The 72089-nt window shown below is 44.1% G+C and overlaps 1 protein-coding gene across 1 annotated transcript; it reads right to left on the bottom strand.

The window, feature by feature from the left end:
- Positions 1–21062: 21062 nt before the first annotated feature.
- Positions 21063–48166, bottom strand: LOC143808798 (fucolectin-like). Its single transcript, XM_077291841.1, has 3 exons — positions 48003–48166; positions 29115–29415; positions 21063–21305 (listed from the first exon to the last, which is right to left on the bottom strand). The coding sequence occupies exons 1-3, from the start codon at positions 48058–48060 to the stop codon at positions 21158–21160; spliced, it is 507 nt and encodes a 168-aa protein (XP_077147956.1). The 5' UTR covers positions 48061–48166; the 3' UTR covers positions 21063–21157.
- Positions 48167–72089: the final 23923 nt, after the last annotated feature.

The following is a 72089-nucleotide window of genomic DNA, read 5'->3' as shown; positions in this document are numbered from 1 at the left end:
AAAGGTAGGCAGTGTTTACAAAAGGTATATAAAGATTTCTCAATATAACACAAAGAATGTACAAAGCAATTACAAAGAAAACAGGGATTAAAACAGAAAATGGACACTCACATGTTGCTTAGTTCATCTTAGCTAACCATGCTGGTGGGAGGAGCCAGATGTCCCAATTCATCAGCTTCTCAGGCAAGAATGAAGGCTGGGCTGACTGGCAGTAACTTATACTTGTAGACTTGTGATATCACTAAAGGACTGGTTTACCTGCACCCTCCCCTAGCTGCCCGGGTGCACATTTTGGTACAAAAACTTATAATACTCATAAATGTGTTTGAGAACCTAGCAGAATAATGGCACACACATCACTCATCTTATATTGAAATTAGCTTTCTAATGAGTCTAGCTATTCCACTCTGTTTAGGAGAAATCTGCACTTTGCACTCATTGTGCCTAGCTGCTCGCGCTTTCAGTGGGTGATAGGTCTACCGATGGACATCCGTAATATGTACTCCTTATATTTCTAGCTCAAATCGGTGGCCCAATATATCACTATAATAGAACAAAGAAATCCCTGCCGTGTGGAAGGGCCTTTTACCAGTTTTAGCTCGTACTATATGGGAGGATTGTCTGCTGAAGCTACAAGGACCATAAAAATTATTTTAGGAGGGGTTTAGGAATCACACACACATAGCAGCAGGCAGAAGAGCTAGAGAGGGGGGTCGGACTAGCCCGCAGCGTGTGTCTTGTAAAGGTAGGCAGACTCAAAATTGGCATATTCACATTATCGTGACAGTGGGGAAGGCGGGGCCAGCTCTTAAGGCTCCCCTGATCCCTTTGGCAGTGATAGAGGAGCCTTTCCAGAGGATCGCGGTGGACATTGTGGGCCCCTGGCAATACATCCTTACTGTGGTAGACTATGCTTTCTTGTACCCAGAGGCAGTGGCTCTGTCCTCAGCTAGGGCAGATAAGGTGGCGGATGCTCTGTTGGCTATCTTTTCATGGGTAAGATTTCCCAGAAAGATGCTTACCGATCAAGGGACCCAATTGATGTCTCGCCTAATGGAGGCTCTCTGTAAGAGAATACCGGTGAAGCGTCTGGCATCAAGTGCGTATAACCCACAGACCAATGGCTTGTGTGAACGCTTTAATGGTACCCTCAAACAGATGCTATGCATGATGGTTGAGACCCAAGGACGTGACTGGGAGCGGTATCTCCCACACCTGCTATTTGCTTACCGAGAGGTTCTGCAGGCCTCAACGGGGTTCTCCCCCTTCGAGCTCCTGTACTGCAGGTGAGTCCGGGGACCCCTTGGTTTGGTAAGGGAATCCTGGGAAGAAGGGCCGAACCCTTCTGAAGTGTCCATAGTGGAGTATGTCATGCGCTTCCGTGACAAGATGCAGACCTTGACGCAGTTGGTGCATGACAACATGATGCAGGCTCAGGCTGATCAGAAGCACTGGTATGACCAGAACGCCCGGGAGCGGACCTACCATGTGGGTCAAAAGGTGTGGGTGCTGGTCCTCGTACCAAAGGATAAGCTTCAGGCAGCCTAGGAAGGCCTGTACGTCGTCCACCAACAGCTCAACCCGGTCACCTACGTGGTCACGCTTGACCATGCTCAGGGTAGGCAAAAGGCCTTTCACGTCAACATGATGAAGGCTCATCACGAATGTGAACCTTTCGTCCTATCAGTCTGCAGCCTGCCCGAAGATGGGGAGGAAGACCCCCTCTTGGACATGCTGGCCTAAGCCAAAGCCAGTGGGTCCATTGAGGACATGGAGGTAAGTGCCTTGCTAACCGAACCCCAGCGGTTGCAGTTGCGGACCAAGCTGGAACCCATCTGGGCCATGTTCTCCAATCAACTTGGAAGGACTGAGTTAGCGGTCCACGAATTGGACACCGGGAATCATGCCCCACTACGGCGAACACCCTATCGGATCTCCGATGAGGTGCAGCAGGTTATGTGCCAGGAGATCGATGAGATGTTACAGCTGTGGGTGATTCAAAGGTCAAAGAGCACGTGGGCTCAACACCATCACAGCCTCTGATGCTCACCCAATGCCGCACATCGAGGAGCTGCTTGAGTAGTTAGCTGGCGCAAAATACCTGACCATAATGGATCTGAGTCGAGGATACTGGCAGATTCCCCTAAGCCCCGAGGAACAGAAGTCCACCTTTATCACACCCTTCGGACTGTACAAGTCCACGGTCATGCCCTTCAGCATGAAGAATGCCCCTGCCACTTTCCAGCGGATGGTCAACCACCTGCTTCAGGGACTGGAGATGTACGTGGTGGCATACCTGGATGACATTGCCATCCTCTGTTCCTCCTGGGGTGAACAACTGCAGCATCTTGAGGAGGTGCTCCAGTGAATTCATTGAGCTGGACTGACTATCAAGCCAAGAAAGTGCCAGATGGGCATGAGTGAGGTCCACTACCTGGAGCACCGGGTAGGCGGGGGCACCATAAAGCCAGTGCCTGGGAGAGTGGAAGCGATCATGTCCTGGCCCACCCCCAGGACCAAGAAACAGGTGATGTCCTTCCTGGGCACTGCAGGGTACTATAGGTGCTTTGTACTGAACTATAGTAGCTTAGCAAAACCCTTGACAGACCTCACCATGAAGAATCTACCCCACATTGGCTGTGAAGGGGCCTTCCAGGCATTGAAAACAGCACTGTGCGAGTTTGGCCTCGGTGCTGTGCTCAGCCAGATTGACTCGGAGGACCAAGAGCACCCTGTGTTGTGCCTGAGCCAGAAACTTCTGCTGAGGGAAGTGGCCTACTCCTCCATCAAGAAGGAGTGCCTGGCCATAGTCTGGGCCCTGCAATGCTTGCAGCCCTACTTGTACAGTTGCACCTTCACTGTGTTGACCGACTACAACCCTCTGCCCTAGCTACACGGCATGAATGGAACCAACGGAAGGTTGCTATGTTGGAGCCTTGCCCTCTAGCAGCATGACTTTACCATCGAGCACAAAATGGGCAGGGAGCATGGCAATGCAGATGGGTCATCCTGCCGGGGTGAACCTGCTTAGGTGTACATGGAGTAGTACCGAGAGGTTCTGCCTCCGTAGCGCAGTCCAAAAGGGGGAGGTGTCACAATAATGTGAACATGCCATGTTTGAGTATCTGCATAGCTGTACAAGATACACACTGCAGGCTCTGACCCACCTTCTTCCCCTTTCCACTGCCTTTGCTGGCCTAGGTGCAAACCCTGTGTAACTTGAAACTCCAGCGTGGGGCCTTGAAACTCCTCACTGCTCCTTCCCCCCTCCCATGGGATTTTTTTTGTCTTCAAACACATGAGGTTTGCTGTGTGTGGAGGAGATATTAAAGAACCCATAATGCGACTCCAGTGTATGATAGAAATATGCCAGATACATATTCGGAACGTACTTTGATAGAGCTTCACTACAGGGCCTTTTGCTGAAGTCTCGTACCAAGAAAACCAGAGAAATGGATTTCTCCTAAACAGAGTGGAATAACTAGCTCAAGCTTAGACTCATTAGAAAGCTAATTTCAATATAAGATGAGTGATGGGTAGCGTTCAGCATTCCGATACTGAAATATCAGGTATCGACCGATATTCGCGGTATCGGAGTTCCGATACTAAGTTCCGATACTTTTAGTGTATCGAATATCGGAATCGGAAGTTCACATAATGTAATGAGCCAGTTTGATTTTATTCAGCCAATGAGGATCCTAAGAAGTGTGGGCACATCCTGTTAGGCATGTTAGTGTGGTTCCATCCGTATCCATCTAGATTGCTTGCAAACACTGTATAGGAGTAGATAGAGGAGCATTTCTGCAGCCTTGTGCCCTGCAGCCCCAGCCAGATTAGTATTAGCCTATTTTTTGGAGCCTCATCTATTGCATTGTAGGTTATTTCCTGCATTGTAATAGCTACAAAAAGTTTGTGATACTATTGGTTTTACATTTTTGGGCACATCCAGTGTCTTTTTGTGAAAAAAAAAGTAAATAAAGTTCACCAAACACTCCACTTTACAGTTGTGTAGGCCGCATTAGCTCGTATTAAAGTCTTATAAATTGTCCTTTTTTGCATTAGTGCTGCTCATTTCTCCTGATTTCTCCTGTTAGTGTGGTTCCATCCGTATCCAGCTAGATTGCTTGCAAAAAACTATATAGCAGTAGATAGAGGAGCCTTTCTGCAGCCTTGCAGCGCTAGTGCACAGTTCTCTGCACTGTTCACGGCTGTCTGCGAGGTCTCTGTGTGTGAGTGCAGTTCACGCTGTAGTGTGTTCTGCAGCCACCTCCGGTTGTAGTCTGCTCAGCATGCGTCACTGCCTCATACATTGTCCTTTTTTGCATTAGTGCTGCTCATTTTTCCTGATTTCTCCTATTAGTGTGGTTCCATCCGTATCCAGCTAGATTGCTTGCAAAAAGCTATATAGGAGTAGATAGAGGAGCATTTCTGCAGCCTTGTGCCCTGCAGCCCCAGCCAGATTAGTATTAGCCTATTTTTTGGAGCCTCGTCTATTGCATTGTAGGTTACCTTCCAGCATTGTAATAGCTACAAAAAGCTTGTGATACTATCGGTTTTACATCTTTGGGCAAATCCAGTGTCTTTTTGTGAAGAAAAAAAAAAAAGTAAATAAAGTTCACCAAACACTCCACTTTACAGTTGTGTAGGCCACATTAGCTCATATTAAAGTCTTGTCCACACTTTATAAAATTAGTGTTTCTTATACCTGTTAGCAGCTGTTAAGGAATAAGCACACTAAGCCCTTAGTACTTTTCTGCCTATCTTTATCAGTCTACCAAGATGAAGAAGGCAGGGAGTAAAGCACGTGGTCGTGGGCGTGGAGTTTCTGCAGGGAGAGGACGTGGGGATTCGGTGCCTGCTGCGGGCACCAATGACTCAGCATCCCCCAGTTTTACCAGGGAACAGTCCTTTATGCGCAGCTTTGTAGGAGCTAGCCGTACCCCACTGCTGCGGGAGGAACAAATTGAAGCCGTTGTCGGATGGATGGCATCTAACGCATCGACTTCAATTAGTTCCAGATCCTCTCAGGTCCAGAGCACTGAAGAGCACCCATCTGTCTCTTCACCACCTGTCAAATTGCCCAGGCAGTCAGAGAGCCCTGGACAGGAGCCATCTCTACTTCTGTTCTCTGAATCTCTTGGCTTGGAAAGAGGGGGCCAGCCAAGCAGCATTCTAGAATTTGAAGAAGAGGTAGTATGCAGTGATGCGCAACAGCTTTGTCTCTCTGAATCTGAAGAGGCGGGTGGGTGTTATGGCTGGACCTGGTGGTTAGGAGCACCGGGAATTACCTGATAGTCAAAACTGCAAAATAGAGCGAGCTCTGGGAAGTGGGAGCTCTGCTGACCGCAGCCCTAATCTATTATCACACACACTAGAAATAGCCGTGGATCGTACCTGACTCTGCCTAGACGACTCTTCACAGCCTGAGAGGTAACTACACCTAAAGAGAAATATAGCCTCACCTTGCCTCAGAGAAATTCCCCAAAGGAAAAGAGCAGCCCCCCACATATATTGACTGTGAGTTAAGAGGAAGGCACAAACACAGGAATGAGACAGGTTTCAGCAAAGGAGGCCCGACTTACTAAATAGGCAGAAGATAGATAAAGGGATCTTTGCGGTCAGCACAAAAAACTACAAAAAGCCACGCAGAGTGAGCAAGAAACCCCCCGCGCCGACTCACGGCGCGGTAGGTGCCACTCTGCAACCCAGAGCTTCCAGCTAGTGAGACAATATCATGATAGCCAGCTGGACAAAACTTAGCAGGTACTCAGAAATATATTCAGCACACAAATGAACAACAAATGAGCTTAACAGGGACTTAGCTTCTGCTGAAGTAGACAGGTCATCAGGAGATCCAAGTGAGATCTGAACCAGTACAGATACATTGACAACTGGCATCAGGTAACGATCTGAGCAGAGTTAAATAGAGGAACCAGCCCAGTCTTAAACGATGCAGCTGAGGAAGCCACCGCCAGACCAGCAGCTCCACTTTCAGCCACCAGAGGGAACCCACGGACAGAACTCACAGAAATACCATTCCTGACCACAGGAGGGAGCTCGAGAACAGAGTTCACAACAGTACCCCCCCTTGAGGAGGGGTCACCGAACCCTCACCAGAACCCCCCGGCCGATTAGGATGAGCCAAATGAAAGGCACGAACCAAATCGTCAGCATGGACATCGGAGGCTAGAACCCAGGAATTATCTTCCTGACCATAGCCCTTCCATTTGACCAGATACTGAAGTTTCCGTCTCAAGATACGAGAATCTAAAATCTTCTCCACCACATACTCCAATTCTCCCTCGACCAACACCGGAGCAGGAGGGTCAACGGAAGGAACCATAGGCGCCACATATCTCTGCAACAACGACCTATGGAACACATTATGGATGGCAAAAGAAGCTGTAAGGTCCAAACGAAATGACACAGGATTGAGGATTTCAGAAATCTTATAAGGCCCAATAAAACGAGGCTTAAACTTAGGAGAAGAAACCTTCATAGGAACATAACGAGATGACAGCCAAACCAGATCCCCAACACGAAGTCGAGGACCAACACAGCGACGGCGGTTAGCGAAACGTTGAGCCTTCTCCTGTGACAATGTCAAATTGTCCACTACATGAGTCCAAATTTGCTGCAACCTGTCCACCACAGAATCCACACCAGGACAGTCCGAAGGCTCAACCTGCCCTGAAGAGAAACGAGGATGGAAACCAGAATTACAATAAAAAGGTGAAACCAAAGTAGCCGAACTGGCCCGATTATTAAGGGCGAACTCAGCCAATGGCAAGAAGGTCACCCAATCATCCTGATCAGCAGAAACAAAGCATCTCAGATAGGTCTCCAAAGTCTGATTGGTTCGCTCAGTTTGGCCATTTGTCTGAAGATGGAAAGCAGAAGAAAAAGACAAATCAATGCCCATCTTAGCACAAAAGGACCGCCAAAACCTCGAAACAAACTGGGAACCTCTGTCCGACACAATGTTCTCCGGAATGCCATGCAAACGAACCACATGCTGGAAAAACAACGGAACCAAATCAGAGGATGAAGGCAACTTAGGCAAGGGTACCAAATGGACCATCTTAGAGAAGCGATCACAAACCACCCAGATGACCGACATCCTTTGAGAGACAGGGAGATCTGAAATAAAATCCATGGAAACATGCGTCCAGGGCCTCTTCGGGACCGGCAAGGGTAAAAGTAACCCACTGGCACGAGAACAGCAGGGCTTTGCCCGAGCACAAGTCCCACAGGACTGCACAAAAGCACGCACATCCCGGGACAAGGAAGGCCACCAAAAGGACCTAGCCACCAAATCTCTGGTACCAAAAATTCCAGGATGACCAGCCAACACCGAACAATGAACCTCTGAGATAACCCTACTAGTCCATCTATCAGGGACAAACAGTCTCTCTGCAGGACAGCGGTCAGGTCTATCCACCTGAAACTCCTGCAGAACCCGCCGCAAATCAGGGGAGATGGCAGACAAAATCACCCCCTCTTTGAGAATACCAGCCGGCTCAGAAACTCCCGGAGAATCAGGCACAAAACTCCTTGAAAGGGCATCAGCCTTCACATTCTTAGAACCCGGAAGGTATGAAACCACAAAATCGAAACGGGAGAAAAACAGTGACCATCGAGCCTGTCTAGGGTTCAACCGCTTGGCAGACTCGAGATAAGTCAAATTCTTGTGATCAGTCAAGACCACCACGCGATGCTTGGCGCCCTCAAGCCAATGTCGCCACTCCTCGAATGCCCACTTCATGGCCAACAACTCCCGATTGCCAACATCATAATTACGCTCAGCAGGTGAAAACTTTCTAGAAAAGAAAGCACATGGCTTCATCACAGAGCCATCAGAACTTCTCTGAGACAAAACAGCCCCTGCTCCAATCTCAGAAGCATCAACCTCGACCTGAAAGGGGAGCGAAACATCTGGCTGACACAACACAGGAGCCGAAGAAAAACTACGTTTCAGCTCTTGAAACGCCTCAACGGCCGCAGAGGACCAATTCACCACATCCGCACCTTTCTTGGTCAAATCAGTCAGTGGTTTGACAACACTAGAAAAATTAGCGATAAAGCGACGGTAAAAATTCGCAAAGCCCAGGAATTTCTGAAGGCTCTTTACAGATGTAGGCTGAGTCCAATCATAAATGGCCTGGACTTTAACTGGATCCATCTCGATAGTAGAAGGGGAAAAAATGAAGCCCAAAAAGGAAACCTTCTGAACTCCGAAGAGACACTTAGACCCCTTCACAAACAAGGAATTAGCACGAAGGACTTGGAACACCATTCTGACCTGCTTCACATGAGACTCCCAATCATCCGAAAAGACCAAAATATCATCCAAATATACTATCATGAATCTATCCAGATACTTTCGGAAGATGTCATGCATAAAGGACTGGAATACAGATGGCGCATTAGAAAGCCCGAATGGCATCACCAGATACTCAAAATGGCCCTCGGGCGTATTAAATGCGGTTTTCCATTCATCGCCCCGCTTAATACGCACAAGATTATACGCTCCTCGAAGATCTATCTTGGTAAACCAACTAGCCCCCTTAATCCGAGCAAACAAATCAGACAATAGAGGCAAAGGGTACTGAAATTTGACCGTGATTTTATTAAGAAGGCGGTAATCTATACAAGGTCTCAGAGAACCATCCTTCTTGGCCACAAAAAAGAACCCTGCTCCCAACGGTGACGACGACGGGCGAATATGCCCTTTCTCCAAGGACTCCTTTATATAGCTCCGCATTGCGGCGTGTTCTGGCACAGATAAATTGAAAAGTCGGCCTTTAGGAAACTTACTACCAGGAATCAAATTAATAGCACAATCACAATCCCTATGAGGAGGCAGGGCACTGGGCTTGGGCTCATCAAATACATCCTGGTAATCCGACAAAAACTCAGGTGCTTCAGAAGGAGTGGCAGAAGAAATTGACAACGCTGGAACATCACCATGGGCCCCTTGACAACCCCAACTGGACACAGACATAGATTTCCAGTCCAATACTGGATTATGGACCTGTAGCCATGGCAAACCCAACACGACCACATCATGCAAATTATGCAACACCAAAAAGCGAATATCTTCCCGATGTGCAGGAGCCATGCACATGGTCAACTGGGTCCAGTACTGAGGCTTATTCTTGGCCAAAGGCGTAGCATCAATTCCCCTTAATGGAATAGGATGCTGCAAGGGCTCCAAGAAAAAACCACAGCGCCTGGCATACTCTAAGTCCATCAAATTCAGGGCTGAATCCACAAACGCCATAACAGAGTAGGATGACAAAGAGCAAATCAAAGTAACGGACAAAAGAAATTTAGGCTGTATAGTACCAATGGTGACAGACCTAGCGGACCGCTTAGTGCGCTTAGGACAATCAGAGATAGCATGAGTGGAGTCACCACAGGAAAAACACAGCCCATTCAGACGTCTGTGCTCTTGCCGTTCAGTTCTGGTCAAAGTCCTATCACATTGCATAGGCTCAGGCCTCTGCTCAGAGGACACCGCCACATGGTGCACAACTTTCCGCTCCCGCAAACGCCGATCGATCTGAATAGCCAAGGACATTGATTCATTCAGACCAGCAGGCGTGGACATGAACAATTCCTCTTTAAAGACCTTTCCTTTTTAATATGGACGTCCCTAGGGCCACGGACCGGGTCAGCCACTGTGACTTCCCCCTGTGAACCGAAGGACCCGATACCGAGTACCCCACTGCCCTTGGGGGCGCTCCATAATCCTTGGGCTCCAACACCGCCAGCTGCTGCTTAGAAGTGCTGTCTGCACAGTCAATACATGCTCCTGTGTTATTGGGGTTCAGCAACATCAGCTGATCCCCTGCTGTATATCCGGGAATTTCTCCTGCTCTGTCCACATTCACACTACTACTGATTTTGAGCTTGCTCCAATTAGGCCTCTGGCTACACTCTGTTTCTAGTATTTACCCTGGGCTCCAACACCGCCAGTTGCTGCTCAGAAGTGCCGTCTGCACAGTCAACACATGCTCCAGTGTTATTGGGGTTCAGTAACATCAGCTGATCCCCTGCTGTGTGTCCGGCAATTTCTCCTGCTCTGTCCACATTCACACTACTACTGATTTTAAACTTGCTCCAATTAGGCCTCTGGCTACACTCTGTTTCTAGTATTTACCCTGGGCTCCAACACCGCCAGTTGCTGCTCCGAAGTGTTTTTTCAACGGGTACTCCCTCCTGCCCAGCCTGGTTCCAGCACGCCAGCTGTTTCTGGGTAGTGTCAACGTCACTTTGCCTCCAATACGTTGTCCTGTCGGGTTGCAGTCGGGTTAGCCGACTCTATGGTGCCTGCAATTTAGGTGCTTCCTATGTGGGCTGTGGGATCTGGCAATGAAGGCTGGTTCCGTAGTGCCAATAGGACAAGCACCCCCTGTAGGACTGTGAGTTTTGGTAACTCCGGCCGGCTCGCGGCCTTGCAACTTTTTTTTCATGTGTACCTTCTGCTGCCTATCTGAGTTCCAGTACCATTAGCTGGTTCTTTGGAAGTCAATCTTGAATATGTCCCTCTGGGTTCCAGTAACATCAGCTGGTTCCAGGCAGAGCCTTTGGCTTAGGTACCTCCTTCTTGGTATCCGAGTTCCACCAATGTCTGCTGGTCCTTGGTAGTGCTTTCTGGCACAGGTACCTCCTGCTTAGTAACCGGGTTCCAGTACCATCAGCTGGTCCTCGGTAGTTCCATTGGCTCTTGTATCTTCTGCTACCCATCTGGGTTTCAGTTCCATCAGCTGGTTCTCGGCAGTTCCTCAGCCTTCTTGTACCTTCCTGTGCATTTCCAAGTTCAAGCTTTTTGAAATGGTTTTTGGTAATCACTCTGGATCTCCCTGACGATGACCCTGATGATGACGACCCTGAAGACCACCCCGAAGAAGACGACGACCCCGAAGACGACGACCCTGAAGACCACCCAGAAGAAGACGACGACCCTGAAGACGACGACCCTGAAGACCACCCCGAAGAAGATGACGACCCCGAAGAGACGACCCTGAAGACGATGAACCTGAAGACCACCCCAAAGAAGACCAAGAAGATGACCCTGAAGAAGATGACCAAGAGGACAAAGAACAAGAAGACAACCACCAATATACAGAAGTACAAGAGACAGAAGACCAAGAAGCAGAAGAACAAGAAGCTGCAGAACAAAAAGCAGAAGAACATTAAGCATAAGACTAAAAATCAGAGCAAAAGATATTATGTAAATTATAAGCAGAAGAAAACTAAGCAGTGTATGGAGGTGAGTCCGTTCCTCCTCGTGGTGCCCCTGGAAAATACCTGCGGCTGCTGGCCAAACTGAACGCGGACAAATCCTGTTGTAAATCTTTTGTGACAGGCAGAACGGAAGGTGTAATCTTCAAACTTTTATAGATAACAACTACAGGAATGCCTGTCACAAATAAGAATATGATGAAAAAGAAGAATTTGAAGAAGATGAAGAAGTAGAATATGAAGTAGAATAATAGCTGAATAAGAAGAATATGAAGAATGTAAAAAAAAACAATAATAGGAAGAAGGTGAAGAAGAAGTTGATAAAAAAAAGATGCTTCTGCTGAGGATGATGAAGGAGAAAGTGTGGGAGAAGTAAAAAAGGTGAAGAGCATGGAAGTAGTGAAACATAAATATCTGACAATATATCTTTATATCTAATATATCTTTGTAACTCCGAACGTCTTAAAAAAAAATTAATTCCTGCTATTCCATTTGATTGGGCTAAACCTCTATGCCTTTAATGTCTCCTCCACCTCCCCCAATACATTCTACATTATTCTTAGTTGTTTTCCTTCATGTAGAATTAACCTACAAGGAAAGAAAGGGTTTATTTTCATTCCAATATTTGTGTCCCATTGACTTGCATTGGTTTCCGGTATCGGTATCGGCGATCCAATCCGATATTTCCCGATATAAGAAGGTATCGCTCAACACTAGTGATGGGTGTGCTGTTATTCTGCTAGGTCCTCAAGCACATTTAGGAGTATTATAAGTTTTTGTACCAAAATGTGCACACGGGCAGCTAGGGGAGGGTGCAGGTAAACCAGCCCCTTTAGTGATGTCACAAGCCCAGAAGTATAAGTCACTGCACTGAGCCCAGCCTTCAGTTCTTGCCTGAGAAGCTGTTGCACAAAGACCCCCTAATGAATTGGGATATCTGGCTCCTCCCACCAGCATGGTAAGCTAGGACGATCTGAGCAACATGTGAGTGTTTATCTTCTTTAATCCCTGTTTTTTTTATAATTGCCTGTACATATTATAATTGTCTCATATTGTAAAATCTTTATATACCTTTTGTAAACACTGCCTACCTTTCAGGAGTAAAATATAAAATGTATTAGTTTCGTCTGCTCCATGTTCTATGTGAATTTTCACGTGCCTGAAGTTAATTATGCTACTAATTTGGGTTGGCTTGAACCCCTCTGTTGAGAAATCTGAGCTGGTGGCAGCAAAGTGTTCTGGGCTGGGTGGGCACAGCTGGCAGTGACGGAACGGGGTTTTCTAAGCTATTGTCCATCTGCGGCCTGAGCATTTATAATTCCTTCGTTGCAGCGTGCCTGCTAGCCAGTCCACAGTGAAGCGGCCCATCCGGCAACTAATTCTCCTAGGTGTAGTTCCCTGACTGACCTGAGGGTAAGGGGGGTGCCAGAGAGCTGCAAGTTCCGAAGTGGAACTGGAAAGTGGGATATGCATAAATCCCTGCAGTTCGTGACATATTGTAGCAACAGTGGGATAACTAAAATAAGCCCCTGCGGTAAATTGATAGGTCCATAGCCTTGTTTGTGTTTTCGTCACATTGTAGCAGTGGTGGGATAACTAAGATAAGCCCCCTGTACATGTGATAGCCGTGTGTCGGCCAAAGGTCACCCCCTTTTCGAGACAGGTGGTCACTGACAGTCCTTGGGTCCACTGGTCAAAGTGGGTCCCGAGTCCATGTGTTTCATCGCTGTAACTGTCGTGTGGGCCATGTTAGAGGTTCCGGAACTTTCTTCAGTAAACCTCAGGGGTCAGCTGGTACTTGTTATCAGGGCCTGCGTGATGGCCTCATAATCTTCGTCCTGGTCTGGCGGGAGAGGAGCAAACGCCTTCAGAGCTTTGCCTTTTAGCCTTGGGGTCCGGTATAGGGCCAATTGGTTCCCAGGCAGCCGGGACTGTCTGCAGGCTTTCTCAAATGCCCGCAGAAAAGTGTCCAAGTCCCCATCCTTTTCCATCACAGGAAAGTGCTCTGGCCAGGGTTTATGGGTCTGAGCCCTGTTGGGCTCGCCTGGACTGGGACGACCTCAGCCCCCCTAATCGCAAGTACACACGGTATCGTCTCAGGACTAGTAAACACTGAGCTTGTTCTCCAAACTTATTTGCGCAGAGTTCTCGCAAGAACTGTGCAAGTTTTTAGTGAGAGGAATGATTGCTCAAACCAGATCACTAATGCTCTATTATCCCACCACTCTGCCACCAATATGTCATGGTTCCCATCGTGCTGCCAACACTATGTCATGGGTCTCAGCAACATGTCAGGGATCCCGGGGAGGATACCTTTATCGTCCCCACTCCTCACACCAACTTGTCTCGAACCGGGGTGGTTTGGTTGCCCCCTGGTTCCTTCTGAAGGGGATTTATCTATATCCCACTTCCCAGTTCCAGTTTGGAACCTGAAGCTCTCTGGCGCCCCCTTACCCTCAGGTCAGATTAGGTACTGCCCCTAGAGTAATCAGTTGCCAAAAAGGCTGCCTGCTATGTACTGGCTATTGGGCTTACTGCAGCGAGGGTGATTTAACTACTCCCACTCAGGCAGGAACAATAATTAACAACACCACCATCGCTACACAGATTCCCAAATGCACAGAACAAAGTATGCTGCCACCAGCTCCGATTTTCACCAAAGGTTAACGGGTCCGGATCCAACCCAAATCAGTAGCGTAATTCACCTCAGAGGACACACAGTTCGTTATAGAGCAGGAAGAGACAAGCTAGTAATTTTATATTTTACTCCATAAAGAGGTAGGCAGTGTTTACAAAGTATTAAAAAGATATTATAAAGGAGACAAGTATCATATGTACAGACAATTACAAATAAAATAAGGATTAAAATGGAAAGAGAACACTTACAGGTCGTTATGTCATGGTATCATCTTGGCTGGCCTGTGACTTAGGAGGATTAATACATCCAGGTGCATAGAACAGCTTTGCTGAGCTGATGTTAGCTCTCTTCCTGGGCCAAAACTAACTCCCAATTCATCAGGGGTAAAAGATATGCCCTCTGGTCGTGCCATCACTAAGTAGGCTGAGTAATGATATGCACTCTTATCTCAGAATTTACGTTCTTGGAAGTCCCCAGACAAAGGCATTCCAAGCCCAAGGGGAAGAGGGAACGAGTGGCTTTACAGGATTGGTCGTCTGCAGTTTAACAGCCTCAGATTAGTATCAAGTTGCACAGTGTCTCTGACATAGGGCTTTGTGTCTATACCAGCGAATGCAGTGGGGGTGGAAGGGGGGGGTCGAATCTGCAGCGTGTGTGTGACATGGTACTTTCTAGAACTAATCTCACATTATGACATTGTTACAGTATTGTGACACCCCCATTATCACACACAACTATGCCTGGTTGGAGGTTCAGTGGCAAAAAACACAGATCTGTCTGGTCTGTTATTCCATTAAGTAACTCTGCCACAGTGTGCAGTTTGTCTCCTAAACAAATTAGCTTCAGCAGAGCTTGTTGCTGCTTCGCCGAGGCAGTGCTGCAGAGCTTCCAGCTTCTGGCCGATGTTAACTACATACTCAGAGATAACACTTCTGAGATGGAGGATGAGGAGGAGCAGGAGGGGGTGCCAGAGCTGGGAAGGAGAGGAAACCCTGATAGAAGTAGGAGCAGCAATTCTTGGCATCAGTAGAATATGTGCCATGCCAGGGCGGGACTCGACCTCCACAGTGTTCACACAGTGTGCCGTCAGAGTGCCAGTGCTGGCAGGCCCGGACTGACAATTTATCGAGGTACGCAGATGCCCAGTGGGTCGGCGGCTTTGAACTACAGAGTGGGCAGCCGGCCCTTTAACACTTCTGATTAAAGACTCTGTGTGTGCGCGCTCTCTTGCTTGCAATCACTGACAAGGGCCGCTGCGGCCCACGGCTGTGCATGCTCATGACTACAGTCCTTGTTAGTGCAAGCTTGTGGCTGCGGCCCTAATTAGTGCGGGCGTATGGCTGAGACCCTCATTAGTGCTGTCGTATGGCTGCAACCCTCATTAGTGCGGGCACACGGCTGCGGCTCTTGTCATTGCATGCCAGCAGGAGAGCGAGCACACACAGCCTTTAGTCAGAAGTTTTTAAAAGGTCGCCACCGTGCACACAGGGTGCCTCTCTCTGACACTGTACCAGCAACAGAGAACATTCTCTACTCACTAATCCCAGGGATCTGCTCCTCAGCACATCTGACGCTGGACAGTGGACCCGCTTCAGCTCTTCATCCTTCCCCCAGGGATCTGGGTGAGTCCCAAGTTGGAAACTTTTTTTTTATGTATATACAGCAGTTGATACTTCACCAATGTACATAGACTGCTGTATATACAATATAGTTGTGCTCAAAAGTTTACATACACCGCTAGAATTTTTGCTTTTTTGACCTTTATTTAGAGAATATAAATGATAACACCAAAACTTTTTCTCCACTCATGGTTAGTGGTGGGGTGAAGCCATTTATTGTCAAACTACTGTGTTTTCTATTTTTAAATCATAATAACAACCCAAAACATCCAAATGACCCTGATCAAAAGTTTACATACCCTGGTGATTTTGGCCTGGTAACATGCACAGAAGTTGACACAAATGCGTTTGAATGGCTACTAAAGGTAACATCCTCACCTGTGACCTGTTTGCTTGTAATCACTGTGTGCATAAAAGCTGAGCAAGTTTCTGGGATCCAGACAGACTCTTGCATCTTTCATCCAGCCACTGACATTTTTGGATTGTGAGACATGGGGAAAGCAAAAGAATTGTCAATTGATCTATGGGAAAAGGTAGTTGAACTGTATAAAACAGGGAAGGGATACAAAAAGATATCCAAGGAATTAATAATGCCAGTCAGCAGCGTTCACACTGTGATTAACAAATGGAAAATTAGGGGCTCTGTAAAAACAAAACCAAGGTAAGGTAGACCAACATAAATTTTGTCCACAACTGCCAGGGAAATTGTTCAGGATGCAAAGAAAAACCCACAAATAACATCAGCTGAAATACTGGACTCTCTGAAAACTAGCGGTGTGGCTGTTTCAAGATATACAATAAGGAGGCACTTGAAGAAAAATGGGCTGCATGGTTGAGTTGCAAGAAGAAAGCCATTACTGTGCAAACGCCACAAAGTATCTCGCCTACAATAGGCAAAACAGCCCTGAGACAAGCCTCAAAACTTCTGGAACAAGGTAATTTGGAATGATGAGACCAAAATTGAACTTTTTGGCAACAACCATAAACGTTTCATTTGGAGAGAGGTCAACAAGGCCTATGATGAAAGGAACACCATTCCTACTGTAAAGCACAGAGGTGGATCGCTGATGTTTTGGAGATGTGTGAGCTACAAAGGCACAGGAAACTTGGTCAAAGTTGAAGGGATGATGAATGCAGCACGTTATCAGCAAATCCTGGAGGCAAATTTGTAATCATCAGCCGGAAGCTGCACATGGGACGTACTTGGATGTTCCAACATGACAACGATCCTAAACACAAGGCCAAGTCGATCTGTCATTGGCTACAGCAGAACAAAGTGAAGGTTCTGGAGTGGCCATTTCAGTCTCCTGACCACAATATCATAGAGCCACTCTGGGGAGATCTCAAGCGCGCAGTTGATGCTAGACAGCCCAGGAATTTACAGGAACTGGAGGCTTTTTGCCAAGAAGAGTGGGCAGCTTTACCATCTGAAAAAAAATAAAAAACCTCATCCACGACTACCACAAAAGACTTCAAGCTGTCATTGATGTTAGAGGGGGCAATACACGGTATTAAGAAATGGGGTGTGTGAACTTTTGATCAGGGTCTGTTAGGTGTCGAGTTCCCGCCGCTGCACAGGGGGAATCTCAAACCATGTCCGCTGCGGTCTCCCATTCTCCTCCAGCTGCAGTGGAACCTGCTCAGCAGAGACGTCAGTCCCAACGTCTGGCTCAAGCTGATACTGTGCGAATGGTTACTGCTGCCTTTCCAGGCTCTGCCTTTGTAGCCAGCACTGATCAGCAGCAAGCAGGCCTTTCTGGGACTAAGTCCTGCTTTTCCCCATACTAAGCATGCCCACGGGATGACCTCCCATTGGAGGTCAGGGGTCACTGTTGTGAATTAGACTTTTTTGGCTCCCTCTTGTGGTCACTAGTGATATGATTCTGGGATTGTCTTTCCTCAGTTTGGCACCCACCTGGGTCGTTAGTCCAGGGGTGTTGCTATATGAACTCCCTGAATTCTCAGTCTGGTACCTGGCATCGTTGTAATCAGTTCTTTCTGTTTGCTCCTGTCTGCTGGTCCTGGTTCGTGCAAAATTAAGCTAAGTCCTGCTTCCTTGTTTTTTGGTTATTTGTATTGCTTTTATTTTTGTCCAGCTTGTACTAAATGTGAATCCTGATTTTGCTGGTAGCTCTAAGGGGCTGGTATTCTCCCCCCGGGCCTTTAGACGGTTCGGGGGTTCTTGAATATCCAGCGTGGAAATTTTGATAGGGTTTTTGCTGACCGTATAAGTCATCTTACTATATTCTGCTATTAGTCAGTGGGCCTCTCTTTGCTAAATACCTAGCTCATTCTTGCGTTTGTCTTTTCTTCTTACCTCACCGTTATTATTTGTTGGGGGCTTGTATCCAACTTTTGGGGTCTTTTCTCTGGAGGCAAGAAAGGTCTATCTTTTCCCTTCTAGGGTTAGTTAGTTCTCCGGCTGGCGCGAGACGTCTAGAACCAACGTAGGCACGTTCCCCGGCTGCTGCTATTTGTGGTGCTAGGATTAGATATACGGTCAGCCCAGTTACCACTGCCCTATGAGCTGTTTTTTTGTGTTTGCAGACTTAGTATTTATTTCTGAGACCCTCTGCCATTGGGGTCATAACAGGTCACATGCTCAGTTCCTGTTGCGGCTCCTATTGGACCATCAGGAAGGTCCTGGAGCACTACTGCTATAAAAGGTTTGCATGGCCGCTCGGCCATGCACTAGTGTAAACTTATTTACGTGTGTGTGTGTGTAGATGAATGCCTGTCATGGATGAAAGCTACGAATCATTCCCATCCCTAGTGTTGCCTGCTCGCGAATGGTGGAAGCTACCTAGCGCCAGACAGTGCTACTCTGCACATCCAGCACACAAATCAGCGTCTCTCAGCAGTGACCGCCAGTGCGGCACCGTGCGCTTAGTGCACTTTCCGGGCCCTGGTTAGGGTGGTTAGTGGCGTCCGCCAGAGCGGCGTTGTACCCACTCTTGTGCGATAAATTATTATTAGTTCAGTTCTACCCCCGACACCACAGTAACGGTGTCAAGCGTAAGAGTTCTAGAGGAACTCTTTCCCCGTGTTTTGGGACAGAGTTCTGTGACCCTTTACTTGTGCTCTCTGTGTGGTATCGCGGCCCTGTGACGCAACAGGGTTCGCTTCCTTCATACCGGGTGAAGCTAACCCGTGTGTGCATTCACATTATACCGCCATCTAGTCCACCATTACCAAGCAGCAGGTGTCCTTTCTGCACGGTGGACCCCGGACTGCGAACGCACCTCATATTCTCTCTAAATACCAGTCCTAACAGGGTCATTTGGATGTTTTGGGTTGTAATTATGATTTAAAAAGAGAAAACACAGTAGAAGACAATAAATGGCTTCACCCAACCACTAACCATGAGTGGAGAAAACGTTTTGGTGTTATCATTCATATTCTCTGAAAAAGGCCAAGAAAGCAAAAATTCTGCTGGGGTATGTAAACTTTTGAGCTCAACTGTACATATATGCTAAGAACCGTATTACCATTGTAAGGAAAGGATAGCAAATGTGCTGTAAATAATTATTTAAACAATGCTTTAACTTTGGGATCGTATCTCCTAGAGTATGATCATTTCCAATTTGAATCACTTTATTTGGAATTATAATGAAATATAAGCATTTCTTCTTGTTATCTTATATAAAAAATGTGCAAGTATATAACTTTAGACACGGTATTTAGACATGTGACTGCACATACCCCTCCCTCTACACTTAACGCCCTTTTTAACTTTTTCAATATTTAAACCATGTATGCCTGTAACTGTTTATGTATGGTGTACTGAGGAAAAAGTCAGTGGACTCTGAAACGCTTTGAAAATAAACCTATAATTCTATTAGCAATATTTGTGTTGTATTCCGGAGAGCAAAGAAACACTTCCCATCCTGCTATTTACACCAGGCTGTTAGGGCAATGTGCACCAGGCCGTTGGGGCACTCTGGACCAGGCTGTTAGGGCACTCTGCGCCAGGCTGTTAGAGCACTCTGCACCAGGCTGTTAGGGCAATGTGCACCAGGCCGTTGGGGCACTCTGGACCAGGCTGTTAGGGCACTCTGCACCAGGCTGTTAGGGCAATGTGCACCAGGCCGTTGGGGCACTCTGCACCAGGCTGTTAGGGCAATGTGCACCAGGCCGTTAGGGCACTCTGGACCAGGCTGTTAGGGCACTCTGCGCCAGGCTGTTAGGGCACTCTGCACCAGGCTGTTAGGGCACTCTGCACTAGGCTGTTAGGGCAATGTGCACCAGGCTGTTAGGGCAATGTGCACCAGGCTGTTAGGGCACTCTGCAGCAGGCTGTTAGAGCACTCTGCGCCAGGCTGTTAGGGCAATGTGCACCAGGCTGTTAGGGCACTCTGCACCAGGCTGTTAGGGCACTCTGCGCCAGGCTGTTAGGGCACTCTGCAGCAGGCTGTTAGAGCACTCTGCGCCAGGCTGTTAGGGCACTCTGCACCAGGCTGTTAGGGCACTCTGCACTAGGTTGCTAGGGCACTCTGCGCCAGGCTGTTAGGGCACTCTGCAGCAGGCTGTTAGGGCACTCTACACCAGGCTGTTAGGGCACTCTACACTAGGCTGTTAGGGCACTCGGCACTAGGTTGCTAGGGCACTCTGCACCAGGCTGTTAGGGCACTCTGCAGCAGGCTGTTAGGGCACTCTGCGCCAGGCTGTTAGGGCACTCTGCGCCAGGCTGTTAGGGCACTCTGCACCAGGCTTTTAGGGCACTCTGCGCCAGGCTGTTAGGGCACTCTGCACCAGGCTGTTAGGGCACTCTACACTAGGCTGTTAGAGCACTCTGCACCAGGCTGTTAGTGCACTCTGCACCAGGCTGTTAGGGCACTCTGCAGCAGGCTGTTAGGGCACTCTGCGCCATGCTGTTAGGGCACTCTGCACCAGGCCGTTAGGGCACTCTGCGCCAGGCTTTTAGGGCACTCTGCACCAGGCTGTTAGGGCACTCTGCGCCAGGTTGTTAGGGCAATGTACACTAGGCTGTTAGGGCACTCTGCACCAAAGTTTTAAGGGCAATGTGCACCAGGCTGTTAGGGCAATGTAAACCAGGCCATTAGGGCAATGTAAACCAGGCTGTTAGGGTTCTCTGCACAAGGCTGTTAGGGCAATGTTCATCTGGCTGTTAGGGCAATGTTCATCCGGCTGTTAGGGCAATGTTCATCTGACTGTTAGAGCAATGTTCATCTGTCCGTTATGGCACTCTGCACCAGGCTGAGAATTGAATGGCGGCGCAACCCTTGATCTGGCATGTCTACTGGCCGGGTCATGTGGTGTGCTGGCCAATACTTGGCATGGCTGAAATGTCTCTAGAAGTGCCCACAGCCTAAAACATTGCTGATTGGATGCGTTCCAGCCTTTCAACAAACTTTATTCGGCATCCGAACCTAATCAGTACAAGAGATTTGGGGAAAATTCTTTGTTGGGAGTTCATCACCAGATAATAGTTGTCTGGTGCAAACCCCAGATTTTACAGTTCGGGTATACTCATCTCAACCTGAACTTCATGAAGTAAAGAATTGGACATCATGCATTATATATGTGAATGCCTTTATTTATTGATATCTTACACTTGTATATATGTGTATTTATCTTATATTATTACTGTTATTAATATTTTACTTCCGATAATCAGGACAGGTTCTACTTCAGTAACCTGGTCCAAAAACCTGAACTTCGCACAAATGAATGTATTCATGTCTTCCACGCACAATGATGTTGACGTATCTCCCCACCATATTGTGGCATTGGTAAGTTTGAGTTCCTCCACGTGGAATTGCCGTCACCACTGCACACCTGTAATAGGAAACATGATAGGTTGGAGTTGTTCCATACAATGATATATTCATATAGAAGAGGTCACTGGGCCTGACTGTTATGGACCCTTTGTCAGCTCCATGGAGGAAACCTCAGCTAGTGATGAACCTCCCCCTGAGGTTAGTGAAAGTCAGTGGCACATGGATCCAAACATAGTTTTAATTCAAACCCTTGAATTCCAAGGAAGATAAGCTGCTGGAACCTAGGAGTATGAAGTGAAGACAAAAGAGAAGACTGAAGGGAACAGAAGTGTCTGATTGTGAGAGAGGAGCATGGAGGAGACAAATGGGTGTGGGGCGAACAGAGGAGAAAAGAAAAGACAGAGGAGAGGGGAGGAAACAAGGGTGTGGATGGGAAAGATGGGCATGGATGAGGACATAGGAGTCTGGAAAGGAGAAAGGATTCTGTGGGAGAACTCAGAAGTATGGAGACAACTGGAATTGTCATGTCCCACGACTTGGGAAATCATTCAATGTTTTGCATTGCTTGTGTTCTATCCTTCTTTCTAGGCAGAAGTTTGCTTTTCCCTGTATTTTGTCCCAACTCTCTCACTGTAGTCCTGTGATGTATGTTTGTTCACGCCCTTATTCTCCATTTTGTCATCATCACCATATCTGTATGCATCTTCTACATGTCCTCTGTTGAATATTCCTTTTTACCTGCTACTTTCATCATAATACAAGAATTTCGGTTAAAGCAATCCTCTTTTCCTGGAGTCTTCTTACATGAGATCGTGGCTGAGTTAAGCTATCTGATAAATCGGTATGAACGTGAGTACAGGTCAATACGGAAGCGCCCAAAAGAGAGGCCTATCCAGGCACCACTGCGTTCTACATATCCATGAGTCAGAGTAGTAAAAAGGAATATCCTGCCTTCAGAGACAGTAACTCAAGGTCTGTGCTGAACCCCAGTGGAAAAGGACATTTCCCAGATACACAGTAACCCAGTTCCCAGCCAGACCCCAGCGTGCATAGAAGCACACACTGCAGATAAACAGTGAGAAGTATAACCCTCATCATCCACTCTTCCTGCCTGCAAACAAATCATGTCTGAAGCGAGGTATACAATGTCCCTACCAGACTTACAAACACAGGAAAGAGACCTAGATCCCCATCCACCAGCTAGTGAAAGAGGAAAACGTACAGTTAAACCTACATGGAAAGTCATGGAGAATTTAGAGACTGAAAAATGTGTTGTATATAGTGATGTGTCTTCACTATGGGAGAAAGTGCTGAGTCACATAGACACTGTATCAAGGCCTGCTTCTCATGAGTTACCACTAGAGGGAGTCCTAGAACAATTATGCACAGCATACCAAAGGTATATGGAGAAGACTGACCAATACATTATTCTCCTGAAGAAACTGAATTTGCCAGAGACTTTAAAAGAATTGCAAAGTTTCCAGCAGCTTAATTCTGAAAGGGACTGCACCGTACGCGACATTAAGACAAAGATAGAGGCTAAAATTGCACGGACACCAGATGCATCATCTCGCTCATCCAAATCGTCTAAGCACTCAAAACGCTCATCTAGGTCAAGTTCATCAAAATATTCCACTCTCAGCCAGCAGCTTATAAGGGCACGTGCTAAGGCAGAAACGTCTAAGATACAAGCAGCCTTTGCGCAAAGGAGAGCAGAAATGGACGCAGCCACAGCACAAAAGAGAGCAGAAATGGCAGAAATGGATGCAGCCACAGCACAAAAGAGAGCAGAAATGGATGCGGATGCAGCACGCAAGGAAGCTCTGGAGAAGGAATGTGAGCACGCAACAGCCATGGCGGAGTTAAGGATCCTGGAGCGAGCTATCAGTGGGAGTCAAAGAGACAGCATCAGTTTGTGTGAAGTGGAGGCGGAGGACCCTATTGAACGCACAAGAGACTACGTGCTAAGCCAAAATGGCGAACAGCAGATCATCACTAACACTCCTGATGGCGTTCATGCTTCTCCAGGACACCAGGATGCCGATCCACTTACAGAACCCTACACTCAAGGTCAGTACAATGCTCCCAAACTTGAACTTCCTTCGTATTCCAGTATGCGCCAAGACCATGCATCTCATCAAACTCCACAGGCTATTATCTACACGCAACCCAATATACCGGCAGGTCATTATACTCTCGACAACCGCACAGTACCAGCTCCGCATGTAGCAGAGACTATACCCACCAAACCGGTTGCTGGACTAAATGCATATGCCACTCCATACTTACCCACATTTCAAGGCCAAGACGTCTCCACTCCTATGTACAACACCGCTCAGCCCACATTCGTGCATCCTAAGTCAGAAAGAACAGACATGTCCGACTTCGCAAGGTACATGATTCGCCGCGAACTTACTAAAACCGGTCTCACAAGGTTTGACGACCAACCTGAAAATTACAGAGGTTGGAAAAATGCCTTTAGAACCGTAACTAGTGACCTTGGCATCACTGCTGCCGAAGAGCTGGACCTGCTAATCAGATGGCTAGGACCACAATCCACCGAGCGTGTCAAGAGACTCAGGTCTGTACATATCAGTAATCCAACGGCTGGTCTCATGGCTGCATGGGAAAGACTAGAGAAAAACTTTGGCAGTCCAGAAGCCATAGAGGATGCACTGTTCAAGCGTCTACAGAGTTTTCCAAAGATATCAAGCAAAGACAGTTCAAAGTTCCTGGAGCTCAGTGACTTGCTGTTAGAGCTCCATCTGGCCAAGGCAGACACCCACCTACCTGGCCTCAGCTATCTGGACACTGCTCGTGGAGTAAATCCCATTATCTCCAAGCTACCGTACAACGTGCAAGAAAGGTGGACTACACTAGGGTCAAAATACAAGAAAGACCATCAAGTGTCATTTCCTCCATTCTCCTACTTCTGTGAGTTTATAAAAGACGTGGCAGAGCGCAAGAACGACCCAAGCTTTTCTTACCAAGAATCCAGTGGCCCAGCTTCACCTCCTTCTAAATACGTCAGCGCACGCTCGAACGACAGAAACCGCAGGGGTCCAGTGTCAGTGAAGAAGACGGATATTCTTCCCATACCAACATCAGCCCCAGGCAAGAGTAACAAAAGTGAAAAGATAGAGAACCCAAATCGTGAGTGTCCCATCCACAAGAAGCCACATCCCTTAAAAAAGTGCATCGGCTTCAGGAAGAAACCGCTCCTAGAACGCAAGGAGCTTCTAAAGAAGTTCGGGGTATGCTACAGATGTTGTGCTTCTACTGAACACCTTGCTAAAGACTGTAAAACTACAATTAAGTGCATGGAGTGTGACAGTGAGGACCACGTACAAGCACTCCACCCATTCCGTCCTGACTCTACACTTACTCCTTCCCCCACCACGAGCCATGGCGGGGAGGACGCAGCTCAAACTGCAAGCCATACCACAATATCTTCTTCATGCACAGAAGTCTGCGGAGAAGACCTCTGGGACAAGTCCTGTGCGAAGATTTGCCTGGTGAACGTATATCCCAATGGTCACCCAGAGAAAGCCGTGAAGGTGTACGTCCTTCTGGATGATCAGAGCAACCGATCACTTGCAAGGTCAGAACTCTTTGATATGTTTAACTTAAAGGGAAATGCCTACCCTTACACCTTAGGTACCTGCAGTGGTGTTACAGAGGTTTATGGGAGAAGGGCCAGTGGTCTTACAGCGACATCTCTCGAGAACACCGTCGAGATACCGTTACCTACACTGGTCGAGTGCAACCAGATTCCATCCAATCGAGAAGAGATCCCAACGCCAGAGGCTGCTCTTCATCACCAACATCTCAAGGGGATAGCAAACAAGATACCAGCCCTCAACAACAGTGCAGATATCCTGATTCTGCTTGGCAGAGACATTCTCCGGCTGCACAAGGTGCGTCAGCAAATTAATGGACCACACGATGCACCATTTGCCCAACGCTTAGATCTAGGCTGGGTAATCATAGGCAATGTTTGCATACACAAGATGAAGAGACCCAACAACATCTCCTCTTACAAGACACACATCTTGTCAAATGGTCGCAGCACCCATTTCCAACCATGCCCACATCACTACTGGGTGAAAGAGAAAGTGAGCAACACCAAGTGGCAACAGGAATCCTTCAACAACATGAACACACTCCAGTCCTGGGAAGAAAACCTCGGGTCATCAGTGTTCGATTCCACAAGTAATGACAACAAGTTGGCACCCACAAGGGAAGATAAAGAATTTATAAAGGTTATGGATAAAGAATTTGTTCAAGACGACTCCAACAGTTGGGTAGCTCCTTTACCCTTTCGTTTCCCAAGAGTGAGGTTGCCGAACAACCTGCAGCAAGCAACTGCAAGGTTCTCATCCTTAAAGCGTACCCTAAAGAGGAAACCAGAGATGGAGAAGCATTTCATTGACTTTATGCAGAACATCTTTGACAGAAATCATGCTGAACATGCGCCACCACTGAGGGAGGGAGAAGAATGTTGGTATCTTCCATCCTTTGGTGTCTATCACCCTCGCAAGCCTAATCAGTTCAGAGTGGTGTTTGACTCCAGTGCTCAGTTTGAAGGCCTCTCTCTCAATAACCTGCTCCTAACTGGGCCCAACCTGAACAACAGCCTCCTTGGAGTATTGATCCGCTTCAGACAAGAACCTGTTGCCATAATGGCCGACATTCAGCAGATGTTTCATTGCTTCATTGTGAAAGAAGACAACAGAAACTATCTTAGGTTCCTATGGCACAAGGACAACAACGTCAACAATCAGGTCATAGACTACCGGATGAAGGTCCATGTCTTCGGCAACAGTCCCTCACCTGCTGTGGCGATCTATGGACTGAGACGGACAGCCCAGGAAGGTGAGAGAGAGTACGGTTCCGATGCTCGGCAATTTGTAGAGAAGAACTTCTACGTGGACGATGGGCTCAAGTCCTTGCCCACAAGCGAAGATGCAATTGACCTACTCTCCAGGACACAGGAAATGCTATCCACATCAAACCTCAGACTCCACAAGATTATCTCTAACAGTCAAGAGGTAATGAACGCGTTTCCATCTGAGGATCATGCCACAAACCTAAAGGACCTCAACTTGGGTTCCGATGTTCCTCCAACACAGCGCAGCCTTGGTCTACTGTGGGATATCAAACGGGACACCTTCACTTTCCAAGTGTCACCCTATGACAAACCCTTTACCAAACGAGGAGTCCTATCTGTCATAAATAGCATCTATGATCCTCTCGGGTTTGTAGCACCCATCACTATTCAAGGCAAGATACTGTTAAGACAGCTTACGGCCGAGAACACGGATTGGGACACCCCGCTCCCAACTCAGAAACAGCAAAGGTGGGAGGCGTGGAAGAAGTCTCTGAAGTTCTTAGAGCAACTCCAAGTCCCACGTTGTTATTCTCCAAGATCACCTTTGACCGCAATCAGAAGAGAAGTCCATATTTTCTCTGACGCATCTACAGAAGCCATAGCCGCAGTAGCTTATCTGATGACCTTAGGAGCAAACAAGACACATTGTGGTTTCATCCTGGGTAAAGCCAAATTAACTCCAAAGCCTGCACACTCTGTACCCAGACTCGAGCTTTGCGCTGCGGTATTGGCAGTAGAAATTGCTGAAGTTGTACAAGACGTAATGAACGCGTTTCCATCTGAGGACCACGCCACAAACCTAAAGGACCTCAACTTGGGTTCTGATGTTTCTCCAGCCACACTTCTCACACAGAAGATTGGAGCTGCTACAGTTCCGCCTGGGAACTTCGATAATAAGGACATTTACAGACGTCAGTGGAGGCAAGTACAACACCTGGCTAACGTGTTTTGGCATCGATGGAAGACCAAATATTTACACTTGCTTCAAAACCGTCACAAATGGCAGACGCCCAGTCCGAATCTCCAAGAACGAGACCTTGTTCTCTTAAAGGATACAGAGGCTCATCGTAATGACTGGCCAATGGGACTTATCACCAAGGTCCTACCCAGTGAGGACGGAAACACTCGTAAGGTAGAAGTTAAGGTGACAAAAGGGGGCTCTACCCGAACCTTCTTCCGCCCGGTCACTGAACTCGTGCTGCTTCTACGAAAGGAGGACATCACATGAACTGAACATGCTCCTGGACGTTGTTCACGGCGGGGAGCATTCCTCCTCATTCCCCAGTTTATTGAATGTTGACATTTTCCATTGGATTGAACCCTTAACATTCCCATTGGATTCTGGGTTGGTGGAAGAGTTTGCATGTTTGCGGCTTCCCCAATCTGAAGATGGGTTTTATATACTTGAACTTATCTTTCGGTGTGATCTACGGGTCAACAACAACAAGTTGGACTTAAAAATCTTTTATGTTTTATTATTGCATGCACGTTTTCTTCCTCTTGTTTTTTCAGGTTCGTACGACTTCGAAGAATTACGGACATCGTGAAATCCAAGGATTTCAGACGGGGAGTGTCATGTCCCACGACTTGGGAAATCATTCAATGTTTTGCATTGCTTGTGTTCTATCCTTCTTTCTAGGCAGAAGTTTGCTTTTCCCTGTATTTTGTCCCAACTCTCTCACTGTAGTCCTGTGATGTATGTTTGTTCACGCCCTTATTCTCCATTTTGTCATCATCACCATATCTGTATGCATCTTCTACATGTCCTCTGTTGAATATTCCTTTTTACCTGCTACTTTCATCATAATACAAGAATTTCGGTTAAAGCAATCCTCTTTTCCTGGAGTCTTCTTACATGAGATCGTGGCTGAGTTAAGCTATCTGATAAATCGGTATGAACGTGAGTACAGGTCAATACGGAAGCGCCCAAAAGAGAGGCCTATCCAGGCACCACTGCGTTCTACATATCCATGAGTCAGAATAGGAATAGAAAGAAGATTCTGGAGAGGATAGAAAAGTCTGGAGGAGAAAGAAGTGTGTGGAGAAAACAGAGAAGTCTGACAGGAGGACACGGGGATATGCACAGGACAGAAAAGTCTGAAGACAGCAGAGAGTTCTGAAAGAAACAGAGAAGTCTGGAGCTGATATAGTCATCTGAAGGACACAGGGGTCTGGAGAGGACAGAAGAGTCTGAAAAGCACAGTGGGTTGTAGAAGGAGTTCAGAGAATAGTGTGTAGAGCTAACAGAGAAGATTGGAGGGAGTCTGGAGGGTGATAAGAAGTCTACAGGAGACATAGTAGTCTAAAGAAGACAGACAAATCTGTAGTGGACTCAGGAGTCTTGGCAACCTGCTGGCGGTATATCTCCTGTTATACATATTGTAGGGGTTTTACTCACTTGGGTGCGACATGAGGAAAACAGGAGGCTCGTTCCCTTAAAAGTTCATATGTGTTTATTACTTCATAAACCGCAGAAGCACAAACAGAAAATAAATAGTCTTTAGGTCCAGCAAAGTCACAATGTCCATAGCAGAGCTCTGCACCGTCGAGCCTGTGGGCACACGGGCTGGGGTAGTGTCCAGTCCTCAGGCTCGTTCTGGAGCCAAACACACAGGAGGCCTTCTCCCTCCCAACACACAGATCATGTGCCAAACAACAGCCTCCATTATATAGGCTGTAAACACACCCAGAGGTGAGGTATGTGGGTAGCCAGACCCGCCCATTTCTCATAGCTACCCGCAACCCGGTCCCAGGTGCACCAAACAAACCTCTTAGTGCTTTCATGCACTAGAGAAAATACTCCAGGTTACATCGCAGAGATAAGCCATCTCTGTGACACATACCTCCCATCGACTATGCGACCGTCAGCCACACTACAATATAGATTAAATAAAGATGTTCCTGGATTTTAACATGACGTGGTGAGCGCCGGATATTTATCTTCTTGTGAAGTATACAAGACATATTCGTTCTCACCTTGGATTATTGTTCCCATTGTCAGATAACGAGTCTCCAACAAGGATTTCTGCCCCGTTCAGCCGTTCCTCACAGCAGTCCTTCCTGCTAGTGATGGTTATATAGGTAATTTTGTAAGAACTCAGCAAGTCCACCCTCCACCAGGGAGAATAGTCATGGTGTGTGTGAGAACAGGATCCGTGATAAAAATCTGCATCCTGGTTTCCATCTATTGCGTTTATTGGCATAGACAGAAAGCCGTAGTCCTTATTATTTGCAATCGAAGACTGAGTGGCTCGGCCATGAAGTGCGAGGTTCTTATCTATCAAGAAAAGGTGAGACATGGAAGATTGAGCGGGTTATACCAGTAATCTGCACACAAACAACATCGTAATGAACATCCAACTGCTTCTTAAAGGGATTTTTACAGTCTTCCTCCCTGAGTCCTTAACTTTATTATTGTCACTTCTCCAGGTGTCTGCTGCTGTCTGCAGCACTGAGGTCACCAAAAACAAAAACAAAGGAAGGTTCACAGTGGCAGGTTGCCAGTGTATTTAAGTAATGAGAATATCACGTGGAAATGAAAATAATACCTCTGCAACCGAGAAACTGGTCATAAGTAATAATAGGTGGACAGTCGGAAATACACAGAGGAAAAAACAGAGAAGAAGAACAGACCATAAAGTCCAAACATAGGGTGGTGACAAATCAATAGCATTTATTAATTTACATAATATCAGGTAACAACAATAACAGAAACAACACATCAATGTATACAAAATATTTAAAACAGGGCCGCACACACAGTTATGAAAGTGACCATAGTCAATAGGACAGAATGAGGCTAAATGTTGAGTGACAAACACTATGAAACGATAGATAAATGTACAAAAAAATCTGGTTACTACAAAGTTATAATTACCGTATTAATAATAATAATAATAAGTAAATGAATAAGAAAATCACAGAGTAGTAAAGTGCATATGAGAAGTTGTACAAAGTGTATATCAAGTAATAAAGTGCTAGTGCAAAACAGTTCCAGTAGTTGTCATCATAGATCCATGGTGTGAGTATATATAATGGTATAAGGGCACAATGGAATAATAATAATAATCTTTATTTATATAGCGCCAACATATTCCGCAGCGGAATGGAACAACATGCCGAAACACGTGTTGGGGAGGATGTCATGCAGAAGAGTGAGACCTACATTGCCCTTGTAAGTACTATTACTTCTTCATTTTTGGATTGATCTTCCACAACTATGTATGGTCTCTCCTCTCTTTCTAATATATAGCTAATGTTGCTCCATTGTGCCCTTGTACCATTATATATACTCACAACATGGATCTATGATGACAACTACTGGAGCTGTTTTGCACTAGCACTTTATTACTTGATATACCCTTTGTACAACTTCTCATATCCACTTTACCAATCTGTGGTTTTCTTATTCATTTATTTGTTATTATTAATTATAAGTTTGTAGTAATCATATTTTTTGTACATTTATCTATCGTTTCATAGTGTTTGTCACTCAACACTTAGCCTCATTCTGTCCTATTGACTAAGGTCACTTTCATATCTGGGTGTGCGCACCCATTTTTAATTTTTTGTACACATTTATGTGTTGTTTCTGTTTTTGTTACCTGATATTATATAAATTAAAAAATACTATTGATTTTTCACCACACTACATTTGGACTTCATGGACGGTTCTTCTTCTTCGCTTTTTATCACTGAGGTTGACACCACTGCAGCCAATCAGTGAGCTCAGTGAATCAGGCTGTCAACTAGGGCAGAGCCGCCGCTCTCGTTGATGGCCTGCAGTGCTGTCAAAATTGCTGCAACGCTGCAGAAAATAAAGACAGAGAGCAGAGGTGGAGACTCGGTGCTGAACCAGGGAAGGGGGAGTAAAGCACAATTTGTTTTTTTTTTAAATACTGTAGCCGGGGATAAGGGTTTTCCGAAACTGAAAAATCCCTTTACGCCATAGCTGCATTCTACATATGGGGTTTTCAGCTTCACCTGAGCAAAAATCTCTCAACTTCTCATGTCTCCATTGTATATGCAAAATTTCCCATGATCATGTGCATGATTGGGAACGCCTGGTCCACTCCCGTCTTACCCGCTATCTCTCAGATAATTCTCTTCTCGACCCTCTTCAATCTGGTTTCCGCTCTTTACACTCTACTGAAACTGCCCTCACTAAAGTCTCTAATGACCTACTAACAGCTAAATCTAATGGTCACTATTCCATGCTAATTCTCTTGGATCTCTCCGCAGCATTCGACACTGTGGATCATCAGCTCCTCCTCACTATGCTCCGCTCCATCGGCCTCAAGGACACCGTTCTCTCTTGGTTCTCCTCCTATCTCTCTGGCCGATCCTTCACTGTTTGTTTTGCTGGTTCCTCCTCCTCTCACCTTCCCCTTACTGTTGGGGTTCCTCAAGGATCAGTCCTAGGCCCCCTCCTCTTCTCTTTGTATACTGCCCCTATTGGACAAACAATCAGTAGATTTGGTTTCCAGTACCATCTCTATGCTGACGACACCCAATTATATACCTCTTCTCCTGTTATCACGCCGACCTTTTTAGAAAACACCAGTGATTGTCTTACCGCTGTCTCTAACATCATGTCCTCCCTCTATCTGAAACTGAACCTGTCAAAAACTGAACTCCTCGTGTTCTCTCCCTCTACAAACCTACCTTTGCCCGACATTGCCATCTCTGTGTGCGGTTCCACCATTACTCCAAAGCAACATGCCCGCTGCCTTGGAGTCATCCTTGATTCCGAGCTTTCATTCACCCCCCACATCCGATCACTGGCTCGCTCTTCTTATCTGCATCTCAAAAACATTTCCAGAATTCGCCCTTTTCTTACTTTCGACTCTGCAAAAACTCTTACTGTCTCACTTATTCATTCTCGTCTGGACTATTGTAACTCTCTACTAATTGGCCTACCTTTTACCAGACTCTCCCCGCTCCAATCTGTCCTGAATGCTGCTGCCAGGATCATATTCCTCGCCAACCGTTACACCGATGCCTCTACCTTGTGCCAGTCATTACACTGGCTACCCATCCAATCCAGAATCCAGTACAAAACTACTACCCTCATCCACAAAGCACTCCATGGCTCAGCACCACCCTACATCTCCTCTCTGGTCTCAGTCTACCAACCTACCCGTGCCCTCCGCTCTGCTAATGACCTCAGGTTAGCATCCTCAATAATCAGAACCTCCCACTCCCGTCTCCAAGACTTTACACGTGCTGCGCTGATTCTTTGGAATGCACTACCTAGGTTAATACAATTAATCCCCAATCCCCACAGTTTTAAGCGTGCACTAAAAACTCATTTGTTCAGATTGGCCTACCGCCTCAACGCATTAACCTAATTATCCCTGTGTGGCCTATTAATAAAAAACAACAACATAATCACGTTCCTCCATCATGTTCTCATACACTTTATGCAGTTAATAGCCTCTGTGTCTGTACTGTTACATACTTAGGCAGTTAACTGGTTCATGCAGCTTTACATGAACACCCGAGCCTTACACTATGGCTGGTCCAAATAACTAAAGCAATTGTTACCATCCACCTCTCGTGTCTCCCCTTTTCCTCATAGATTGTAAGCTTGCGAGCAGCAGGGCCCTCATTCCTCCTGGTATCTGTTTTGAACTGTGATTTCTGTTATGCTGTAATGTCTGTTGTCTGCACAAGTCCCCTCTATAAGTTGTAAAGCGCTGCGGAATATGTTGGCGCTATATAAATAAAATTATTATTATTATTATTATTATTGGGTGGTTATGTGTCCCCTCTAACTATAATATAGGATGTAAACCAACTAGGCCTTATAATAATTAGGGGTCAAAAAATGATGACCAGTAATCTGACAAGAGGAAATGGATCCTTTGTAATTGTGTGGCTGGAAACAATAACAAACCTTTATTAATTAACAATAAATTCCAATAAAATTACATAAAAACCTGGAGTTGTGCTGAAGCAAAGAACAAGAATTTCAAAAACTGTTGGTAACACAACATTGATTGTAGCGTAATAGAACCAGTTAGCAAGATATAAATGAATAAAATAGTAATGCACTAACGAAGTCAGTAATATGACCCACAAATATTACTGACACTGCATTATGACATAATATAACATGAAGTTGTATAAGTATTGTTATCTTATGCAGATCAGAGATTTTCTTATCAAATGCTTAACCCTATTAATGACCGCCAATATGCCTTTTAACGGCGGCAGTCAAGGGTACTTATGCCTCAGCGCCACTTTTTAATGCCGCTAAGGAATAAGGGTATAGCGCCCCCCAGAGTCAAAATTTCTCCAGGGTCTCGGCTACCATGGGTAGCTGAGACCCTAGAGAACATGATTCGGGTCAGATTTCACCGACCTCAGTGTTACGATCACCGTTATTCAAGGTATAATGGCGACCGCAAAAAAAAAGTCCTATTTTCCATTTAATTTCTCTCTCCTCTGATGTGATCCCCAAATCCCCCCGGTCTCCGTAGTCCCTGCATCCCCCCCATGAAGTTCCCCGAGCCGCCAGCATCTTCTTCCGGGAACAAAATGGTGGGCGCATACGTAGTGCACCCACCGAGATCTGCCGGCCGGCACCAATAGTAAATTTCTCCTATTGGTTCATTTTGATCACTGTGATAGACCCTATCACAGTGATGAAAGTAAAAACAAATTGTAAATCAAACCCCCTTTATCACCCCCTTAGTTAGGCAAAAATAATAAAATAAAAAAAGTATTTATTTCCATTTTTCTATTTTTCTATTGGGGTTGGAGTTGGGCTAAAGTTAGAGTTAGGCTAAAGTTAGGGTTGGGGCTAGGGTTAGGATTGGGCTAAAGTTAGGGTTGGGCTAAAGTTAGGGTTGGGCTAGGATTAAGGTTGTGGCTAGGGTTTGGATTACGGTTAGGGTTGCGATTAGGGTTAGGGGTGTGTTGGGGTTAGGGTGGTGGTTAAGGTTATGGTTAGGGTTGGGATTAGGGTTAGGATTGGAGTTAGAATTGGGGGTTTTCACTATTTAGGTACATAAGAGTTTCCAAACGCGACATGGCACCACCATTGATTCCAGACAATTTTGTGTTCAAAAGTCAAACGGTGCTCCCTCCCTTCTGAGCCCTGCCATGCACCCAAACAGTAGCTTTCCCCCACATATGGGGTATCGGCGTACTCAGAAGAAATTGCACAACAAATTTTGTGGTCCATTTCCTCCTGATACCCTTGTGAAAATAAAAAAATTGGTTCTAAAGTAATTTTTTGAAAAAAGTAAAATGTCCATTTTTTTCTTCCACATTGTTTTAGTTCTCGTGAAGCACCTGAAGGGTTAATAAACTTCTTGAATGTGGTTTTACGCACCTAGAGGGGTGCAGTTTTTAGAATGGTGTCACTTTTGGGTATTTTCTGTTACAGTGATCCCCCAAACTCACTTCAAATGAGAGGTGGTCCCTAAAAAAATGGTTTTGTAAATTTTGTTGGAAAAATGAGAAATCGCTGGTCAACTTTTAACCCTTATGACATCCTAACAAAAAAATTATGTTTCCAAAATTGTGCTGATGTAAAGTAGACATGTGGGAAATGTCATTTATTAACTATTTTATATGATACTACTCTCTGATTTAAGGGTACAAAAATTAAAAGTTTGAAAATTGCAAAATTTTCTAACTTTTTGCCAAATTTACACTTTTTCATAAATAAACGCAAGTTATATCAAAGAAATTTTACCACTATCATGCAGTACAATATGTCACGAAAAAAAAATCTCAGAATCAGTGGGATATGTTGAAGCGTTCTAGAGCTATAACCTCATAAAGTGACAGTGGTCAGAATTGTAAAAATTGGCTTGGTCATTAAGTAACAAATTGGCTCTGTCACTAAGGAGTTAATGCCAGTCAGGTAAATATCTGACAACAGGTATAGACCCTCTCATATATCAGCACTTGCTGCAGATAAAGTAAATGAAAGAGAAAGATTTCACTAATTAAAAACTAAATAAATTGCATAGTAGCTGGTGTGATATAATACCAATTGGCAAACGCCACCAGTACCATGACGCGCGTTTCGTCTTCTTCAGAAGAAATGCAACAAAGACAATGTAAACATGATCTTTAATCCAGTATAAAGTTATAGCTATTTTTCTTTTAAATGTTTTTTTTAAATAAAATTTTAAGAAATCGTTCCATAAACTTTTATTTTTTATTTTTTTGCATTGACGGAGTTACAGGTGGGCTTCGTTTTAGTAAGGTGACTTTATGTTTTTAGTTGGGACCAGTATTAACAATTTTTGGGAGAGGTGCATTGACCACAAAAAAAGTAATTTTGAAGTTTCAATTTTTTACTCTTTACACTGTTTATTTTAATGGGTTGATTAATTTTATATTTTTATAGATCAGACTTTTATAGATGCAACAGTGTAAAATATGTACATTTATTTTTTATTTCTTTAGTTTTGAAGTGGGGAAAGAGGAATGCTTTAATAGACTAGATTTTTTTATTTTTCTTTTTTTATGTATTTTTTTTAGTTGTGGACTTGAACTTGCGATAGTTTGTTGGCTTGACCTGTGAACAGTAGTATATAGAGCAAATGATGATTGCTTATGAAGTCCATCTGGAGACAGACCTGGATAGCTTCTGATTATCTCTGGAAGGCAATGATTAGAGCGATGGTGCACCTTCTCAACTGCTTCTCTACTCAAAATTACATAGTTACATAGTTACATAGTTATTAAGGTTGAAGGAAGACTGTAAGTCCATCTAGTTCAACCCATAGCCTAACCTAACATGCCCTAACATGTTGATCCAGGGGAAGGCAAAAAAACCCCATGTGGCAAAGAGTAACTCCACCATGGGGAAAAAAATTCCTTCCCGACTCCACATACGGCAATCAGACTAGTTCCCTGGATCAACGCCTTATCAAGGAATCTAGTGTATATACCCTGTAACATTATACTTTTCCAGAAAGGTATCCAGTCCCCTCTTAAATTTAATTAATGAATCACTCATTACAACATCATACGGCAGAGAGTTCCATAGTCTCACTGCTCTTACAGTAAAGAATCCGCGTCTGTTATTATGCTTAAACCTTCTTTCCTCCAGACGTAGAGGATGCCCCCTTGTCCCTGTCTCAGGTCTATGATTAAAAAGATCATCAGAAAGGTCTTTGTACTGTCCCCTCATATATTTATACATTAACATAAGATCACCCCTTAGTCTTCGTTTTTCCAAACTAAATAGCCCCAAGTGTAATAACCTATCTTGGTATGGCAGACCCCCCAGTCCTCTAATAACCTTGGTCGCTCTTCTCTGCACCCGCTCCAGTTCAGCTATGTCTTTCTTATACACCGGAGACCAGAACTGTGCACAGTATTCTAAGTGTGGTCGAACTAGTGACTTGTATAGAGGTAAAATTATGTTCTCCTCATGAGCATCTATGCCTCTTTTAATACATCCCATTATTTTATTTGCCTTTGTAGCAGCTGCCTGACACTGGCCACTGAATATGAGTTTGTCATCCACCCATACACCCAGGTCTTTTTCATTGACGGTTTTGCCCAGAGTTTTAGAATTAAGCACATAGTTATACATCTTATTACTTCTACCCAAGTGCATGACCTTACATTTATCCCCATTAAAGCTCATTTGCCATTTATCAGCCCAAGCTTCTAGTTTACATAAATCATCCTGTAATATAAAATTGTCCTCCCCTGTATTGATTACCCTGCAGAGTTTAGTGTCATCTGCAAATATTGAAATTCTACTCTGAATGCCCCCTACAAGGTCATTAATAAATATGTTAAAAAGAAGAGGGCCCAATACTGACCCCTGTGGTACCCCACTGCTAACCGTGACCCTGTCCGAGTGTGCTCCATTAATAACCACCCTTTGTTTCCTATCCCTGAGCCAGCTCTCAACCCACTTACACATATTTTCCCCTATCCCCATTACTCTCATTTTATGTAACAACCTTTTGTGTGGCACCGTATCAAAAGCTTTGGAAAAGTCCATATATACTACGTCCACTGGGTTCCCTTGGTCCAGTCCGGAACTTACCTCTTCATAGAAGCTGATCAAATTAGTCTGACATGAACGGTCCCTAGTAAACCCGTGCTGATACTGGGTCATGAGGTTATTCCTCTTCAGATACTCCAGCATAGCATCCCTTAGAATGCCCTCCAGGATTTTACCCACAGTAGAGGTTAAACTTACTGGCCTATAATTACCGAGTTCAGTTTTTGCCCCTTTTTTGAATATTGGCACCACATTTGCTATACGCCAGTCCTGTGGTACAGACCCTGTTATTATGGAGTCTTTAAAGATTAAAAATAATGGTCTATCAATGACTGTACTTAGTTCCTGCAGTACTCGGGGGTGTATCCCATCCGGGCCCGGAGATTTGTCAATTTTAGTTATTTTTAGACGCCGCTGTACTTCCTGCTGGGTTAAGCAGGTTACATTTAATGGGGAATTATTATCACTAGTCATATTGGCTGCCATGGGATTTTCTTTTGTAAATACTGATGAAAAAAAGTCATTTAGCAGATTGGCTTTTTCCTCATCCTCATCCACCATTTCACCCAGACTATTTTTAAGGGGGCCAACACTGTCATTTTTTAGTTTCTTACTATTTATATAGTTAAAGAATATTTTGGGATTATTTTTACTCTCTCTGGCAATGAGTCTCTCTGTCTCAATCTTTGCTGCCTTGATTTGCTTTTTACAGAATGTATTTAATTTTCTGTATTTATTTAATGCCTCCTCATGGCACTGTAAAGACTTGCCCACAAAATCTGTGAGAATCCAAGTACTCTGATCCTCAGTGATCAGTAAGTTCTCATCTATCTAGTAGAGATCCACCCAAAACCTGATGTCTCCCTCTTCAGAAGAAGCTGAGGTACGGGGAGATGTTGGTGGGATTCTCCTACTGTACAGTTTTTTTACCTGTAACTTTACAATCTCTCACCCCTTCGACTTGAAATTAAATTTACAGAGGTCTAGGAAGCTGAGACATGAGTGTCACGGTTCCACCCCTCAGCGTGTCTGGCATGCAGTTACTGACAGCTTGGCCATCCAATCTGGTACATGGGCGTGCTGAGCTGTCAGTATTTTGATTGACAGCTCGACTATCCAATCTGAGACTGTGAGGCATCAGCTGTCTCATGTGTTTACTATTCCAGTTAATGGCCATGCTTCTTAACTGAGCTGAGTTTCCCAGTACACTGACAGACGTACATTCATCTTGTGAGGTTTGTGGCCGTGTGCTCTTCTGTGCCTTGAGTTCTGTAGGTTAATCTGTTGCCTGACCTTGGACTTTGTTCTGTCCATCTGCCTGTTTAACCCCTTCAGCTCTGATCCACCATCCTCCTGGTATTCTGACCTCGGAACATTACCTGACTACGCTTTTGTCTCTTCCTTCTGATTATGACGTACCCTCCTGGCTTCTGACCTTAGGCTCGCTGATCACTCTGACTCACGGCTTGGCCATGAGACATTACTAGCATCACAATGAGGAGGTGTTTATGGGATTCTCACAATATCAAGCGGTCACCTGGATGCCTCAGAGGAAATTGCTGTTTGAGCTTCATCATGCAAAATAGCAGTACAAAATGCCCATTCAGAAGGCATCTGAAGTTCTTCTAGGTAGCCAGTCACTGCCTCCTCCTCCTTCTACTGCCGGTATCTTCAGCTCCTCTTCTGATTAGTAGCGTGAAGTTGCTCATGGTTTGTTCCACAATGAAGACAATGCATCAGGAAAGCCGGCAGGAAGGAAGAGGTTTGTAGAACTTCAGTCGGACTACAAAAAGCACGGTCCCGATAATGTTTTTGTAAAGCTTCGTTGATGACAACACATTCTTACATTGTTAATATAGTTGAAAAATTACACATGTCTGTTAAGTTGAACCGAAGGATGGGAGAGGATAAGGGGAAGGGGCACAGATGCAACCACAATGTACACTGTGTGCAGAATTATTAGGCAAGTTGTATTTTGATCACATGATACTTTTTACACATGTTGTCCTACTCCAAGCTGTTCAGGCTTGAGAGCCAACTACCAATTAAGTAAATCAGGTGATGTGCATCTCTGTAATGAGGAGGAGTTGTTGTCTAATGACATCAAAACCCTATATAAGGTGTGCTTAATTATTAGTCATCTTCCTTTCCTTTGGCAAAATGGGTCAGAAGAGAGATTTGACGGCTCTGAAAAGTCTAAAATTGTGAGATGTCTTGCAGAGGGATGCAGCAGTCTTGAAACTGTCAAACTTTTGATGCGTGATCACCGAACAATCAAGCGTTTCATGGCAAATAGCCAACAGGGTCGCAAGAAGCGTGTTGGGCAAAAAACGTGCAAAATAACTGCCCATGAATTGAGGAAAATCAAGCGTGAAGCTGCCAAGATGCCACTTCCCACCAGTTTTGCCATATTTCAGAGCTGCAACGTTACTAGAGTAACAAAAAGCACAAGGTGTGCGAAACTCAGGGACATGGCCAAGGTAAGGAAGGCTGAAAAACGACCACCTTTAAACAAGAAACATAAGATAAAACGTCAAGACTGGGCCAAGAAATATCTTAAGACAGACTGTTCAAAGGTTTTATGGACTGATGAAATGAGTGACTCTTGATGGGCCAGATGGATGGGCCAGAGGCTGGATCAGTAAAGGGCAGAGAGCTCCACTCCGACTCAGACGCCAGCAAGGTGGAGGTGGGGTACTGGTATGGGCTGGTATCATCAAAGATGAACTTGTGGGACCTTTTCCGGTTGAGGATGGAGTGAAGCTCAACTCCAAGACCTACTGGCAGTTTCTGGAAGACAACTTTTTCAAGCAGTGGTACAGGAAGAAGTCAGTATCATTCAAGAAAGACATGATTTTCATGCAGGACAATGCTCCATCACATGCCTCCAACTACTCCACAGCGTGGCTGGCCAATAAAGGTCTCTAAGAAGAACAAATAATGACATGGCCCCCTTGTTCAACTGATCTGAACCCCGTAGAGAACCTGTGGTCCCTCATAAAATGTGAGATCTACAGGGAGAGAAACCAGTACACCTCTCGGAACAGTGTCTGGGTTGCTGTGGTGGCTGGTGCATGCAATGTTCATCGTAAACAGGTCAAGCAACTGACAGAATCTATGGATGGAGGCTGCTGAGTGTCACCATAAAGAAAGGTGGTTATATTGGTCACTAATTTTTTGGGGTTTTGTTTTTGCATGTCAGAAATGTTTATTTCTAAATTTTGTGCAGTTACATTGGTTTACCTGGTGAAAATAAACAAGTGAGATGGGAATATATTTGTTTTTTATTAAGTTGCCTAATAATTCTGCACAGTAAAAGTTACCTGCATAAACAGATATCCTCCTAAGATAGCCAAATCTAAAAAAAAAAACCACTGAGAACATAGTTGTTGATCAATAATAAAAATAATCCTCTAAAATACAACTTGCCTAATAATTCTGCACACAGTGTATGATGGTCCGAGTCCGCCCCAGAAGAGCTCTTTCCCTCCTTATCTGAATTGTTGATCCATTGGACTAAACATTCAGAAAAGAACCTTACACATATACATAATTATTTGTTATTTTCTTCTAAAAAAAAGATCGATTATTCCACAGATTAAGAGTTCTCATGGTAACGAAGCCTTCTCTCATCTGGAAATTGAATTATTCTTCAAGCGGAAGGAACGACCCCTTGTATCCTCTGGAGATTCAACCTTTCTCCATGCGGAGGGAACGCCCCTTGTATCCTCTTGGCATTGAACCTTTCTGACACAGGGATACTGCGACAGAGAGTGGTCAGAATATCACGATGTCTGATTTCACAAACTCATGTACTAGTTAGAAGTACTTCCCTATCTTATTAAACAGTGCATTTTTTTCCTTGCTAGCAGTGCAAGGGTTAATCTATTCAGTTAAAGCTCCTGGAGCTTTCCTACCTGGATTGTCTCAGTTATTCAATGCTGGCCACTCCCCTCTGCTACATTTACTCGCCTCTGGCACTTAGTAATTGCCAGTGTTAGTTCTTACTGCTTGGTTCTGGAGTTGGAGGTGTTGTTCGTGATTGGAGTTGGTTTTAGAGATTTATGCAGGAGATTGTGGCTTAAAATTTTGTCTGTGTGCACATCCTCATCCTCTCCTGTTGTGAATTTGGTTTTTGGGCTCCCCCGGTGGTCACTGGTGGTACTGGACTTGTGTGCTTCACTTTCTCTGTTCACCTGTTTCCATCAGGATATGGGAGTATCCTATTTAGCCTTGCTGCTCAGTTATTCTAGTGCCGGCCATCAATGTAACCAGAGCCTTTCTGTTGCATGTTCCTGCTTCTAGACTACTATCAGCTAAGTTGGACTCTTAGTCCTAAGTTTGTTTTGCATTTTTGTTCCAGTTCACAGTTATGTTATTTTTCTGTAGCTGGAAGCTCTTGTGGGCCGAAATTGCCACTCCGGTGTCATGAGTTGACACATGAGTCTTAAAGTAATTTCGGGATGGTATTTTAATAGGGTTTTCAGCTGACCGTGAAGTTCCCTATTGTATCTTCTTGCTATCTAGTAAGCGGACCTCGCTTTGCTGAACCTACCTTCATACTACGTATGTATTTTCCTCTGAACTCACCGTCAATATATGTGGGGGGCTTCTGTCTCCTTTTTGGGGGAATTTCCCTAGAGGTAAGCCAGGTCTGTTTTTTCCTCTACTAGGGTTAGTTAGTCCTCCGGCTGGCGCTAGGCGTCTAGGGATAAAACGTAGGTACGCCACCCGGCCACTGTTAGTTGTGTGGTAGGTTTAGCTCACGGTCAGCTCGAGATTCCATCACCCAAGAGCTAGTCTGTTGTTTAAGTTCTCTGACGTTCCCTTGCCATTGGGAACCATGACAGTATGGCCGGCCAAGGGTTAAAACCGTTGGCAGAAGAAAGGAGAGAAAAAGAAGTCTGCAGATTTTTTTTTTTTTTTCTTCTGAGCTTGCTTTTTAGTTGACTCAGTTGCATTTCTGCTCTAATTGCAGCCTTTGTCTCTCTCTCTCCTTCTAATCCTTGAATGGCTCTGATCTCACCTGATTAAAATGGATCCTCAGAGTTTGGCTACAGGTTTGAATAATCTTGCTATGAAGGTTCAAAATTTACAGGATTTTGTTATTCATGCTCCTATATCTGAACCTAGAATTCCTATACCAGAATTTTTCTCCGGGGATAGATCTCGTTTCCTGAATTTTAAAAATAATTGTAAATTATTTCTTTCCCTGAGATCTCGCTCCGCTGGAGATCCCGCACAGCAGGTTAAGATAGTAATTTCCTTGCTGCGGGGTGACCCTCAAAACTGGGCATTTGCATTGGCACCCGGGGATCCTGCGTTGCTCAATGTGGATGCGTTTTTTCTGGCTTTGGGGTTGCTTTATGAGGAACCTAACTTAGAGATTCAGGCTGAAAAAGCCTTGATGGCCCTATCTCAAGGGCAAGATGAAGCTGAAATATACTGCCAAAAATTTCGTAAATGGTCTGTGCTTACTCAGTGGAATGAGTGCGCCCTGGCGGCGAATTTCAGAGAGGGTCTCTCTGATGCCATTAAAGATGTTATGGTGGGGTTCCCTGCACCTACAGGTCTGAATGAGTCCATGACAATGGCTATTCAGATTGATCGGCGTTTGCGGGAGCGCAAACCTGTGCACCATTTGGCGGTGTCTTCTGAGAAGGCTCCAGAAAATATGCAATGTGATAGAATTCTGTCCAGAAGCGAACGGCAGAATTTTAGGCGAAAGAATGGGTTGTGCTTCTATTGTGGTGATTCAACTCATGTTATATCAGCATGCTCTAAACGTACAAAAAAGGTTGATAAGTCTATTTCAATTGGCACTTTACAGTCTAAGTTTATTCTGTCTGTGACCTTGATTTGTTCATTATCGTCATTTACCGCGGATACCTATGTCGACTCTGGCGCCGCTTTGAGTCTAATGGATTGGTCCTTTGCCAGGCGCTGTGGGTTTGATCTAGAGCCTCTGGAAGTTCCTATACCTCTGAAGGGTATTGACTCTACACCATTGGCTAGTAATAAACCACAATACTGGACACAAGTGACTATGCGTATGAATCCAGACCATCAGGAGATGATTCGCTTCCTTGTGTTGTACAATCTACATGACGTTTTGGTGCTCGGATTACCATGGTTACAATCTCATAACCCAGTCCTTGACTGGAAAGCAATGTCTGTGTTAAGCTGCGGATGTCAGGGGGCTCATGGGGACGTACCTTTGGTTTCCATTTCGTCATCTATTCCCTCTGAGATTCCGGAATTTTTATCTGATTATCGTGATGTTTTTGAGGAGTCTAAGCTTGGTTCACTACCTCCTCACAGAGATTGCGATTGTGCCATAGATCTGATTCCGGGCAGTAAATTTCCAAAGGGTCGTTTATTTAATCTATCTGTACCTGAACATGCTGCTATGCGAGAATATATTAAGGAGTCCCTGGAAAAGGGACATATTCGTCCTTCTTCATCTCCCTTAGGAGCCGGTTTTTTCTTTGTATCTAAAAAAGATGGCTCTTTGAGGCCGTGTATTGATTATCGACTCTTGAATAAAATTACAGTCAAATATTAGTATCCTCTGCCACTGCTTACTGATTTGTTTGCTCGAATAAAAGGGGCTAAGTGGTTCTCTAAGATTGATCTCCGTGGGGTGTATAATTTGGTGCGAATTAAGCAGGGGGATGAGTGGAAAACCGCATTTAATACGCCCGAGGGCCATTTTGAGTATTTAGTAATGCCTTTTGGTCTTTCAAATGCCCCTTCAGTCTTTCAGTCCTTTATGCATGACATTTTCCGTGAATATTTGGATAAATTTATGATCGTGTATCTGGATGATATTTTGATTTTTTCGGATGACTGGGATTCTCATGTCCAACAGGTCAGGAGGGTTTTTCAGGTTTTGCGGGCTAATTCCTTGTGTGTGAAGGGTTCTAAGTGTATTTTTGGGGTTCAAAAGATTTCTTTTTTGGGGTACATTTTTTCCCCCTCTTCCATTGAGATGGATCCTGTCAAGGTTCGGGCTATTTGTGATTGGACGCAACCTTCTTCTCTTAAGAGCCTTCAGAAATTTTTGGGCTTTGCTAATTTTTATCGTCGATTTATAACTGGTTTTTCTGATGTTGCTAAACCTTTGACTGATTTGACCAAAAAGGGTGCTGATGTTGCTGATTGGTCCCCTGCTGCTGTGGAGGCCTTTCGGGAGCTTAAGCGCCGCTTTTCTTCCGCCCCTGTGTTGCGTCAGCCTGATGTTACTCTTCCTTTTCAGGTTGAGGTCGATGCTTCCGAGATCGGAGCTGGGGCGGTCTTGTCACAGAAAAGTTCCGACTGCTCCGTGATGAGACCTTGTGCGTTCTTTTCTCGAAAATTTTCGCCCGCAGAGCGAAATTATGATATTGGTAATCGGGAGCTTTTGGCTATGAAGTGGGCTTTTGAGGAGTGGCGTCATTGGCTTGAGGGGGCTAGACATCAGGTGGTGGTATTGACCGATCACAAGAATTTGATTTATCTTGAGTCTGCCAGGCGCTTGAATCCTAGACAGGCGCGCTGGTCGTTGTTTTTCTCTCGGTTTAATTTTGTGGTCTCATACTTACCGGGTTCTAAAAATGTGAAGGCGGATGCCCTTTCTAGGAGTTTTGAGCCTGATTCCCCTGGTGATTCTGAACCTACAGGTATCCTTAAGGATGGGGTGATATTATCTGCTGTTTCCCCAGACCTGCGACGGGCTTTGCAGGAGTTTCAGGCGGATAGACCTGATCGTTGCCCGCCTGGTAGACTGTTTGTTCCTGATGATTGGACCAGTAGAGTCATCTCGGAGGTTCATTCTTCTGTGTTGGCAGGTCATCCCGGGATCTTTGGTACCAGGGATTTGGTGGCTAGGTCCTTCTGGTGGCCTTCCCTGTCTCGAGATGTACGAGTTTTTGTGCAGTCTTGTGATGTTTGTGCTCGGGCCAAACCTTGTTGTTCTCGGGCTAGCGGATTGTTGTTATCTTTGCCTATTCCGAAGAGGCCTTGGACTCACATCTCGATGGATTTTATTTCTGATCTCCCTGTTTCTCAGAAAATGTCTGTCATCTGGGTGGTGTGTGACCGTTTTTCAAAGATGGTTCATTTGGTGCCCTTGCCTAAGTTGCCTTCCTCATCCGAGTTGGTTCCTCTGTTTTTTCAAAATGTGGTTCGCTTGCATGGTATTCCGGAGAATATCGTTTCTGACAGGGGGACCCAGTTCGTGTCTAGATTTTGGCGGGCGTTCTGTGCTAGGATGGGCATTGATTTGTCTTTTTCGTCTGCGTTCCATCCTCAGACTAATGGCCAGACTGAGCGAACTAATCAGACCTTGGAGACTTATTTGAGGTGTTTTGTGTCTGCAGATCAGGATGACTGGGTTGCCTTTTTGCCGTTGGCGGAGTTTGCCCTCAATAATCGGGCTAGTTCTGCCACTTTGGTTTCTCCTTTCTTTTGCAATTCGGGGTTTCATCCTCGTTTTTCTTCCGGTCAGGTGGAGTCTTCGGATTGTCCTGGAGTGGATACTGTGGTGGATAGGTTGCATCGGATTTGGGGACAGGTGGTGGACAATTTGGAGTTGTCCCAGGAAAAGACTCGGCATTTTGCTAACCGCCGTCGTCGTGTTGGTCCTCGTCTTCGTGTTGGGGACTTGGTGTGGTTGTCTTCTCGTTTTGTCCCTATGAGGGTTTCTTCTCCTAAGTTTAAGCCTCGGTTCATCGGCCCGTATAAGATTTTGGAGATTCTTAACCCCGTGTCCTTTCGATTGGACCTCCCAGCATCTTTTTCTATCCATAATGTCTTCCATCGGTCATTATTGCGCAGGTATGAGGTACCGGTTGTGCCTTCCGTTGAGCCTCCCGCTCCGGTGTTGGTTGAGGGTGAATTGGAGTACGTTGTGGAGAAGATCTTGGACTCCCGTGTTTCCAGACGGAAACTTCAGTATCTGGTCAAGTGGAAGGGCTACGGTCAGGAGGATAATTCTTGGGTGACAGCCTCTGATGTTCATGCCTCTGATTTGGTCCGTGCCTTTCATAGGGCTCATCCTGATCGCCCTGGTGGTTCTTGTGAGGGTTCGGTGCCCCCTCCTTGAGGGGGGGGTACTGTTGTGAATTTGGTTTTTGGGCTCCCCCGGTGGTCACTGGTGGTACTGGACTTGTGTGCTTCACTTTCTCTGTTCACCTGTTTCCATCAGGATATGGGAGTATCCTATTTAGCCTTGCTGCTCAGTTATTCTAGTGCCGGCCATCAATGTAACCAGAGCCTTTCTGTTGCATGTTCCTGCTTCTAGACTACTATCAGCTAACTTGGACTCTTAGTCCTAAGTTTGTTTTGCATTTTTGTTCCAGTTCACAGTTATGTTATTTTTCTGTAGCTGGAAGCTCTTGTGGGCCAAAATTGCCACTCCGGTGTCATGAGTTGACACATGAGTCTTAAAGTAATTTCGGGATGGTATTTTAATAGGGTTTTCAGCTGACCGTGAAGTTCCCTATTGTATCTTCTTGCTATCTAGTAAGCGGACCTCGCTTTGCTGAACCTACCTTCATACTACGTATGTCTTTTCCTCTGAACTCACCGTCAATATATGTGGGGGGCTTCTGTCCCCTTTTTGGGCGAATTTCCCTAGAGGTAAGCCAGGTCTGTCTTTTCCTCTATTAGGGTTAGTTAGTCCTCCGGCTGGCGCTGGGCGTCTAGGGATAAAACGTAGGTACGTCACCCGGCCACTGTTAGTTGTGTGATAGGTTTAGCTCACGGTCAGCTCGAGATTCCATCACCCAAGAGCTGTTCTGTTATTTATGTTCTCTGACTTTCCCTTGCCATTGGGAACCATGACACTCTCCTATTTGGTTTCTCCTTCCTTTAACTTCATGGTGTTCCACTCTGTTAAATGGTGAGTTAATTTTGTATGATTGTTGTTTTCATTTAACCCTGTCCATCTTCCCTTGTTTTTCTCGTTAGTATAAACCAATACACTTTGGCATCCCACCTCTCTCGGTAGGGAAGGAGACAGATAAGGGTTGATATAGGAGCATAGCAAGGCATGTGAACCTGGCGTCTCCACCTTTAGGAGTAATCCAGGGGACCAGGATAGACTAGAGCACCACTAAATCTAAGGACCTGGTTAATGCCCATAGGCCCTATGCATTGCATGACACTTTCTTTCTCCAGGCGGTCCAGGCGGAGGAAGCACCCTCTTGTATTTTCAAGGAGTTTTGCATGAAACAGCTTTTGACTATAACTTGTGTGTACGGGCCATTTATGTACTTGTACAAGTTAGTCGTGTCTCCCCTCATGTCTCTTCTCAAGGCAAAAAAAAGCAATTATTTTCGTTTTTCCTCATGACTAAGATCTTCCATGTCCCTAATCAGGTTTGTTGCTCTTCTTTTTACATTTCTAATTACTGGTGCCCAGAACTGACCTGCATATCGCAGTTGAGGTTGCCCTATTGCTTTGTAAACTTTGTAAAATGGTCATCCCTGTCCCGTGAGTCCATACTTCTTATAATAAATGACCATTTTCTGCTGGCTGTAGAAGCCGCTGATTGACCTTGTGCTGTTATTCAGTCTGAGATCTACAAGTTCACCCAGATTCTTCGGTGCAAGTGACTCTCCTAGTTTTATAGTTTTCATATGATGCCCGAATATTATTAGTGTACACATGCATAACTTTATATTTTTCCATATTAAACCTCATCTGCCTCGTGGACGCCCAAACACTCAATTTGTCCAAGTCAGCCTGTAACTTCCATTGACCGCCCTCTACCACATAGTATGGTGTCAAATAGAAACTACAAAGAGAGGACAGAAATTAGTAGAAAAGACAAGATATCCAGAATTTGTCTCTTACTTCCCCCCATTCGGTTAACATTTTACAGAACTCACATTGAGTTGAAATTCCGGACACAGAAATCCACAAGATGACGAAGGTGAGGAAGAACATGATTATTCCACCAGACTGTAAAACAAGCAAAATAATTACATTAGGATCAATAGAAGATGAATGTGAATCAGACAGCGGGGAATTAGGATTACAGGAGCCTGACCACCACCCGGAGCCGGGACACCGCTCTACTGCAACGCCCCAACTTACAGCTCATACAAGGAAAACTAGAAGTCTTCACGATGTTACATTGTGCCACCATTATCACATTTAGGAACAAGCAGTTTTTAGTCTTTGTGGGGGGGTTTTTCCTCTTCTTCCATGAGCCATAACTTTTTTTTTTCAGTTGACATTATGAGGGCTTATTTTTTTGTGGGACGAATAGTATTCTTGGATGACAACATAAAATGTATTAGAAGACTGGAAAAAAAATCCAAATATGGTGAAATGGAAAAAAGAAAAATGTATTTCTAGCATTGTTTTTTAGGAGGGGGTTTAAATTTTTTTATGTTTATTTTGTGGTAAAAATGATTTCCCAGGTCAGTACGGTTACAGCGATACTAAACATATAATTTTGTTTTATTTCAGTGGCCAACAAAATTTGGAAATGTATAAATAAAAAGTTTTGGTTGAGTAATTTTATCTTTTTTTCTTTTTCATCAACATATGAGGGCTTGTTTTCTGCATGCTGAACTGATGTTTTTATTGATATCATATTGTGGAGCATATGACATTGTGATCACTTACATTGCAATTTTTAGGGAAATGGAGCATTAAAAAAATGCAATTCTGGCGCTTCCATTTTTATTCTCTTTACGGCATTTACTGTATAGATTTATAAATTTTTTATTGTTATAAATTGGACTTTTACAGATGTGGTGATGCCCAAAATGCTTATTATTATTATTATTATTATTATTATTATTATTATTAATAATAATAATAATAATAATAATAATAAGTGTGGGGTGCACGCATGCATCCCACAAGCAAAGCATCCCAGAAGATAAGCATCAAGATAAAGCACTTATTCCATGGCAAAGAACTAACACCCATCTTCTCTCTTCACACAGGTATCCATCTCATTTAACTCCTGTGTTGATCCTTCATGCGTTCACTCTATTTCTGTGGCAGCAAGCAGCTTCTAATGGTAAAATCTCTGCTTCCTGTCTGCTGTCATCTGCCGCTTTACCATCTAGCAACATATGTTAATGTGCCTAATAAATCATTGGTATAATTCATTTGTTGCATTGTACTTAATACTCACTATTGTATTTCCATGACTGGGATCAGTCTAGATGTTATCTGGTGGAAGGTGCTATAGCACATAGCCAGGCCCAATGTCTTTGATCATCTAATCACCCCCTGGTGTGCTGGCCCCAGCTGCCAAATTATCCCAAACCAGCTCCCACATCTCTCCTGAGCCTGTATTGTGGCCTATAAATTTAGAAACATCCTAAGGGGTGCTCGCAGTGTGGGGTGCACACATGCATCCCGTAAGCAAAGCATCCCAGAAGATAAGAATCAAGATAAAGCAGTTATTCCATGGCAGTTAGTTAGGGTAGAAGTCAGGTAACCCACACTTTGCTCTCCCTTATATCCTTGTGCTTTATTTCTATCCTCCCATGTTCCCTTGTCACCCAAATTCACCGCCCCATCCACCCTTCATCATGACTCATACACGTCAGCGCCTCTCTCCTTCCCTCACCCATGTACAGCTCCCATGCACTTCTCACCTTCATGAAAAACCTCAACCCATCTTGCCCAAACATATCGCACAAAAAAAATTCTTACAATTCCAAAAACTACCTGCTCTTTATCTTTCTACTCCTAGTGATTTCAGGGGACATCTCCCCCAACCGTGGTCCACCATCCCCCAATCTCAACCCCTACCCTACCTCACATCAAAACCTTGCTAACCTTATTAATATTAGCTGCATTAGTTGGCATACTCCTGTCCCCACAATGCACTTTCCAGGTAATCCCCCCTGCTCCATCACTCTTATTCCCTTCTTTTGAGGTCCACACCATCAGGCTCTTCCATCCCCTTTCCCTCAGAGTAGCGGTCATATATCAGCCCCCAGGCTCACCCACTCAGTTCCTGGACCATTTCTCTGCCTGGCTGCTGCACTTCATGTCCTCAGAACTCCCAACCCTTATCCTGGGAGACTTCAACATCCCCATAAACAGCCCCACTTCCACATCTGCATCCCAGCTTCTATCACTAACCACTTCTTTTGGCCTCTCATAGCTCTCAACCTCTGAAACACACAAAGATGGTAACACCCTTGACCTGGTCTTTGTCCGGCTCTGTTCAATCTCCTACCTAGACAACTCATCGCTTCCCCTCTCTGACCACAACAGTCTCGCATTCACGTTCACAAATCCTCGCTCACCCCAGCACACTCCTACTTACCACACATTCAGAAATCTACACGCCATTAACCCTCATACACTTTCAGACTCCCTACACTCATCATTGTCCCCAATCTCTTCTTTATCCTGTCCTGATATGGCTGTACATCACTACAATGACACACTTAGAAGCACCCGTGACCAAGTAGCTCCCCTCACGCTCAGAACCTCCAAACACAGAGTAAAACAGCCCTGGCTCACATTGCAAACCCGATTTCTCCAGCCATGCTCTAGGAGTGCTGAACGCTTATGGAGGAAAACAACCACATCAGAAGACTTCATACATTTCAAATTTATGTTAAAAACCTATAATTCTGCCCTTCACCTCACCAAACAGACCTACTACACCACCCTGATCTCCTCATTATCAAACAACCCCAAGAAACTTTTTGACACCTTTCACTCCCTCCTCAGGCCAAAAGCACAAGCCCCTATCACATACATTTGTGCTGATGACCTGCTCTCCCACTTTATAGAGAAAATAGATAATAGACGTCAGGATATCCGCTGCCAAGTGCAGTGACTCCCATTCCTCCCTGCATCTTCCCTGGCTCACTCTCCACATTAGATCCCATCACAGAAGAAGTCTCCAAGCTCCTCTCTTCTTCTCGCCCGACTACATGCACCACTGACCCCATTCCCTCACATCTGATCCAGTCGCTCTCTCCAGTCGTCACAACTCACCTAACTACAATTTTTAATCTCTCCCTCTCCTCTGGCATTTTCCCATTCTCCTTCAAACACTCTATCATTACTCCATTATTAAAGAAACCCGTACTTAACCCATTCTGCACAAACAACTACAGACCAGTCTCCAATTTCCCCTTCATCTCTAAACTCTTGGAATACCTGGTCTACTCCTGCCTTACCCGTTACCTCTCCACTCACTCCCTCCTAGTGCAGTGCCCCAGAGTCCTGGTCGTTGCAGTACTGTTGCGCCGCCACTAAGGGGGGCTATGGTACGTCTGATGGCACTGAAGGAGTTCATCTGACCAGGTATCACAGACACCAATACACTTCACAGTCTGGCCTCCAGGGGGAGCTAAGGGTTCTATGTATTAGGCCACTCCTCACAATCTGGTAAAACTGGGGGTTAGGCAGGAAGTTAGATCAGAAAGCTGACTGGGTTGGAACCAGGTAACATCTTGTGGCAGAGGGTGTTGTAGGGGAAGCTTCGGAGGGGTCCCTGTCAGGGGTGGGATCCTGACAGAAGCTTAGCAACCAGAGAGAACGTTACGGGACCACGCCTGCCCGATATAGCGGCGGTACCCCAAGAAAGGACAAGAAGCGAGGTTTATTGTGCTGAGTGAGAAACGAGATCAACGCAACAAGGAGAATACCAGTAGGAGTCGTGCTGTAAGACGAGGCAACATCCTACTGAGGCGCATAACCGGTGGCCGGAACGCCGAGGAAGTATAGAGCTCCAGGCCAAACTTCAAACCTACGGCAGGACAGTCAGTTATAGGCGGGCTGTCTCACCCAATTGACCTAGGAAGACACAGGGGGGTAACAACAGGAGTGGGGCGACGCTAGAGTCCCGGAAGAGCTCCGAGCCTCCCCGTCATACGGGTGCGTCCTAACCATAAGATCTGGGGGACGTGGAAGAACATCAGAATCGAGTTGTGAGGGAACACGAGAAACAGACACAACAGTTGTGAGGACTATCCCGTGGTGCTTAGCAGGGAAGGACTACAACACACAAGCGCTAGAAGGTAGGCACAGATTTCCACCTGCAAAGGGAGCTCTGGATGTGCCATCGGACCGGCCAGGCTTGCGCAGCCCGGTTAACCATATTCCGGATTGAGGATCCTGAAGCCTTCAGTAAAGAGGTAAAGAGACTGCAACCTGGTGTCCTCGTTATTTACTGCAACCTGCACCGCACTACTACAACATCATCACCTTCACGCACACCTATCATTGTATGCCCCTCAGCAGGGTCACGGACCGGGTCTAGCCACCGTGACAACCCCAGAACAGAGACTCAGAGGCCCGGTACTGGGTACCCCTCGGCCCTGCGGCAGTGGGGACGCTACACTAGACCCTTCACAGTCCGGTTTCCGCCCCCTACATTCGACATTCTGGCAGCAAAATGAAATGGTGACCACTCTCTGCTCATTCTTCTCAACCTTTCTGCAGCTTTCGTGTCATGAATCCCAATGGCTAGGGATAGCAAGGGACAAGCAAAGTAATACAAAATATCGGACGAGCTCTAGGGTGATGGAACCTGGGCTGACCGCTGCCCTACGCCTGACAAACGCAACTAGAGATAGCCAGGGAGCGTGCCTACGTTGGTTCTAGACGCCACGCACCAGCCTAAGAGCTAACTAGTACTGCAGAGAAAATAAAGACCTCACTTGCCTCCAGAGGAATGAACCCCAAAAGGTATAGTTGCCCCCCACATGTATTGACGGTGAAATGAGAGGAAGGCACACACATAGAGATGATATATATAGGTTCAGCAAATTGAGGCCCGCTGTAAACTAGAAAGCAGAACGATACAAAAGGGGTCTGAGCGGTCAGCAAAAAACCCTAATCAAAAAACCATCCTGAGATTACAAGAACCCATGTGCCAACTCATGGCACATGGGGAGAACCTCAGTCCACTAGAGCTACCAGCTAGCATAGAGACATAATAAGCAAGCTGGACAAAAAAACCAACAACTGAAAATCAGCACTTAGCTTATCCTGAAAGATCTGGGAGCAGATAGGCAGGAACCAAACAGAGCACATCTGAATACATTGATAGCCGGCACGGGAATGACAGAAAGGCCAGGTAAAATAGGAAACACCCAGCCTCTGATGGACAGGTGGAAACCAAAGGCCGCAACCCACCAAAGTCACCCAGTACCAGCAGTAACCACCAGAGGGAGCCCACAAACAGAATCCACAACAGTACCCCCCCCCTTGAGGAGGGGTCACCGAACCCTCACGAGAACCCCCAGGGCGATCAGGGTGAGCTCTATGGAAGGCGCGGACCAAATCAGTCGCATGAACATCGGAGGCGACCACCCAGGAATTATCCTCCTGACCATAACCCTTCCACTTAACCAAATACTGGAGTTTGCGTCTGGAAACACGAGAATCCAAGATCTTCTCAACAACATACTCCAATTCTCCCTCCACCAGCACCAGAGCAGGAGGCTCAACCGAAGGAACAACGGGCACCTCATACCTCCGCAACAACGACCGATGGAACACATTATGAATAGCAAACGATGCTGGGAGATCCAAACGAAAAGATACAGGGTTGAGAATCTCCGAGATCCTATAAGGACCGATGAACCGAGGCTTGAACTTAGGAGAAGAGACCTTCATAGGGACAAAACGAGAAGACAACCACACCAAATCCCCAACAAGAAGTCGGGGACCCACGCGGCGACGGCGATTAGCAAACTGCTGAGTCTTCTCCTGAGATAACTTCAAATTGTCCACCACCTGGTTCCAAATCTGATGCAGCCTGTCCACCACCACGTCCACTCCAGGACAATCCGAAGACTCCACCTGACCAGAGGAAAAACGAGGATGAAACCCCGAATTACAAAAAAAAGGAGAGACCAACGTGGCAGAACTAGCCCGATTATTAAGAGCAAATTCGGCCAGTGGCAAAAAAGCAACCCAGTCATCTTGATCAGCAGAAACAAAACACCTCAAATAAGTTTCCAAGGTCTGATTAGTTCGCTCCGTCTGGCCATTCATCTGAGGATGGAATGCAGACGAGAAAGACAAATCAATGCCCATCTTGGCACAAAACGTCCGCCAAAATCTAGACACAAACTGGGATCCCCTGTCAGAAACGATATTCTCCGGAATCCCATGCAAACGAACCATGTTCTGAAAAAATAAAGGGACCAACTCAGAGGAGGAAGGCAACTTAGGCAAGGGCACCAAATGAACCATCTTAGAAAAGCGGTCACGCACAACCCAGATAACGGACATTTTCTGTGAAACCGGGAGATCAGAAATAAAATCCATGGAAATGTGCGTCCAAGGCCTCTTCGGGATGGGCAAGGATAACAACAACCCACTGGCCCGAGAACAGCAAGGCTTAGCTCGAGCACACACTTCACAAGACTGCACAAAGGTACGCACATCCCTAGACAAGGAAGGCCACCAAAAAGACCTGGCCACCAAGTCTCTAGTACCAAATATTCCAGGATGACCAGCCAACACAGAAGAATGGACCTCGGAGATGACTCTACTGGTCCAATCATCCGGAACAAACAGTCTTTCTGGTGGACAACGATCCGGTTTATCCATCTGAAACTCCTGCAATGCACGTCGCAAGTCTGGGGATACGGCGGACAATATTACCCCATCCCTAAGGATACCAGTAGGCCCAGAGTCTCCAGGAGAGTCAGGCACAAAACTCCTGGAAAGAGCATCTGCCTTCACATTCTTTGAACCTGGCAGGTATGAAACCACGAAATTGAAACGAGAAAAAAACAACGACCAACGAGCCTGTCTAGGATTCAATCACCTGGCAGACTCAAGGTAAATGAGATTCTTGTGATCAGTCAAGACCACCACACGATGTTTAGCACCCTCAAGCCAATGACGCCACTCCTCAAATGCCCACTTCATGGCCAAAAGCTCCCGATTACCCACATCATAATTGCGCTCGGCGGGCGAGAATTTTCTAGAGAAGAATGCACATGGCTTCATCACCGAGCCATTAGAACTTCTCTGTGACAAAACCGCCCCCGCTCCAATCTCGGAAGCATCAACCTCAACCTGAAAAGGAAGTGAAACATCTGGTTGACACAACAAAGGAGCAGAAGAAAACCGGCGCTTAAGTTCCTGAAAGGCCTCCACGGCCGCAGGAGACCAATCAGCAACATCAGCACCCTTTTTAGTCAAATCAGTCAAAGGTTTAACAATACTGGAAAAATTAGCAATGAACCGACGATAAAAATTAGCAAACCCCAAGAACTTCTGAAGGCTCTTAACAGATGTAGGTTGTGTCCAGTCACAAATCGCCTGAACCTTGACGGGATCCATCTCAATAGTAGAAGGAGAAAAAATGTACCCCAAAAAAGAAATCTTCTGGACTCCGAAGAGACACTTTGAGCCCTTCACAAACAGAGAATTGGCCCGCAGAACCTGAAACACCTTCCTGACCTGTAGAACATGAGACTCCCAGTCATCAGAAAACACCAAAATATCATCCAAATACACAATCATAAACTTATCCAGATATTCACGGAAAATATTGTGCATAAAGGACTGAAAGACTGACGGAGCATTGGAGAGTCCAAAAGGCATTACCAAATACTCAAAATGGCCCTCAGGCGTATTAAATGCGGTTTTCCACTCATCACCCTGTTTTATCCGCACCAGATTATACGCACCGCGAAGATCTATCTTAGTGAACCACCTAGCCCCCTTAATGCGAGCAAACAAATCAGTCAATAATGGCAATGGATACTGATACTTGACTGTAATCTTATTCAGAAGGCGATAATCTATACAAGGCCTCAGGGAACCATCTTTTTTTGCCACGAAAAAAAAACCTGCTCCCAGAGGGGACGAAGATGGACGAATATGTCCCTTTTCCAAGGACTCCTTAATATAATTCCGCATAGCAGTATGCTCTGGCAGTGACAGATTAAATAAACGACCCTTAGGGAACTTACTGCCAGGAATCAATTCTATAGCACAGTCACAATCTCTATGCGGAGGGAGCGAATTGAGCTTAGGCTCCTCAAAAACATCCCTATAGTCAGACAAAAACACAGGGATCTCAGAAGGAGTAGATGAAGCGATTGAAATCGGAGGTGCATAATCATGAACCCCCTGACATCCCCAGCTTAACACAGACATTGTTTTCCAGTCCAGGACAGGATTATGAGTTTGTAACCATGGCAGACCAAGCACTAGTACATCATGTAAATTATACAGTACAAGGAAGCGAATCACCTCCTGATGAACGGGAGTCATGCGCATGGTCACTTGTGTCCAATACTGCGGCTTATTCATAGCCAATGGTGTAGAGTCAATTCCCTTCAGAGGGATAGGAACTTCCAGAGGCTCCAGACTAAAACCGCAGCGTTTGGCAAATGACCAATCCATAAGACTCAGGGCAGTGCCCGAATCCACATAGGCATCGACGGAAATGGAAGACAGTGAAAAAATCAGAGTCACAGACAAAATGAACTTAGGCTGCAGAGTACCAATGGCAAAAGATTTATCAACCCTTTTTGTGCGTTTAGAGCATGCTGATATAACATGAGCTGAATCACCACAATAGAAACACAATCCATTTTTCCGCCTATAATTTTGCCGTTCACTTCTGGACTGAATTCTATCACATTGCATAGTCTCAGGTGCCTGTTCAAAAGACACCGCCAACTGGTGCACGGGTTTGCGCTCCCGTAAACGCCGATCAATCTGAATGGCCATAGCCATCGACTCATTCAGACCTGTAGGCGTAGGGAACCCCACCATAATATCCTTAATGGCCTCGGAAAGACCATTTCTGAAGTTTGCAGCCAGGGCGCACTCATTCCACTGAGTAAGCACCGACCATTTCCGAAATTTTTGACAATATATTTCCGCTTCATCATACCCCTGAGAGAGGGCTAATAAAGCCTTTTCAGCCTGAATCTCCAGGTTGGGTTCCTCATAGAGCAATCCCAATGCCAGAAAAAACGCATCCACATTGAGCAATGCAGGATCCCCTGGTGCCAATGCAAATGCCCAATTCTGAGGGTCGCCCCGCAGGAAAGATATTACAATCCTGACCTGTTGAGCAGGGTCTCCAGAGGAGCGAGATTTTAAAGAAAGAAACAATTTACAATTGTTCCTGAAATTCAGGAAGGTAGATCTATCTCCAGAAAAGAACTCTGGAATAGGAATTCTAGGTTCAGACATGGGAGTGTGAACAACAAAATCCTGTATGTTTTGAACTTTTGCCGCGAGATTACTCAGGCTGGAAGCCAAACTCTGGACATCCATGTTAAACAGCTAATATCAGAGCCATTCAAGGGTTAAGAGGAGGTAAGAAGCAGCTAGACAGCAATTAAGGGCTAGGCAGCAAAACTCTAAAGGAAAAAAAAAAAAAAAAAAAAAATTCCCTTAAACACTTCTTTTTCTCCTGCTTCAGCCCAAACAATTAACACTTTGTGGCCGGCTATACTGTCATGAATCCCAATGGCTAGGGATAGCAAGGGACAAGCAAAGTAATACAAAATATCGGACGAGCTCTAGGGTGATGGAACCTGGGCTGACCGCTGCCCTACGCCTGACAAACGCAACTAGAGATAGCCAGGGAGCGTGCCTACGTTGGTTCTAGACGCCACGCACCAGCCTAAGAGCTAACTAGTACTGCAGAGAAAATAAAGACCTCACTTGCCTCCAGAGGAATGAACCCCAAAAGGTATAGTTGCCCCCCACATGTATTGACGGTGAAATGAGAGGAAGGCACACACATAGAGATGATATATATAGGTTCAGCAAATTGAGGCCCGCTGTAAACTAGAAAGCAGAACGATACAAAAGGGGTCTGAGCGGTCAGCAAAAAACCCTAATCAAAAAACCATCCTGAGATTACAAGAACCCATGTGCCAACTCATGGCACATGGGGAGAACCTCAGTCCACTAGAGCTACCAGCTAGCATAGAGACATAATAAGCAAGCTGGACAAAAAAACCAACAACTGAAAATCAGCACTTAGCTTATCCTGAAAGATCTGGGAGCAGGTAGGCAGGAACCAAACAGAGCACATCTGAATACATTGATAGCCGGCACGGGAATGACAGAAAGGCCAGGTAAAATAGGAAACACCCAGCCTCTGATGGACAGGTGGAAACCAAAGGCCGCAACCCACCAAAGTCACCCAGTACCAGCAGTAACCACCAGAGGGAGCCCACAAACAGAATCCACAACACTTTCGACACTGTTGACCACCCTCTCCTACTCTCTAGGCTCCAGTCACTAGACATTAAGGACACTGCTCTCTCCTGGTTCTCCTCCTATCTTTCTGACCGCTCCTTCAGTGTTCTGTTCGCTGGCTCCACTTCATCTCCTCTTCCTCTCACTGTCGGTGTACCTCAGGGCTCAGTCCTTGGTCCCCTTCTCTTCTCCCTGTACACAGCCCCAATTGAACACATCATCAGCAGATTTGGCTTTCAGTACCTTCTTTACACTGATGACACACAACTATACACGACATCCCCTGGCCTTACACCCGCTGTACTACAGAACGCCACTGACTGTCTGTCCTCTGTCTCCAACATCATGTCCGCTCTCTATCTGAAACGCAACCTTTCCAAAACCGAACTTCTTCTGCTCCCGCCTTCTACTAACCTCCCTAAATCTGACATTTCCCTCTCCGTGGGCGGCACCATAATAATGCCTAGGCAGCAGGCACGCTGTCTGGGTGTTATGTTTGACTCCGATTTCTCCTTCAACTCCCACATACAATCTCTTGCCCACTTTTGCCGCTTACACCTAAAGAACATCTCTAGAATCCGCCCTTTTCTCACCATGGAAACAGCAAAAACCCACACTTTCGCCCCGATTCACTACCGCCTGGACTACTGTAACGCTCTATTAATTGTCCTCCCCCTCACTCGACTTTCCCCTCTCCAGTGCATCCTTAATGCAGCAGCCAGTGTCATTCACCTGGCTAATCATTTGTCGGACGCGTCCACTCTTCGCCAGTCATTACACTGGCTGCCCATTCATTACAGGATACAATTCAAAGTACTTGTTCTCACCCACAAAGCTCTCCACAGTGCGGCACCCCCTTACATCTCCTCCCTCATTTCTGTCTATCGGCTTAACTGACCACTACGCTCTGCAAATGACTTTCGACTAACCTCTGCACTAATCCGTACCTCCCACTCCCGACTCCAAGACTTCTCCCATGCTGCGCCAATCCTCTGGAATGCTCTACCCCAAGAAATTAGGACCAACCACAACTTGCATAGTTTTAGGGGCTCGCTCAAAACACATTTGTTCAGAGCGGCCTATCACGTTCCCTAATCAAAGTAATTTTATGCGTAGGTATGTGTGTAGTCCATTCAATATCTCCACCTATCCCCCACCCCCTGAAGATGGCCGGACCATCATTGTAAATACATCATTGTAAATACACACCTGTACTTTGTATCTCCCCCACCTCATTGTAGATTGTAAGCTCTCATGAGCAGGGTTGTTTTATTTTGCTTTAATATTTTTGTTAACGTTGTTACTTATGACTGTTATGTTTGAAACTGTTTAACTGTAAAGCGCTGCGGAATATGTTGGCGCTATACAAATAAAGATTATTATTATTATTATTTTTGTTCTTTCTTTATTATTATTGGTTGGAAAAGGGGGTGATTTTATGTCCACTAATGTAACTTACAAATAAGATAAAGTGTTAAAACATATGATAAAATTAAAAAACACCTAAAACTGTAATCACCCCACTTTTCGCCACCATTAAAAATGAAGCTGTAACAAAAAATACACATATGTGGCATCATCATATCCATAAAAAGTACGATATGTTAAAATATAAAATTAATTAACCCAATCGGTAAATACCATAAACAGAAAAAAATTAAAAAACACTAAAATTGCAGGTTTTTTTGGGTCACCACAATCCTGCAATAAAATTGTCACATCTATCCAAAAATGAAATCAATACAAATGTTGTCTTGCCCCGTTACAAGGAAGTCCTCACACAGCTCCATCTAATGAAAAATTACCATCTCGGAAAATGGTGACACCACTCAAATTTTTTTTCACAAATTTCCAATTTTTTTCACCGCTGAAATAATAAAAATAAAATGGACAAGCTTGATGTTTCCATAATTGTACTTATGAGGAGAATTGTATTACCTGGTCGTTATTACTACTCAATGTACGCAGTAAAAATAATTCTCAAAAACAATGTCAATATAGCAGTTTTTTTTTTTTTTGCTATTTAACCATACAGTGGCTTGTGGAAGTATTCACCACCTTGGCTTTTACCTATTTTGCTACATTACAACCTGTGTGTAAATATTTCTGTAATTCTATTTGTGTGTGATAAATCACCACTAAATAGTATAAGTTGTTGAAGTGAGAGAAATATCGGCATAAATAAAATTTATGGAATCAAATAACTAAAAATTGGCATGTGCATATGTATTCACCCCTTTTGCTATAAAGCCCCTAAAAAATTCTGGTGCAAGTAATTCTCTTCATAAGTCCCATGCTTAGTGACAGGACGTCCCACCGAGTGCAATCTAATTGTCACATGTGTCAGTATATACACTTTATTTTTTCAGAAAGACCACAGAGGCTGCAACACCATTAATAACAGGCACCACTAACCAAACACAATGAAGACCATGGAGATCTCCAAACACCGCCATGAAGACCAAGGAGATCTCCAAACACCACCACAAAGAACAAGGAGATCTCCAAACAACACCACGAAGACCAAGGAGATCCCCAAACAACGCCATGGAGACCAAGGAGATCCCCAAACAACACCATGGAGACCAAGGAGATCTCCAAACACCATAAAGACCAAGGAGATCTCCAAACAACACCAGGAAGACCAAGGAGATCTCCAAACAACACCATGAAGACCAAGGAGATCTCAAACTAACAGCATGAAGACCAAGAAAAACACCAAACACCACCATAAAGACCAAGTAGATCTCCAAACAACACCATAAAGACAAAGGAGATCTCCAAACAACACCATGAAGACCAAGGAGATCTCCAAACAACGCCATGAAGACCAAGGAGATGTCCAAACAACACCATGAAGACAACAAGATCTCCAAACAGCACCATAAAGACCAAGGAGATCTCCAAACAACACCATGGAGACCAAGGAGATCTCCAAACAACACTACAAAGACCAAGGAGATCCCCAAACAACACCATGGAGACGAAAGAGATCTCCAAACAACACCATAAAGACCAAGGAGATATCCAAACAACACCAAGAATACCAAGAAGATATCCAAACAACACCATGGAGACCAAGGAAATCTCCAAACAACATCATGGAGACCAAGAAAAGCTTCAAACACCATCTGAAAATACAAGGAGATATCCAAACAACACCACGAAGGCTAAGGACTGGAGATCTACAAACAACATCATGAAGAAAGTTTCCATCTAAAGTTATGCTTCTATTTCCTTGAGAAAGAGAGGGTTTATGGATCACATCCAGCAAAAAATGACCCCCAGATGCCACCACCTTCCTATTGTGTAGCCATCTTTTACATGCCTGGTCCTGGGCTCAGCCTAGATTGTAATATTGAAATCACAGGTCACAGTGGTGAACTCACCTTTCCACCATACGATTTTGTCACGGTGCTAGCGGCGATCTCACCGAGGTCACCGCATTTCAGCTCGGCAGGGAATGCAGCCTCAGTGACGTCACCACTAGTCACTGAGGCTGCGCTCACAGCAGTTCATTCACCAGTGGTTCTCAGCCTGGACGGTCGCATCTTGGCACCGTCCAGGTTGAAAACTATTTCTCCCGCAGACATGGATTACGGCGTGGGACAGAACGACGGAGAGGTATGATATAGTGTTGGTTTTTTTTTTAGCTTTATGACAGGAGAACGAGGGCTTCAGTGGAATTGGGTGAGGTTGTAAGTATGGTTTAATTAAGAATATTAAAGGAGTCTGTGTCATTCTTTCTTTAAAGGACTTTTTCTGGGTGTCTTAGCTTTCTTACAATGTGTGCCCAACTAATAGTGTTATACAGTGCCCAACTAATAGTGTTAGGCTGGTTTCACATTTGCGTTTTTTGCCGCTGCGTTTTAGCGCAAAAAAACGCATGTGTTTTTTTTCCTATATTTAACATTAAAAACGCATGCGTTTTTTTTGTATGCGTTTTGCCGCGTTTGACGACACATGCGTCGTTTCTATGCTTGCGTTTTGTTGCAGAAATGCAACATGTAGTAATTTCTACAGGCTTTTTTTGCCGCAAAAAAAGCATGCTTTTTTTGCGGCAAAAAAACGTATTGCTGTCTATGTAAACGCATGCGTTTTTAAGCACTTGCGTTTGGTTGCGTTTTAAACGCATGCGTTTCAATAGAAGAAAACAGGAATACACACCGATAAGCCACCCCCCACCATCAAGGTGATAAAGGGATCCAAACCCTAACCCTACCCCTAACCCTAACCCTAGGGATCCTAACCCTAACACTAACCCTAGTGATCCTAACCCTAACCCTAACCCTAGGGATCCTAACCCTAACCGTAACCCTAACCTTACCCTTAACCCTAACCCCAACCCTAGCTATTTCTATTTATAGTGGGTTTTCTAGATGATTTTGATGATTGGCAGCTGTCACACACTTCTCAGCATGCGTTTCAAAAATGCAAACGCAGGAAAAACGCATGTAAACGCGTCAAAACGCCGCTTTTTTTCACCGCATGAGAAAACGCATGCGTCTAAAAAATGCAGCGTTTGCACGCGTTTACATGCGTTTTTTTCACCACCTGCGTTTGCGTTTTAAACGCTGCATTTTTAAACGCAAATGTGAAACTAGCCTTATACAGTGCCCAACTAATAGTGTTATACAGTGCCCAACTAATAGTGTTATACAGTGCCCAACTAATAGTGTTATACAGTGCCCAACTAATAGTGTTATACAGTGTCCAACTAATAGTGTTATACAGTGCCCAACTAATAGTGTTATACAAAGTCCAACTAATAGTGTTATACTGTGTCCAACAAATAGTGTTATACAGTGCTCAACTAATAGTGTTATACACTGCCCAACTAACAGTGTTATACAGTGCCCAACTAATAGTGTTATACAGTGTCCAACTAATAGTGTTATACAGTGTCCAACTAATAGTGTTATACAGTGCCCAACTAATAGTGTTATACAGTGTCCAACTAATAGTGTTATACAGTGTCCAACTAATGGTGTTATACAGTGCCCAACTAATAGTGTTATACAGTGCCCAACTAATAGTGTTATACAGTGCACAACTAATAGTGTTATACAGTGTCCTACTAATAGTTTTATACAGTGCCCAACTAATAGTGTTATACAGTGCTCAACTAATAGTGTTATACAGTGTCCAACTAATAGTTTTATACAGTGCCCAACTAATAGTGTTATACAGTGCTCAACTAATAGTGTTATACAGTGCCCAACTAATAGTGTTATACAGTGCTCAACTAATAGTGTTATACAGTGTCCAACTAATAGTGTTATACAGTGTCCAACTAATAGTGTTATATAGTGCCCAACTAATAGTGTTATACAGTGTCCAACTAATAATGTTATACAGTGCCCAACTAATAGTGTTATACAGTGTCCAACTAATAGTGTTATACAGTGTCCAACTAATAGTGTTATACAGTGTCCAACTAATAATGTTATACAGTGCCCAACTAATAGTGTTATACAGTGTCCAACTAATAGTGTTATACAGTGTCCAACTAATAGTGTTATACTGTGCCCAACTAATAGTGTTATATAGTGCCCAACTAATAGTGTTATACAGTGCCCAACTAATAGTGTTATACAGTGCCCAACTAATAGTGTTACACAGTGCTCAACTAATAGTGTTATACAGTGTCCAACTAATAGTGTTATACAGTGTCCAACTAATAGTGTTATATAGTGCCCAACTAATAGTGTTATACAGTGTCCAACTAATAATGTTATACAGTGCCCAACTAATAGTGTTATACAGTGTCCAACTAATAGTGTTATACAGTGTCCAACTAATAGTGTTATACAGTGTCCAACTAATAATGTTATACAGTGCCCAACTAATAGTGTTATACAGTGTCCAACTAATAGTGTTATACAGTGTCCAACTAATAGTGTTATACTGTGCCCAACTAATAGTGTTATATAGTGCCCAACTAATAGTGTTATACAGTGCCCAACTAATAGTGTTATACAGTGCCCAACTAATAGTGTTACACAGTGCTCAACTAATAGTGTTATACAGTGTCCAACTAATAGTGTTATACAGTGTCCAACTAATAGTGTTATACAGTGCCCAACTAATAGTGTTATACAGTGCCCAACTAATAGTGTTATACAGTGCCCAACTAATAGTGTTATACAAAGTCCAACTAATAGTGTTATACAGTGCTCAACCAATAGTGTTTTACACTGCCCAACTAACAGTGTTATACAGTGCCCAACTAACAGTGTTATACAGTGCCCAACTAATAGTGTTATACAGTGTCCAACTAATAGTGTTATACAGTGCCCAACTAATAGTGTTATACAGTGCCCAACTAATAGTGTTATACAGTGTCCAACTAATAGTGTTACACAGTGCTCAACTAATAGTGTTATACAGTGTCCAACTAATAGTGTTACACAGTGCCCAACTAATAGTGTTATACAGTGTCCAACTAATAGTGTTATACAGTGCCCAACCAATAGTGTTATACAGTGTCCAACTAATAGTGTTATACAGTGCCCAACTAATAGTGTTATACAGTGCCCAACTAATAGTGTTATACAGTGCTCAACTAATAGTGTTATACAGTGCCCAACTAATAGTGTTATACAGTGCTCAACTAATAGTGTTATACAGTGTCCAACTAATAGTGTTATACAGTGTCCAACTAATAGTGTTATACAGTGTCCAACTAATAGTGTTATACAGTGCCCAACTAATAGTGTTATACAGTGCCCAACTAATAGTGTTATACAGTGCCCAACTAATAGTGTTATACAGTGCCCAACTAATAGTGTTATACAGTGCCCAACTAATAGTGTTATACAGTGTCCAACTAATAGTGTTATACAGTGTCCAACTAATAGTGTTATACAGTGCCCAACTAATAGTGTTATACAGTGCCCAACTAATAGTGTTATACAGTGCCCAACTAATAGTGTTATACAGTGCCCAACTAATAGTGTTATACAGTGCCCAACTAATAATGTTATACAGTGCCCAACTAATAGTGTTATACAGTGCCCAACTAATAGTGTTACACAGTGCCCAACTAATAGTGTTATACAGTGCCCAACTAATAGTGTTATACAGTGCCCAACTAATAGTGTTATACAGTGCCCAACTAATAGTGTTATACAGTGCCCAACTAATAGTGTTATACAGTGCCCAACTAATAGTGTTATACAGTGCCCAACTAATAGTGTTACACAGTGCCCAACTAATAGTGTTATACAGTGCCCAACTAATAGTGTTATACAGTGCCCAACTAATAGTGTTATACAGTGCCCAACTAATAGTGTTATACAGTGCCCAACTAATAGTGTTATACAGTGCTCAACCAATAGTGTTATACAGTGCCCAACTAATAGTGTTATACAGTGCTCAACTAATAGTGTTATACAGTGTCCAACTAATAGTGTTATACAGTGTCCAACTAATAGTGTTATACTGTGCCCAACTAATAGTGTTATATAGTGCCCAACTAATAGTGTTATACAGTGCCCAACTAATAGTGTTATACAGTGCCCAACTAATAGTGTTACACAGTGCTCAACTAATAGTGTTATACAGTGTCCAACTAATAGTGTTATACAGTGTCCAACTAATAGTGTTATACAGTGCCCAACTAATAGTGTTATACAGTGCCCAACTAATAGTGTTATACAGTGCCCAACTAATAGTGTTATACAAAGTCCAACTAATAGTGTTATACAGTGCTCAACTAATAGTGTTTTACACTGCCCAACTAACAGTGTTATACAGTGCCCAACTAACAGTGTTATACAGTGCCCAACTAATAGTGTTATACAGTGTCCAACTAATAGTGTTATACAGTGCCCAACTAATAGTGTTATACAGTGCCCAACTAATAGTGTTATACAGTGTCCAACTAATAGTGTTATACAGTGCTCAACTAATAGTGTTATACAGTGTCCAACTAATAGTGTTACACAGTGCCCAACTAATAGTGTTATACAGTGCTCAACTAATAGTGTTATACAGTGCCCAACTAATAGTGTTATACAGTGCTCAACTAATAGTGTTATACAGTGCCCAACTAATAGTGTTATACAGTGCTCAACTAATAGTGTTATACAGTGTCCAACTAATAGTGTTATACAGTGTCCAACTAATAGTGTTATACAGTGTCCAACTAATAGTGTTATACAGTGCCCAACTAATAGTGTTATACAGTGCCCAACTAATAGTGTTATACAGTGCCCAACTAATAGTGTTATACAGTGCCCAACTAATAGTGTTATACAGTGCCCAACTAATAGTGTTATACAGTGTCCAACTAATAGTGTTATACAGTGTCCAACTAATAGTGTTATACAGTGCCCAACTAATAGTGTTATACAGTGCCCAACTAATAGTGTTATACAGTGCCCAACTAATAGTGTTATACAGTGCCCAACTAATAGTGTTATACAGTGCCCAACTAATAGTGTTATACAGTGCCCAACTAATAGTGTTATACAGTGCCCAACTAATAGTGTTACACAGTGCCCAACTAATAGTGTTATACAGTGCCCAACTAATAGTGTTATACAGTGCCCAACTAATAGTGTTATACAGTGCCCAACTAATAGTGTTATACAGTGCCCAACTAATAGTGTTATACAGTGCCCAACTAATAGTGTTATACAGTGCCCAACTAATAGTGTTATACAGTGCCCAACTAATAGTGTTACACAGTGCCCAACTAATAGTGTTATACAGTGCCCAACTAATAGTGTTATACAGTGCCCAACTAATAGTGTTATACAGTGCTCAACTAATAGTGTTATACAGTGCCCAACTAATAGTGTTATACAGTGCCCAACTAATAGTGTTACACAGTGCCCAACTAATAGTGTTATACAGTGTCCAACTAATAGTGTTATACAGTGTCCAACTAATAGTGTTATACAGTGTCCAACTAATAGTGTTATACAGTGTCCAACTAATAGTGTTATACAGTGCCCAACTAATAGTGTTATACAGTGCCCAACTAATAGTGTTATACAGTGCCCAACTAATAGTGTTATACAGTGCTCAACTAATAGTGTTATACAGTGCCCAACTAATAGTGTTATACAGTGCCCAACTAATAGTGTTATACAGTGCCCAACTAATAGTGTTATACAGTGCCCAACTAATAGTGTTATACAGTGCCCAACTAATAGTGTTATACAGTGCCCAACTAATAGTGTTACACAGTGCCCAACTAATAGTGTTATACAGTGCCCAACTAATAGTGTTATACAGTGCCCAACTAATAGTGTTACACAGTGCCCAACTAATAGTGTTATACAGTGCCCAACTAATAGTGTTATACAGTGCCCAACTAATAGTGTTATACAGTGCCCAACTAATAGTGTTATACAGTGCCCAACTAATAGTGTTATACAGTGCTCAACCAATAGTGTTATACAGTGCCCAACTAATAGTGTTATACAGTGCCCAACTAATAGTGTTACACAGTGCCCAACTAATAGTGTTATACAGTGTCCAACTAATAGTGTTATACAGTGTCCAACTAATAGTGTTATACAGTGTCCAACTAATAGTGTTATACAGTGCCCAACTAATAGTGTTATACAGTGCCCAACTAATAGTGTTATACAGTGCCCAACTAATAGTGTTACACAGTGCCCAACTAATAGTGTTATACAGTGTCCAACTAATAGTGTTATACAGTGTCCAACTAATAGTGTTATACAGTGTCCAACTAATAGTGTTATACAGTGTCCAACTAATAGTGTTATACAGTGCCCAACTAATAGTGTTATACAGTGCCCAACTAATAGTGTTATACAGTGCCCAACTAATAGTGTTATACAGTGCCCAACTAATAGTGTTATACAGTGCCCAACTAATAGTGTTACACAGTGCCCAACTAATAGTGTTATACAGTGCCCAACTAATAGTGTTATACAGTGCTCAACTAATAGTGTTATACAGTGCCCAACTAATAGTGTTATACAGTGCCCAACTAATAGTGTTATACAGTGTCCAACTAATAGTGTTATACAGTATCCAACTAATAGTGCTATACAGTGCCCAACTAATAGTGTTATACAGTGCCCAACTAATAGTGTTACACAGTGCTCAACTAATAGTGTTATACAGTGTCCAACTAATAGTGTTATACAGTGTCCAACTAATAGTGTTATACAGTGCCCAACTAATAGTGTTATACAGTGCCCAACTAATAGTGTTATACAGTGCCCAACTAATAGTGTTATACAAAGTCCAACTAATAGTGTTATACAGTGCTCAACTAATAGTGTTTTACACTGCCCAACTAACAGTGTTATACAGTGCCCAACTAACAGTGTTATACAGTGCCCAACTAATAGTGTTATACAGTGTCCAACTAATAGTGTTATACAGTGCCCAACTAATAGTGTTATACAGTGCCCAACTAATAGTGTTATACAGTGTCCAACTAATAGTGTTATACAGTGTCCAACTAATAGTGTTATACAGTGTCCAACTAATAGTGTTATACAGTGTCCAACTAATAGTGTTATACACTGCCCAACTAACAGTGTTATACAGTGCTCAACTAATAGTGTTATACAGTGTCCAACTAATAGTGTTACACAGTGCCCAACTAATAGTGTTATACAGTGTCCAACTAATAGTGTTATACAGTGCCCAACTAATAGTGTTATTCAGTGTCCAACTAATAGTGTTACACAGTGCTCAACTAATAGTGTTATACAGTGTCCAACTAATAGTGTTATACAGTGCCCAACCAATAGTGTTATACAGTGTCCAACTAATAGTGTTATACAGTGCCCAACTAATAGTGTTATACAGTGCCCAACTAATAGTGTTATACAGTGCTCAACTAATAGTGTTATACAGTGCCCAACTAATAGTGTTATACAGTGCTCAACTAATAGTGTTATACAGTGTCCAACTAATAGTGTTATACAGTGTCCAACTAATAGTGTTATACAGTGTCCAACTAATAGTGTTATACAGTGCCCAACTAATAGTGTTATACAGTGCCCAACTAATAGTGTTATACAGTGCCCAACTAATAGTGTTATACAGTGCCCAACTAATAGTGTTATACAGTGCCCAACTAATAGTGTTATACAGTGCCCAACTAATAGTGTTACACAGTGCCCAACTAATAGTGTTATACAGTGCCCAACTAATAGTGTTATACAGTGCCCAACTAATAGTGTTATACAGTGCCCAACTAATAGTGTTATACAGTGCCCAACTAATAGTGTTATACAGTGCCCAACTAATGGTGTTATACAGTGCCCAACTAATAGTGTTATACAGTGCCCAACTAATAGTGTTATACAGTGCACAACTAATAGTGTTATACAGTGTCCTACTAATAGTTTTATACAGTGCCCAACTAATAGTGTTATACAGTGCTCAACTAATAGTGTTATACAGTGTCCAACTAATAGTTTTATACAGTGCCCAACTAATAGTGTTATACAGTGCTCAACTAATAGTGTTATACAGTGCCCAACTAATAGTGTTATACAGTGCTCAACTAATAGTGTTATACAGTGTCCAACTAATAGTGTTATACAGTGTCCAACTAATAGTGTTATATAGTGCCCAACTAATAGTGTTATACAGTGTCCAACTAATAATGTTATACAGTGCCCAACTAATAGTGTTATACAGTGTCCAACTAATAGTGTTATACAGTGTCCAACTAATAGTGTTATACAGTGTCCAACTAATAATGTTATACAGTGCCCAACTAATAGTGTTATACAGTGTCCAACTAATAGTGTTATACAGTGTCCAACTAATAGTGTTATACTGTGCCCAACTAATAGTGTTATATAGTGCCCAACTAATAGTGTTATACAGTGCCCAACTAATAGTGTTATACAGTGCCCAACTAATAGTGTTACACAGTGCTCAACTAATAGTGTTATACAGTGTCCAACTAATAGTGTTATACAGTGTCCAACTAATAGTGTTATATAGTGCCCAACTAATAGTGTTATACAGTGTCCAACTAATAATGTTATACAGTGCCCAACTAATAGTGTTATACAGTGTCCAACTAATAGTGTTATACAGTGTCCAACTAATAGTGTTATACAGTGTCCAACTAATAATGTTATACAGTGCCCAACTAATAGTGTTATACAGTGTCCAACTAATAGTGTTATACAGTGTCCAACTAATAGTGTTATACTGTGCCCAACTAATAGTGTTATATAGTGCCCAACTAATAGTGTTATACAGTGCCCAACTAATAGTGTTATACAGTGCCCAACTAATAGTGTTACACAGTGCTCAACTAATAGTGTTATACAGTGTCCAACTAATAGTGTTATACAGTGTCCAACTAATAGTGTTATACAGTGCCCAACTAATAGTGTTATACAGTGCCCAACTAATAGTGTTATACAGTGCCCAACTAATAGTGTTATACAAAGTCCAACTAATAGTGTTATACAGTGCTCAACTAATAGTGTTTTACACTGCCCAACTAACAGTGTTATACAGTGCCCAACTAACAGTGTTATACAGTGCCCAACTAATAGTGTTATACAGTGTCCAACTAATAGTGTTATACAGTGCCCAACTAATAGTGTTATACAGTGCCCAACTAATAGTGTTATACAGTGTCCAACTAATAGTGTTATACAGTGCTCAACTAATAGTGTTATACAGTGTCCAACTAATAGTGTTACACAGTGCCCAACTAATAGTGTTATACAGTGTCCAACTAATAGTGTTATACAGTGCCCAACCAATAGTGTTATACAGTGTCCAACTAATAGTGTTATACAGTGCCCAACTAATAGTGTTATACAGTGCTCAACTAATAGTGTTATACAGTGCCCAACTAATAGTGTTATACAGTGCTCAACTAATAGTGTTATACAGTGTCCAACTAATAGTGTTATACAGTGTCCAACTAATAGTGTTATACAGTGTCCAACTAATAGTGTTATACAGTGCCCAACTAATAGTGTTATACAGTGCTCAACTAATAGTGTTATACAGTGCCCAACTAATAGTGTTATACAGTGCCCAACTAATAGTGTTATACAGTGCCCAACTAATAGTGTTATACAGTGCCCAACTAATAGTGTTATACAGTGTCCAACTAATAGTGTTATACAGTGTCCAACTAATAGTGTTATACAGTGCCCAACTAATAGTGTTATACAGTGCCCAACTAATAGTGTTATACAGTGTCCAACTAATAGTGTTATACAGTGCCCAACTAATAGTGTTATACAGTGCCCAACTAATAGTGTTATACAGTGCCCAACCAATAGTGTTATACAGTGCCCAACTAATAGTGTTATACAGTGCCCAACTAATAGTGTTATACAGTGCCCAACTAATAGTGTTATACAGTGCCCAACCAATAGTGTTATACAGTGCCCAACTAATAGTGTTATACAGTGCCCAACTAATAGTGTTATACAGTGCCCAACTAATAGTGTTACACAGTGCCCAACTAATAGTGTTATACAGTGCCCAACTAATAGTGTTATACAGTGCCCAACTAATAGTGTTACACAGTGCCCAACTAATAGTGTTATACAGTGCCCAACTAATAGTGTTATACAGTGCCCAACTAATAGTGTTATACAGTGCCCAACTAATAGTGTTATACAGTGCCCAACTAATAGTGTTATACAGTGCTCAACCAATAGTGTTATACAGTGCCCAACTAATAGTGTTATACAGTGCCCAACTAATAGTGTTACACAGTGCCCAACTAATAGTGTTATACAGTGTCCAACTAATAGTGTTATACAGTGTCCAACTAATAGTGTTATACAGTG

This window comes from Ranitomeya variabilis, chromosome 2 (genome assembly GCF_051348905.1).
Source record: "Ranitomeya variabilis isolate aRanVar5 chromosome 2, aRanVar5.hap1, whole genome shotgun sequence".
NCBI classification, from domain to species: Eukaryota; Metazoa; Chordata; class Amphibia; order Anura; family Dendrobatidae; genus Ranitomeya; species Ranitomeya variabilis.
Note: the sequence above shows the minus strand (reverse complement) of the source record. Positions and strands in the feature narration are given on the sequence as shown.

What these genes read in the sequence shown, in the direction of transcription:
- LOC143808798 (XM_077291841.1), bottom strand. Translation starts at nt 48,060, where the DNA reads ATGTTCTTCCTCACCTTCGTCATCTTGTGGATTTCTGTGTCCGGAATT. An exon ending in GTCCGGAATTTCAACTCAAT is followed by an intron (nt 29,416 to 48,002) that starts GTGAGTTCTGTA and finishes TTTTCTTGATAG; the next exon opens with ATAAGAACCTCGCACTTCAT. An exon ending in AATGGGAACAATAATCCAAG is followed by an intron (nt 21,306 to 29,114) that starts GTGAGAACGAAT and finishes TTCCTATTACAG; the next exon opens with GTGTGCAGTGGTGACGGCAA.